The sequence below is a fragment of the Phycodurus eques genome, chromosome 20 (assembly GCF_024500275.1).
Source record: "Phycodurus eques isolate BA_2022a chromosome 20, UOR_Pequ_1.1, whole genome shotgun sequence".
Taxonomy (NCBI): domain Eukaryota; kingdom Metazoa; phylum Chordata; class Actinopteri; order Syngnathiformes; family Syngnathidae; genus Phycodurus; species Phycodurus eques.
Genome location: NC_084544.1, coordinates 6,284,057 through 6,353,948, shown reverse-complemented (window position 1 = coordinate 6,353,948; position 69,892 = coordinate 6,284,057). Strand labels below are relative to the sequence as shown.

General features: G+C 42.9%; 6 protein-coding genes and 1 long non-coding RNA gene across 9 annotated transcripts; 3 read left to right on the top strand and 4 right to left on the bottom strand.

Moving 5' to 3' along the window:
* The first annotated feature begins 5,752 nt into the window (after positions 1-5,752).
* cckb (cholecystokinin b) lies at positions 5,753-9,828 on the top strand. 2 transcript variants are annotated; one of them, XM_061664794.1, is made up of 4 exons: positions 5,753-6,029; positions 6,363-6,477; positions 6,574-6,729; positions 9,254-9,828. In XM_061664794.1, exons 2-4 carry the CDS (start codon positions 6,363-6,365, stop codon positions 9,391-9,393), a joined length of 411 nt encoding a protein of 136 aa, XP_061520778.1. In that variant the 5' UTR covers positions 5,753-6,029; the 3' UTR covers positions 9,394-9,828. The 2 variants fall into 2 exon arrangements, with proteins under 2 accessions (XP_061520778.1, XP_061520777.1); XM_061664793.1 differs by having other exon boundaries at positions 9,251-9,828.
* A 2,644-nt stretch (positions 9,829-12,472) lies between these two features.
* On the bottom strand, positions 12,473-25,066 carry LOC133395933 (trafficking kinesin-binding protein 1-like). The gene is made up of 18 exons (XM_061665242.1): positions 24,907-25,066; positions 24,420-24,614; positions 23,579-23,655; positions 23,157-23,273; positions 22,976-23,076; positions 22,252-22,357; positions 21,898-21,976; positions 21,678-21,808; positions 21,521-21,595; positions 20,770-20,907; positions 20,600-20,676; positions 19,986-20,234; positions 18,878-19,149; positions 17,314-17,432; positions 16,132-16,327; positions 15,928-16,033; positions 15,701-15,826; positions 12,473-15,007 (listed from the first exon to the last, which is right to left on the bottom strand). Exons 3-18 carry the CDS (start codon positions 23,627-23,629, stop codon positions 14,431-14,433), a joined length of 2,520 nt encoding a protein of 839 aa, XP_061521226.1. The 5' UTR covers positions 23,630-23,655; positions 24,420-24,614; positions 24,907-25,066; the 3' UTR covers positions 12,473-14,430.
* Positions 25,067-27,307: 2,241 nt separating this feature from the next.
* Positions 27,308-33,415, bottom strand: LOC133395555 (alpha-taxilin-like). Its single transcript, XM_061664565.1, is given in 12 exon segments — positions 27,308-28,808; positions 29,212-29,307; positions 29,393-29,485; positions 29,572-29,646; positions 29,727-29,846; positions 29,915-30,072; positions 30,075-30,108; positions 31,279-31,449; positions 31,532-31,623; positions 31,806-32,066; positions 32,433-32,663; positions 33,312-33,415. Coding segments are annotated over 11 exon segments (1,605 nt in total). The 5' UTR covers positions 32,614-32,663; positions 33,312-33,415; the 3' UTR covers positions 27,308-28,484.
* A 741-nt stretch (positions 33,416-34,156) lies between these two features.
* Positions 34,157-42,517, top strand: nsun2 (NOP2/Sun RNA methyltransferase 2). The gene is made up of 20 exons (XM_061665404.1): positions 34,157-34,204; positions 34,306-34,390; positions 34,649-34,806; positions 35,293-35,397; positions 35,466-35,571; positions 35,716-35,787; positions 36,131-36,215; positions 37,064-37,259; positions 37,428-37,502; positions 37,678-37,808; positions 38,010-38,083; positions 38,186-38,316; positions 39,110-39,206; positions 39,371-39,564; positions 39,642-39,734; positions 39,878-40,013; positions 41,052-41,132; positions 41,332-41,470; positions 41,545-41,584; positions 41,849-42,517. The coding sequence occupies exons 2-20, from the start codon at positions 34,325-34,327 to the stop codon at positions 42,147-42,149; spliced, it is 2,280 nt and encodes a 759-aa protein (XP_061521388.1). The 5' UTR covers positions 34,157-34,204; positions 34,306-34,324; the 3' UTR covers positions 42,150-42,517.
* On the bottom strand, positions 36,642-42,285 carry LOC133396015 (uncharacterized). 2 transcript variants are annotated; one of them, XR_009767309.1, is made up of 5 exons: positions 41,835-42,285; positions 39,308-39,577; positions 37,981-38,086; positions 37,675-37,792; positions 36,642-37,253 (listed from the first exon to the last, which is right to left on the bottom strand). It is a non-coding gene; the product is annotated as an uncharacterized LOC133396015 (long non-coding RNA). The 2 variants fall into 2 exon arrangements; XR_009767310.1 differs by having other exon boundaries at positions 37,675-37,789.
* Positions 42,518-54,191: 11,674 nt separating the features above from the next.
* Positions 54,192-66,095, bottom strand: ube2ql1 (ubiquitin-conjugating enzyme E2Q family-like 1). Its single transcript, XM_061665599.1, has 3 exons — positions 65,888-66,095; positions 64,609-65,539; positions 54,192-57,248 (listed from the first exon to the last, which is right to left on the bottom strand). Exons 2-3 carry the CDS (start codon positions 65,314-65,316, stop codon positions 57,117-57,119), a joined length of 840 nt encoding a protein of 279 aa, XP_061521583.1. The 5' UTR covers positions 65,317-65,539; positions 65,888-66,095; the 3' UTR covers positions 54,192-57,116.
* Positions 66,096-66,915: 820 nt separating this feature from the next.
* On the top strand, positions 66,916-68,500 carry med10 (mediator complex subunit 10). Its single transcript, XM_061664903.1, has 4 exons — positions 66,916-67,156; positions 67,229-67,312; positions 67,831-67,933; positions 68,005-68,500. Exons 1-4 carry the CDS (start codon positions 67,035-67,037, stop codon positions 68,098-68,100), a joined length of 405 nt encoding a protein of 134 aa, XP_061520887.1. The 5' UTR covers positions 66,916-67,034; the 3' UTR covers positions 68,101-68,500.
* Positions 68,501-69,892: the final 1,392 nt, after the last annotated feature.

The following is a 69,892-nucleotide window of genomic DNA, read 5'->3' as shown; positions in this document are numbered from 1 at the left end:
GTCATTTTTGTTTTGTATCACAAATACCTGACATTTGAACAGGCGTGTGTAGACTTTTTAGATCCACTGTATACATCATATATATATATATATATATATATATATATATATAATCTATTGTTGACTTAAGCATGACTCCCACGTTTTTCCATTTACTGTATATTGTCATCCAACAACCCAGGTAACATTCTTTGAAACACAAACAACAGAATTTGTACCAATTATATGTATGTTAATGACTAGTTGCTTTATTTTCTCCGGGGGTGCTCCTGATTGTGTCGCCGATCAGGGAATCTCTCTCTGCCATTGGGAAACGAAAAACGATCCGATGTTGTAGGATATCTGTTCAAAGTGCAATCAGACGCCGGGAGGCCCCTTGTGGAGAGCTGACCCGCTGAAAGCTGCTGAGGCGATGACTTCATTAAGGCTAGTCGATAGTATTGACCCCCGGTAGGAGCTCCGGTTTCTAGTACGGCTAAGATTTTGGGCTTAATTACGAAAGTGATAGCTCGGCGTAGCCTTGAGACGTCTCCTCAACAAAATACACCCTTCACTCTAGAAGGAAGATGCAGGTATTCAGACCTCGGGACCTCGAGGCGCACATCCCAACCAAGCTTTCGCCGGGTACTATTTCCTGCCGGTTGCTTGACAGCTGAGGCTAGACGGCTGAAAATGACGGCGCATTATAGTCTAAAGTGGATACTCCACAATCTCCACTGTGCTGCAGCGCGCCTTAATCTCCTCTCTGATTAAATTAAGGAGACCCTCGTTTTCCCCATTGTTGTTGTTTGTTAGTGTTGCTAGTTCCGAATGATGCATACAATGGCGGCGTGGGTTTCGCAGTTTCTTTGTGATTTGTGTGGACTTTTCCATTAAATCTTCCCCCACAGAGTTTCACAGTGTTTCTTTACCTGTACATTCCTATACCATTAAAAAAAAAAACAATTTCAATAATCCATAACCACTGAAGCTTTGTGACATCCTTGACGAAATCTTAAACGAGACCGTGACTAAATTGCACATGCGTAAATGACTGTGGTGGTATCCTCATAACATTTTCCGCTTCATCTCCACTCTAGTGCGGTGATGCCCGTGCTTACCGTCTTGGAGAAGATGAAGCGAAAAGGAAGGATTGATCTACGGGATTTCAATCTGTTTAAAGGACACTGTGTCATCCGTTTTCTATTATTCCTATACATGCAGCAGTTTTGTCACACACATGCATGGAAATGACAAAGTTTTGTGTGTGTGCGTGTGTGTGTGTGTTAAGCCCCCGTCCTCCTCCTGTCTTTTCAAGGCACTTGAGAGTGTATTCAATTGACTGGAGGGCTCACAGCGCCATCACTATGGCTGTACCCCTCCATCGTGTTGGCGTTCATCATTTCAAGTGTGTCTGCGTGTGCACACTTTTTGTAAGTACAAAAGTATAGGTACAATTTGCCTGTGGGCGTGTTGGCTTGCCGTCCCGGGTTCATCACTTGAGGATGCTGCCACTCCTCTGATTGAGTAGGAGGAGTATCCTTAAGATTTCATTATTCTCTAGACAAATACAGTAGAGACAAAAATATGTTCAAATTTGCAGTTCATCTCAAAGGTGTTCGATGGGGTTTGGGTCAGGGTTCTGTGCAAGTTCCTCCACACTAGGGGTTGAATGACATCGATGCTAGTTTTGTTAGCCTGTCTGGACATGTTTTGCATTGTGTTAGCATTAAGTTAGCAGACTTTCATAAGACAAAGTTAATGTGTTTTGCTAAATATGTTTAACTTAATAGTTTGAATTGTTCACTGCCAAACTGCTGCTTGTTGTAAAGTTCGCTGCCACCGTAGCTTGCGCTCATGACAAAATGTTCTGCCATATTCTCACAATATTGCATTTTCTCCTCATAGTCTTTCATATTTTTTCTCATAATAAAACATATTTTTTTTCTCTCATATTTCAACTTTATTCTCATTATATTGCATTATATTTCTCACCCTGTAGTTTTAATGTCAAGAGCGAGTCATTGTGACCATACCGTGAAACATCAAAATAAATCATCTGCAATTTATCCAGATTCTCACCAAAACGATGCCCTCAAAGTTTTGCAAAAATATTAGTTTTTATATTTCGCATGTCTTACTATATTTAAATGAAATGATTATTTTTTGCCGTGTGAAATCGTTGAGATATAAGCACAGTGTGCCAGTAGCCCCTTTATAATCCACATATAGATATTCTTCATATAGCTCGCTAACACATGGGCGTGCTGCATGGAATGTTCGAAGTGACGTTCACGCTGAGCCCGGCACACACGCACAAACACACACGCCCGTCTTCCAATAGATTGAAACCTTATGCTCAAACGGTCCTGTGAGATGCCATTGCTGTGACAAATACTTTAATAGATGTTTGCATTATTTAGTATGTTTACTCACACTCTCTATTAAAGCTGTAGAAAATCGCCTTAGCCAGGGGTCTCTGGACATTTCTCTTTATGAGTACGGTTTGTGTGAGGGTTTTCTCTCTCGAGGCAATTAGTTAATTGCTAAATAGAAAAATAGGGCAACAGCTGTTTGATAGGTTGCTCCGAGGACACGCAAGCCAATATACTAACATTAGGTACACCAAGATTCAGATTCTATACTGTGCATCTATCCATTTTCCATAGCATATATTGCTTCCTCAATTAGGGTCGCAAGTGAGCTGGTGCCTATCCCAGCTGATTTGAGATAAAAATGAAAAATAAAAAAAGTATGCATGATTTCTATTAATTAAAAAGATCTTATTTCACGTTATTTAAAAAAAAGTCCGACTATACATCATGCCATTTTTCAAACAAAATATTTCTTTGCATAGATTATGTCTTGTTTTTTAAAAAAAATTCTTACACATCATGCCTCTTTGTTAAAACGTTTTTATGGTACATCATGCTTTGTAAAAATGCATTACTACAGTAGTCATCAAAGGTCAAAGGTTTTTTCATTCGTCATTTTTTAGTACAAGTACAAAAGAAACAAAATAGTGTACTCTTAAGTTAAAAGCAGTGTAAAATCAGAGCATTAAGAATAAGAAATAAAGTACAATAATATAGATAAGAACAGCAGCATATACATCATCTAGGATGCACCATTATGTCAATGAAAAAGGGGGTCTTATGATATACTTGTCTTTTGAAAAATAAATATTTCTTGGAATACATTTTTTTTTAAAAGTATAAATCATGTCTGTTAAAAAAGGTCTTAGTGTACATCATGTTGTATATTTTTTAAAAAAGTCTTATTCATCATTTACATTATGCACCTCAACCAAGGATGCATTATCATGTCATTTGTAAAATTTAAAAAATTAAATTTTTTGACGGAGAAAACAAAAACAAGCACGGCGAGAAAATGCAAACTCAACACAGGAAGGCCAGAGCCGAGAATCAAACCCTGAACCTCAGAACTGTGAGGCAGACGTGCTACCCACCTTTGCAATGCGCACCCAAAGTGAGATCTAACTCAAAAGATAATGCTCAGTTTGGATTGGCGTTATCAAAATTGAGATTGTGGCTGTATGTATCATACCGAGAGCTGTTTCTAATATTTTGACCCTTTAAGGTAACGCTAAAGAACACATTATTGGAAAGTAAGGCCTCTCAATGCATCACATATGCATTGGATTGCGCAGGCGTACCTAATAAAGTGTCTGGCGAGTGCATAAACCCAATAAAAAGGGCAGACCTCCCACAGCACACGGTTAATGAATTCCATTCCCAACAAGCGTGGCCTCACCTCCCACACCGGATGCAACGTTACAGCCCGTTTACAAGCAGCCATGAATGTTCCGAATGTCGAAGTTGAGAAGGAAAACAAAAAACGGATGAATGGAAGTTCTCGGGCACTTCCTGTGCAATCGTCGGCTGCTGATGATGAAAAAGACTGTAAAATTCCTGTTGGGCGACTCTAATAGCGACTTGCGCTGTGTAACAGTGGCTGATCACGACCTCGCAGGCGTGAGTCATCTCGACAGCTCACTGAACTTAACTGCAATCCTCTTGTTTGATTTTATAGTCGAACTCTCATGAGATGCACCAATTAGCGCAAGAACAAGATGTTGATGTAGATGTATGCATTGTTGGGGACAAGAGAGGCTTATAAGAACCAAAAGATTGGATTTTTTTTTTCTCTCAATTTGTTGAAAAGTATCAACATTTGGCGGTACAGTACGCGGTACAGTACATTCATTTTATTGGCCGGCGAGAAAAGCTCACAGACAGAAAAGCAATGACGCATCAATACAGTCATAACTTCCCATCAAAGCTTTTATTGAATCAGTCCAGTAGCTTTGTTGTGACGTCATGCTGTATACCGCTCACAACCGCTAATCTAGGGATTTCGATATCATATGCTGGTGTTAATTCGTTTATCACCATCGGCTCTGCTTTTTTGACTGAGGTCACGACATTTTTCTCACTGCGAGCGGCTTTCTGTGCGACCTTTGGGTCGTGGGGCTGATTGACGTTGAGGGCCTCGTGGCACCATTTTGAATGAAAATGAAACCAGTGAGAGACTTCCAATGAGAGAGCGCGCTATCTCGGGAGAAACCGCCAACTAATCCCCGTCAACAGGTTGTTTGCTTTGTTCATAAAAACATTAAGTGGCTACAGTTGATCAATAGCCATCGACTGGTGGCCCAAAGATTCGCAGCGTGATCGATGGGCCCGGTTAATCCCGCGTGGCCGGCTAGAGACATTGCGGGGGGAGACATGGCCGGAACGTCTGCTGGAGCAGAGTCGCCTGTTAGCTCAATACAAATACTTTGTTACTCTAGATTGAACAGGTATCTTTTTTTGTTTTTTTTAAATGATGTCTTTTACATTTACTCCCTACATTTGAAAACATGTCGGTACTTTCTGATCCTTACTTTGTCAAACTAGGCGAGAAAATAGTTTGATTTTTGTCGGCTCGTCACACGTTGGTTTGATAACACAAAAGTCGCGCCAACGCAAGCTAGCTAGCACTCGGGGTAAAAAAACAAATAGAAAAAACAAAAAATTATATGTAATGTGATTTTTGTTCTTCTTCTTCTTCTCAGCAAGAGCATTATGTGCTTACGACACTTTTGTTGTTGGTGTGCCAAGTTATCAAAACGGTGTTGCACAAAAAGACCTTCACTTCAGTGCCTTGACTTCAGAATGAGTTTTTCAAAATACTTTAGCCATCACTTGACATATATTTGCCTTGATTTGCAACCAGTGACTTGCGCTTCAGACCCTTCACTGCTTCCAGTGAAGTGCAAAAATGGAGCAATTAAGGTGCAACCTCTTAGTGGAACCTTAGTCCACTAACAAATCAGTTCCCAAACAACTTTTTTTTCGGGCAAATTATAGCCTGGGTCCACGAACTATGCTTCCTGGCATCCATGCGAAACGCTCACTCGTGCTTTCGCTCACACGCCGTAAACGTTATTCGCTTTGGACCTCGTGTATTTTGGGAATATTGAACGTTTTTATATTTATGTTTTACAATACACTGCTGTTTTCTTTATTAAACCCATGACAAAAAAATGGTGGTTTTTATGGGTGGTTTGAACGGATTAATGGCATTGCCATTCATTTCAACGGGGAGATTTGATTTGAGCTACAGTACTAGGGATTTGAGTTGTGAGTGTGGTCATGGAACAAAATAAATTTTGTAAGTCAAGACACCATGAATCAGTACTTTACACAAGTATCTATACTTTAACTGAATTACAGCGTGCACGCACACGACATGCACGCACACGACACACTGAAAGTGCAAGTCAACAAGGCAGCTCCCATCGTGTTGCTGTTTATGACGCTCAAACACAATAAAACCCAATTGCACGCTTGAATTGTTGAAGTTGAGGAACAAATACAGCCATATTAGACTTTGCGCAAACACACACATACACACGGTCCAGCCTGTGACCACACGCACACACATACCGGCAGAGAGTATAAAAGGGGCATCCTTCCCACTCATCGGAGAAGTGCTCTCCTAACGCTCACACACTCCCTTGAACCAACCAAACCTCTTTTCTCAAGGTAGGAAAAACACGTTATTTTATTTAATAGTTTATATATATATATATATATATATATATATATATATATATATATATATATATATATATTATTTAGAATGTATGTACATTATTTTAAAAAATATTTCTTATTTTTATGTTGTTATTTTTTTAATGTTATTGTCTCTGCCAGCAGAGAGTGTATGTCTGGACGCGTGAAGGAAAGCAAAAATATTCATACTCGATTAAATGAGATCATGTTTGAATTAGATTAATTTGCATTTGACTTCTAAATGCATGCTCATCATGCTTGTCGTGTATTCTGAACTTGCCCATTTGTGTGCGTGTGTTCCAGATGCCTGCAGGGCTGAGTGTGTGTGTGTTTCTGGTGGTCCTGTGTTCAAGCTCTACAGGGCTCGCCCTCTCCGCCCATCTCGGGGACGAGGACCAGCGTCCCCGCTCTGAAGAAGGTACACAACCCCCTCTTCGTCAATGTCGACCGCCGTGATGTCACATCTGCCTCCGTGTGTGTGTGTGTGTGTGTGTGTGTGCGTACGTGCACACAGCCCATCTGCAAGCCGACACCCACACTTTGGGGGAGTCCCATCTCCGATACAGCCGCTCTGCACCCCAACTCAAAGCGCTCCCCGTGTCCCAGGAAGATGGCGATTCGCGGGCCAACCTCGGCGAGCTGCTGGCCAGACTCCTTTCCTCCAGGAAAGGTGGGTGTCCTCCTTCGGGGGGGGGGGGGGGGTTGGGGGGCAACATGTGGCATGTGTCGTTCATTACTGGAGACAAGTGCTCTTCCCTTGATACCACCCCCCTCATCCCCACCCTGCACCACCACATCAGTCTCACTAATTACTGGCCCCATGAAGTCCTGAGCAGCTTTTTAAAACAAATTAGTGGCTCTGGAAAGCTTTTGTGGTTCCAAAGTGTGATTATTAGTCTTCCGGCCTCTCCGCAACACACTGGTATATTTCCCACACTCATTCTTGATGAAAATTCATGTAGTTTTATTTTTTGATGCATCACTACAAAAAAAGAACGACCTTGTATAGCCGATGACGTTTGGTTTTGATGCTGTTCTGATGTCTTGGCAAAGGGTGTGGGGGAAATTGATGGGCTTTGACATGCTGTCAAGGCTGCCAGATAGCAAGAGAGAATGTGTCCTCATACATCAGGGCCAAATGAAGGCTTCTTACTGAAAAGACCGCAGGATGAAAGGTGTTATTACTGATTTATAACGATGTAATAACACCATTTAGTTTGTTATACTGTAGATGTGCAATAGTGAGGCCTTGTATGCCTTATGAGTGCCCCAATTTACAATTTCGTTTTAGTTATGAGTCATCACTGTTTTTTCTTTGTGTTGCTATTAAAGTGCAAAAAAAAAAAGAGCAATAAAGAAAAAAAGTGATCCCCTCACATGTGGGCCAGGAGAGCTATCTATTTTGGATGGATGTCTGCTTATGAAACAAACAAAAATGTATATATTCATGCTTGAATAAGATACCTAACCATTAAATTATCCTCAATTCGCAAGATTCCCATGGAAAGTTTCCAATTTGGAATATTTCCCAAATTCTCCATCTTAAACTCCCACGGATGGTTACAAGAATTTACCGAAAACCTTCCACACACACATTTTATATTATTTTACTGTACTATTGTGATCAACTCTGAGAAGAAAACTTAGAGCATAACATGTCAACGGTGAAATTGTTATGCATCTCCTTAGGCTCTGTCGCAGTGTGTGTGTATGTATATATATATGTATGTGCGTGTGTGCGTCTGTGTGTTTATTTGCACGGAGTCCTGTTCCTTGCTGTTCGCTTTGCATGTTTTCGATGTGGGAGGTGTCGTTGTCGAGCCTTCTGCAGCCAATCTTCTCAGCACACGAGGGAACTTGAAAGGTTGTACTTTGTGTGTGTGTATGTGTGTGTTGCGTAGGAGGATGTGGGTGGGGTGAAAGCGGAGCATTTCCACATGCCGAAATGCTGCTTGACTTCAATCTTGATAAAAATAAATAAACTTTTTGTCGGTTGCTCACAGGCCGCAGTATTAAGTACACCTTGGTTATGATTTCCAAGACGACAGCCGTCGACAGGTTTCGAATTTGGGATTGTTGTTGTATAGAGCAGAGTTTTCCAACCTTTATCGAGCCAAGGCACGCATTTTAAAAATGTCACAAAAATTATGTAATTACGTAGCTGCTAGTGGAAGAGCATTGTTCTGCCTGTCAATATACATCACTGGCATAGCTAGATGAACAAAGATACATTAATAAATCATTTTCCCACCAGTTTACTGAAATTAGATCACTTCCCAAAGCACACTCGTTGGGATTTACTTCTATGAAGTGCAGTGCAGCTATTGCAAGGTGTTCCTAATATTTTGGTTATGGGAGGGATGCAGTGCACGTCTAGAACCACAATAATAAATGTTTTTGCTTCCCAATCAAAAATAACCTCTACACCCCCTCCTCGGAACATTTCAACACACAATATGCATATATGTAACAATACAAACTTTTTAAAAACTTTTATTTATCCAGGTAAGGCAAAAATAAACCAAACCAGGTGCAGCGATCATTTACAGTATCCCTCACTCACTTTTTAAAGGAAAATATTGGGATGAATGAAGTAAGTTTTATTATTTGCTGCACAGACGTTCGGGGCTAGAAAACTGAAAGTAGTGCGGACTTTGGGAACAAAGAGGTTAACAAAACTGCTGGAATGGAGAGTGAGGGTGGTGGTATGCATGGTGAGCAGGGAGCAACGGTAGGGTGGGGGTCTGGGCTATTTTTGTCGAAACGAAGCTAATCGCCTCACTTCAAAAGAGTGAATCGATGAGTTTTGCAGCGAAGAATACAGTAGAGGATACGTTCTTGAAAAAAAACCAAATCTGCGAATATAGGTGAATTTGCATATGGAACGCTTGACTTGTTTGATCGTTGCGTCTGATTTGAATGACTCTGCTAGGGAAAGGGTGTAGCGAATGTTGTGGCTGGTTCGTGGACAGTCAGTTAACGATGACAGAGAGCAGCAAAAAGCATCAATCAGCGATAGGGATTCAGGTTTCACCCATGACATTACCATGATCGATGCCAAGGGCTTGCGGGTGCATTAGTGCACTGCGATGAACTTCACTATCACATGATTAAAAACAACTTTAAAAGGAATGTTCTCACGATTTCCAACAATCTGAATTGTTGCTATAACACCCATTCCCGACATCTAGCAGGTTCCGTGCGCCGGAACTCGTCAGCCAACAGCAGAGGCGCAGGCCCGAGCGGCGCCAACCACCGGATAGCGGACAGGGACTATATGGGCTGGATGGATTTCGGACGGCGCAGCGCCGAGGAGTACGAGTACCCCTCGTAGAACGGAACCGCTCCACCGTCGGCCGGCCCCTCCACACACACAATACGTCTATATGATGAGATTGTACATTTGTTTGTAATGTACTGTTAAATGCAGTATACATATGCCAAACCTTTGCCTCTCTGTCATCGATTTGTTGGTTTATCGTATGGAAATTGGGGGGAAATGTGGTGTCAGGGTACATTGAGACATGCTAGACTGAATACATATTTAAAATATATATATATATATATATATGATGGCTGGTTTCTCAGTCTTTCAAGCCAACGTTTCGAGGCAGATGGCGGCCTTTGCCCCCCCCCCCTCATTTCTAATTGTTATGTGGGCTTCTGGTGGGACTTTTGAACAAGCATCGTCCTCAATTCTTGTACTGTACTGTAATTTGGTGTATTATAAGTAATAACTGCGAATCATCTATACAAAAATAAAACTAAATATTACCATATTACTTGACTGGTTGTATTTCTTTCTGTATGTTTGTGTGTGTGTTAACCAATAAATAAAGTACAGTACGACATAACAATACAGGCACAAGATTGTGTTTGTTTTTGTAAACTCCCCTTTACCACTTTGCTTCAATAGAGGAAAATAACAAACTACTGTAAATAATGACTCAAAATGCACTGCACATAAAAAGAGTAATAAAAATTGTGCCTAAATGTTGAAACTTCATTGTATTGTACTTAAACGTTAAATACAACTGAACTGTACTTAATTGTACTTCACTAGATTTAAAAAAAAAAAAAAAAAAAAAGTTGACTACTGTAACATTAGGCACAGTTTGAACATTTAATTCAGTGATTGTTACTGGTACAACACTTGGTGGTCGAAAATGTTACTGCAAATGTGGGCCATTGATTGCAAAGGAGATTTGTCAAAGTAAATACACGAAAATGTATGAAAACAATTTTGTTTTTGAGGGGAGCAAATTCCTAATGCTGCAGAAATTTACAACACAGCAAGTCTGGCACAGCTAAAGTGAGTCATCAAAATACAGAAAATTGTTCTTGTGTTCGCTGTGTGTGTACTCGAGTCTCCAAATGTCATTTCTATTTCAGTGCAAAATATAAAAACACAGTCTTCCTCCAAATCCACATCGGAGGAGTCCTTCATGAATCATCCATCTCCACAACAAAATGTCGCCTCACAGGAAGAGGAAGTGAGGACCACTGAAGGTGTTTTCCTGCAGCAGTGTCACAAAATCAAGTATGCGCAAAAAGATCTCGGTGGATCCCGAGTATAATCATGCCACGCACGAGCGCGGGCAGGGCAATAACGATGGCGACAGAAAAGGTCAAGGAGGAAAGTCTGCGAACGCGTCGTTTTGGGGGCTGCAGCTTGCTTGGGAATATCTTCAAAGGGGCAGCGGGATCATTAGGAGCAATCATGTCTGCGCTTCATTTTGAAAGTCGCTTTTTAAACTTGCATTCGTTGGACATGTTCAATGCGCTAATGAAGATGAAACAAAGCACTCTGACAACCGCTGCAGTGCTGCGAAGGTCTGAGTGGAGCTAAAAGTCAAGCGTGGTGGTGAATTGTGATGAAGGTGCCTGCCATGCTGCTTGTGTTCCCGTGTTAACAGACAGATCTGTCCGTGTGTGTGCGTGCGTGTGTGTGTGTGTGTGCGTGTGGCGTGAGCACAGGGGGATCGATGAACAAAGCAGGCCCAGTGAATTATTCAGAGAAGTGGCTGGTGATGCCTTTGGGGAAGGAGAGGGTTTCTTTTGTTTGTGTGTGTGTGTGTGTGTGTGTGCGTGCGCGCGTGCGTGTGTGTCAGTTTGGCATTCAAATGAGCAGAAGGCCGAGTTGTGACAATCTGAAGGGGCCGCGCAGGACTCAAGTCAAACTTTGTGTTTCAAAAGGTGATACGACTTCACACGAATGTGGAGTGCTTTCGTCGCTCAAGCGTGTGTGTGTGTGTGTGTCGCGCGTGTGCGTGTGTGTGCCCGTGATGTAAAGAAGGTGATAGGGCGAGGGTCACGTGTGTTAATGCTCGATTCGACCTGCCATCCATGTATCGCTGTTGCTATGTTTGCTAATGGTCGCGGCAGCACACTCATGAAAGAAACATGAGTGTCTATTGGCCTACTGTATCATGAATATTGTACTGTATATGGACTCATGTGTTTTATATCATACCCTGCATATTATTTCCATACATAACTTAAATCTCTCCAGTAATCTTTTTTTTTTCACAGAGCGGAGAGAATATATGCCCGTGAGTATCGGCAGATGCTCTGTTTGTATGTGTTGCTGCTCCACGTGTGTTAAAGTAGCGGTTATTTGAAGTTATTTAATCACTCTAATAGCTATGCTAATTTTTGTTAGCCCGTTTATGGCACTTTGCATTCTACATGAGCATTAAGCTTTCGTTATACTATACAATGTTGATTGTTTTTGATTGAACTGTGAGTGCGAGAGTGAGAACAGGCACCAAGGGAGTATTTTTTTTTAAAGTTTGTTTTAATGAGTTTTTAAGTGTTTATGTTTCATGTGCGAACATAGTTTTCTGGGGTTAAATCTTTTTTAATTTATGGTTGCTTCACGCGAGTGCCTACCACACGGGGTGAAACACGACATCCAAAAGGGAAGCAGAGCTACATTGTGTTGGATGCGCATATTAGCAGTAGCTAAGCGCGTTAGCTTATGATAAGTGGCAATTACTTGATCGCTCTGTGAAATTGTGGCGATTGGGGGCATATTAGCGTGTATTAAGTCTCGATCCTTGGGGTATTTTGATGAAAGCGGGTCACGGACGTGTTATTACTATGGATAGGTACCCTTCAGTTGTCATGCAAAATGTACTTTGGCAGCGCCTCTCGCAAGTGTTGTTGGCAGGCTGAGCAACACCGTTAGACTCTGGCTAAGAAAAAGGAGACCTTGTTGAAATGATTTTCTGACATGCACACTCAATATCACTTCCCCCACGAGTTGGCCATTCACGTTCTAGAAAGTAAGACAATTGACAAAGACACAAGCTGGAAGTGAAACAAGTCAATTAAGCGGGCGAGGAACACTAACATAACTTGTTAGAGGAGATTGTCCAAGCACGACACCATAAATGTCCTGGCTGGCCCGCTAATATAGTCAAACCCTTAAAGCAGATGAGCGAGGGTTGCCGTGACAATGCCAGAAATGTGTTGTTTTGCAATGTGAATATAAAGCTTGTTATTGAGGGTTATTTTCTTACATATTGAGCTTAAACTGTTTTTTTGTAAAATCATACCATACTTTTTATTGCAAAACCTCTGATTGCATAATACCCCCTAATGCCTAACCGTGCGAGGTTATCCACAATACAAACGTGTTGTGAGCGACATTTCAGTGATAATATAGACATGGCGACCAGCGCGAGCGCCAATCCTTCCATCACGCGAGAAACATCAATCATCAGATGTCAAATGGAAGACTTGGGCTTCCTTCCTGCCAGCCGCAAGTTCCACTTTGGAGGCCTCGGCATCCGTCCACCAGCACGGAAGCGTCATCAACTTCCCGCTGTGACGGCCAATTAGGGAAGCATAAACCCCCCCCCAAAATCAATTGTCAGAGAGGGGCCGGTGAGTCTGTGACCAATTGTACTCAAATATCAATGACCTCGTGGGAATGCTACACCATATGAAGCACTGAGAGATTATATACTGGATATATACGTTAGATTAGAAAATCACTTTTAATGACACATTAGCCTTGCTTGAAAAGGGCCAGGTCAACCAAATTAGCAAAAACAAATAATGTAAATACTGGTGCATCGCAAATGAATTAAAATATAATGGAAAAGTTCATTTATTACAGTTGCTCAATTAGAAAGGTGAAACTCATATAGATCCATTAAACGCATGCTTGTAGTCTTAATTTCTCGAGATTTGAAATTTTAGGTTTTTGTTAGCTGTAAATTATAAAAAAATTTCAAGTTTCTAAAAAAACTAAATTCTGAAATATTTCACTATACGTTTACACGTGTTTCAGTTTTTGAATTGAACTACGTCAATAAATATCCATGATGTTCAAATTTATAGCGATGCACCAGTGTTTCCAGTGTTTATGCCTTTAATATAAGGGATAAAGAGCAATATTTGCATTTAAGTAATTCCACTTCTTATTTTAGTTAGAGGGCTATAGTAAAGAAACTGTCAACAGGGAACCAACCATTAAGTTAAAAAAAAAAAAAAATCAATCAATATATTACTATATAAGTCAAAGTAATTCCATTCACGCTTATTGTACTGAAACGGAGGCAGCAAACATAAAAAACAACAAGAACTGGCCAACATCGAACAAACCATTAGTGTGGCTGAGGTACTTCATGGGCCACATCATTAGGTACACCTGCACAATCACTTTACAATAACAACATAATAATGCCTTTTTAAAGGTATTCATTTAAACAATATGTTTCATTGTATACATTACTTTATTATATTTTAGCCCAAGCATATATTGCTGCAGAATTTTTGATGGAGTTGTTGTGCAGGTATTCCTAATGTTGTGGCCGATATACAGCATTTACGGTTGTTGAACTCTTGTCTTATTAGTTTGCTGATACAGTGTTTCCCGCATATTCGTCATTTGCAAATTCATCTTTTTGCAGATTTTTGGGGGAACCTATCCTCCAATTTTTTGCTGACAATATCACCTATTGGATGTCGGCCAAAGCCATGTCAAATATTAAAAGTACTGCTTTGGCGCCTCCTTGTGGCATCTTATTGCCAAGGAACTATGTCGAAGTGAGTCGAGGAGTTTCATTAACAGTGATTTTGCTGCCGTCTTGTGGCCTCTATCGGGCAATTCTAATCTTTTTTCAGGGGTGGTCAGTTACTGACGAATTTTAGCAAAGTGCGGCAGGGCTTGGTCTCGATCCACCGCGAACACCAGAGAAACACTGCCTTCATGCTTATTTACGCCCTTGTTATATTCGTTTTCTTATTATCAGACATTTCATAGAAGCGGCTATAAAACGGCTTTGACTTTGATGGCCACCGGAGACCATGTGACTGGCCAGCAGCCAGTCCTCGATCCTGATTGGCTCCTCGTACAAGACTACTCCGGAGGACCTGGAGCTTTCATGGCCATGCTGGCTGGATAACTCCTGTTCCGTCGCATCCCGTCCGGCCCGAAGGGGGAGCCCGATCTGCGCAGCCCGCCCAGAGGCCCCCCCAGGATGGGGCCGGGGCTCCCCGCTCTGGCTCCGGCAACCCCGAGCCGCTTCACCTTGTCCAGCAGGTTGAGGTTGCGCACGGTCACGCTCACGTCAGTCTGGCTCTCGCAGTCGCGCCCCCTCTGGCGGCCCCTCACGCCCCCCGTCACTTCCTTCAGAATGGAACGTGCCGGCTTGGAGGCCAGGAAGTTGTCGTACGAGGGGCTCTTGAAGTCAAAGCCCGTGGAGGCTGCTATGGCCGAAGCCCCCCGTCCCGTGGGGGAGTTCGGAGGGGTGGAGGGCCGCAACGGGTCGGGGTCGGGGGGTCTGTTGGGAGTAATGGAGGTGCTGAATAAAAGCCCCCCGTTGGCCTGACTGGCATCCAGCCCCTGACTCTGGTGGTACATGGCTGCAGAGATCCCTCTCTCCTGAAGGAGGCGCACTAGGCCCAGGCAGGTGCTGGTGGTGCGTGTGGCATCTCTGCGGACCAATGGAACAAGCAAGTCATCTTAATACTGATAATCGGGCCCCCCCCCCTTCTGGACAGAGTGAGCAAAGGACTGATTGTCGGACGTCTCTGAAAGTGTCCTGTGGTGTGGGGTGTGTTAAGCCGAGTCCGCACAAACCGTTAATCGGGCCTAATTTGAGCAGTTTCCCTCTCTTCAGATCAAAGTCCGCAAAGGCCTAATGATCAGATGTCTCTAAAAGATTACACTGAATGATAATCCTGTGGTGTGGGGTGTGTTAGTCAGACTGAATTTGAGAATTCCCTCCCCCTCCGATCAAAGTCAGCAAAGGCCAGATTGTCTCGGAAAGATTATCCTGACCGACTGACCGATGGTGTGTTAATCGTTGTGCACACATACTGACAATCGGGCCAAATTTCAGCATTTTTTCACACTTGTTCTATCAAAGTCAGCGAAGGCCTGATTGTCTCTGAAAGATTATCCTGAACAATCGGTCTGTGGTTTGTTACGCAGGGTACGAGCATACCGATAATCGGGCCTAATTTAAGCCTTCTTCCTCTGTTGGGATCAAAGTCGGCAAAGGCCTGATGGCTCAGTAAGAATGTCTCTGCAAGATTAGAATGTAGTGTGTGATGTGTTAAGCGGAGTACACACAGATCAGATCACAAAAAAGATTGAATTTTACGCCCTTCTGATCAGGTCTTGCCTGAGATTTGTTGACGACTCGGAGGGCCTCAGACTGAGCCTGCGCGGCGTGCAGGGTGTTGCAGCGGGCGTGCCCATCAGCGAGCTGGTCATCACGCAGGACGACGACGAGGGGATGGCGTTCAGACTGTCGAAGCAAGCGGCGGTCATGAAATTCCAGGATTCCAGCTTGAATGACGTCGTCTTATTTCAGAAAGGTGAGTTCTCTATGTTAGTGATGTGGCTGACCTGGGCGTGACCCGCGTCTGCTCGTCAGTCGGATGCAGGATGCGGCAGGTGGTGAAGGTGTAGGTGGAGCTTGTATGGGCCATGCATTTACCTGGATAATATGCAGCTGCACACAAAATGAACTGTCATGAAAAAACAAAACAAAAAACAGCCACAACAGAATGTGTAGACGGTCCACGCATTTGTTTTTCTTTTTTGCCTTACCCAGTGCATCAGTATTGCTGAGATGCGGCGATGGGGACGGTGAGGACGGCGAAGGTGGAGCCGAGCGCGGCGAGGGCTGCGCCAGGCCGGAGGAGGCGCAGGGCACAGCCGGGCAGGCCGAAGATGAGGAGGCGGAAAGATTCTGGAAGTACTGCTCTCCTGTTTCGTCCTCCTCGAAGCTGCCCCACGAATACACCTGCGGGTGACACAGATTCAGGTACGATGCACACGCATGTGCCAAACCATTGTTAGATTTGACATGGGTCTGCGTAGAAATTAAAGTCAGCGCCACAGCAAGAGCTGTAAATTACTCTTAATAACAGCTGTGACAAGCACAACAACAAACGGGTCAGTAGCAATGCAGTTCACTTCAAAGTCCAGATAAAGAGAAGTTAACTTCAAGGTACAGATAAAGCCTCTTTGAAGATCGAGAAGGGGGTCGGGCGCCACGTCCTGCAATGTTTAATTATCCGTAGGTAGCAGGATGAAGAACTCACACTTTGTTGTCATTGTAATTCGTAACCCACAGATAGCAGGAGGCGGAAACTCAACACTTTGTTTGGGCAAAACACCAAACCCCACGTATGGTGGGCAGACGGCTGAGGGAGGGAGGTCAGGGGCAGACACTTCATGTTTACAAAATACCATTTTAGGGTACTTTTAGGGTACACTTGTGTAGCGCCTTTCTACCTTCAAGGTACAGAACTCCAAATACTTTGACAATGTCCTCATTCAGCTGCTGCTGCATCAGGAGCAACTAACTGGGAGTTCAGTATCTTTCTCGAGGACATCACATCACATCATCACAGCGGCTCAGGATTGAATCCACAAACTTCGCTTTGGGACACGTGTAAGAGATGGGCTACATCTAATTGCGTAGTTCCCTGTTTTTATTATAATTTTTTTTTTTTTTTTACTGTATATTTTGCAGACACTTGTAAGTCAGCTAGCAGATCTAAAAAAGTGACAAACTTCAATTTAATCCTGTTAAAGTTTTCAATTGCACATGTGGCTTTTGTCTCGTTTTGGACAAGAGCTCTTTACATGTAAATTGTAGATAAGTGACATTGTGGATGTCCATAATACAAAGACAAAATGATGAATCTGTTTGTAATGCCAGCTCCCATTTAGAACGCATTAACGAGCATGCGTGTATTGAACTGCACACTTGGATATACAGACCTGTTCAAGCTCTAGTTCAAGGGGTCGGTATCCTTTCGAAACGACCCCCGGCCTGGCGTCCAGAATCACCCCAAGGTGCGGCTGGGCTAATTGCTGCCAATGATGCAAGGTGGCCGAGCCTACGGCGGAAAGACACGTGGTATGATCGTTGCGTACTACACCCAACCGATGGTGCCCGTGACGAGTTGGAACGAGATAAACGTGAACAAAATACATAAAGATGACAAAAAGCAGAAGAAGAAATGAAATGTGAATGACAAAAAAAAAAGTGTTTTATTGGTCAGACACAGCGAAATAAAGGAAGGAACTTAGTACACAATGTGGACAGAATGAACAGAAAACAGGTGAGTAGAAACGAAAACAAAAGCAAAATGAATTATGAGCATGAAAACATGGGTACTCCCTGGCCACAACATTAGGCACACTGACAAAGTGTAATGAGATCCAATAACAGGGCTGTAACAATAGATTATGCTTTTAAAAATGTTTGCTATTATGATTTAGTTTGGAGAGGTGCAGAGCTCGACAGCATCACACTGAGAACTGCTTTGGCCCTCCAAAAATCTTGTTTAAAAGTGTACAAATAAATAAATACTTGTCTAATAATTACACTATTATCCTGGCATTGCCAGGAAATTATTACTAAATATTACCAAGAAAATGTAAAAATGTTAATTTATCTGTTTAATTAATTTTTTTTTTTTTAAATCAACCTCACTCATAAGACACTCAAAATATTAGAAACACATCTCTGTATGATGGAGTTCATCTCTACAATCACAATTATAACAATATTATAAAATTAATACCTTTTCAAAAAAGGCACATTTTTACAGTAGTATTGGGACTTATTGGGGTCACGCAGGTCTATTTTATATTGTAGTCAGTTAGACTGTAGAAGGCATCTTAAAGGTAAAACAATACGAATCATTACTAATCATCAATAAATTAACAGTGAACTCTAATTACAATATTAATTTGATAGAACAAGTTCACAGCCAGTGGCGGTTTTCTGGTTTGTGCAATATGTGTGGCCGCACAGGGCGCCGTTTTTGTTGTTGTTGTTGTTTTGGGTTTTTTTGGTCGTCATCGGGTTAATTTACATGCTCAATCTCTGCATGTTTCATATCCAAATGAAAATGTATTTCTGTGCAAAATCAGGAGCACGCCTCGACTATTTTGAGATGGGGGGGGGAGGGGCAAAGGGGTCTCGCGCACGGCCCCATTCAAGCTAGGACCGCCACTGTTTACAGCCATGCTCTGGGCTGAGTGTCCCTGTAGAAAGTGTGAGGGGAAGCGAAGGCGCCCGACTTGTGATGATGCATGAGAGACCAGAAAGAGCTGAAGAGCATGAGCGAAGGAGGCGTGGCCTTCCCCTCGCTCGCCGCCTTCCTCTTCCTGCTCCCGGCCTTGTCCCTGGCCCACCTCATCCCCCTCTCCCTCTCGAGTCCAGCCCCGGTCTTCCTCAGCCATCCCCACCCGCTCGCTCTATCGCCCTCGAGCGTCTGCCCGGGCCTCCCCTCCCTCCTCCTGCTCTCTCGCTCCTTTCTTGCCCCGCCCTCACCTTCCAGCGGCTTGACAATCTGCAGTTTGTCAGGCAGGTAGGGCCCCCTAGAGGCCCACAGGTGAAGGTTGCCTAGCGACATGATGCTTTCCGAGGGGGTCATGACGCTCCCCTGGCCCGCGGCGTCGGGGAGGCCGCCTCCTCGTCGCCGCTCCCGCTGCTCCTCAAAGAAGCGCCGCTCGCTCAGGTTATTCTGCCGGCGCAGGGACAAGCGGCGGAGGGCCAGACGCAAATCTTCAGCTCCGCTCGCCTTCTCTCGGCACTCGGCGCTCCTAAAGAGTCACAGAATACATCCAGGAAACGCCACGGGAACACTTTTTTGTCCTGACAAAAATGTAAATTTCAGACATGCATCGATGAACTTAAGCAAAAAAAAAAAAGATATTCATACCGTAAAACAAACAAAACACATTTCCCTCTGCCGTGTAGAAATGTCTGGTCGAAGCGGTCTTTTAAATCAGTTTTGGATAATGGTGACATTACCAATAGCGTTGGTTCTCAAAACCTTTAAGTACCACCTGTGTTCATAAAATATGAGGCAGAGGTTGTTGTTTTTTTAATGCTTAAAAAGTATATTTAATATACTAAATTCACTGCATCATTATGCATCATTTTAACATTAACACCTAAATATAGGAAAAAAATAATCTTGAAATAACGACTCAATTAAAATGTATTGCACATAAAATTTTATGAAAATGACCACAAATGTATTTAACAGTTAATTACAACTGAACAACACTTGTACCGGCTGAAAAAAGGTTTAAGCCACTGTAACATTAGGCCAGGTTTGAACATTTAATTCTGTGATTCTTTCATGTACCAGTAGAGGGAGTGCGTGCATCACTAGTGGCATTGTGCAAACAAACTGGAATTTAAAGGGTTAAAAAATTTACAATGAATGGATTTTTGTGATGTGTGATTAAAAAAAAAAAACATATAGTGAAAGAAGCAAAAAAACTGAAAGGATGTGTAAAATTGAACAAGGCCGTTGGTTTCTGATCTATGTCCTCTCCAAATCATCGAAAACGGGTTTACCCACAATAATCTCTCGAGAGTGAAACAAAAGTTTGAATTCATCAACTTCCCCTCAAAATTCCATCCTCACCTCTCCTGATTGGACGCCGTCTCCATGAGGATGCTCCGGGCGCGGTTGTCGAGCGTGACGCCGTCCCCGCCCAGGTCGCCTCCGCACAGACTCGAGTGAGGGCTGGTGAGCCCGCTGGACATGGGCGACGTGCGGGAGGACAAGGACTGGTTGGAGCCCGGGATGTTGGCGCCGGTCGGGGTCAGAGAGCGCTGACGCACCGTCTGGTTCACGTTCTTGACTGTCTCGAAAACGCGCTTGCGATGGACCCTATGACGACGAGTAAACTTGCAAAATTCTGATTTCAATATGAATGCAACTGGTGCAGATGGAAAACATTTATTGGAGAGCAGCTTTGTTATGAATGAATTATGTATGAGCAAGTACACGACAGGAACACCTGCACAGTCTAATAGAATTGTATAATATTGCATAATTTGGACTGGCATCTTATTATACATCTCGCGAGATACCATCTTTCCTGAAATAATAGCCCCTGCTCTAGTAGGCTCCCTGCGTCAATGAATCACCCACTCGAATAAATATAAAACGCCTCACTTCAAATATAGCAGTCGGCTGTAATCACTTTAGTATGACATCTCTGAATATAAAATGAAATCATATTTCATCCCTACTTTTGTTGCTCGCACTCGGGCTCGTCCAGACTTAGCTCCTTCCGCATTGTTCCCTCAATCTCTGCAGCCAGGGAATCCTGTTAAAAATCACCACAGAATGGGTCATTATTAATCATTGGAATCCACACGTGCACATATTGTGTATACACGCACGGTTCCGGAACCCTCACCATCGGGAACAAGCCGAGTGGATGGAAGCGTCTGGGTGTTCCCGCGGCATAGTTTCTGTTCCTCAGGTTCTTCAGCTCCTCCTGGGCCTCGTGCAGCATTTCGATGCACTCCGAGTACTTCTCCTCCAGCTCTCGCAGCTGTCGGAAACGTTGCCTACTGAAGTCACGCTTGACTCGAAGGTGCCGTATAATAGGCCAAACATTTCACACACCCCCCAAAAAAAATCTCACATGAAAAAAGCCAAAACAAACGAATAAAAAGGTTTTTTTTCCCCGTGTGTGAGGGTTTTTATCTTTCGTAAGAGGGGTTTTGGTGAAGAAGACAAATAATTTTCCTGTGAGCGAGAGTGTGAGGAAGATTTTCTTTTTGAGTGCGAGAGATTTTTGGTGTGTGCGAAAATAAATTTTGGTATGTGTGGAAGGTTTTATAGTGTGAGTGATAGTTTTGTTGGTGTTATGTGAGAGTTTTTTGGGAGAGTTTTTGGTGAGTTGAAGAGTTTTTTGTGGTGTGAGTTTCTTTTTGGTGTGAGAGTGATTTTTTGGTAAGTGTGATTGTGCATGCGAGAATTTTCGAGTGTAATTTTTGTTGTTGTGTGTAATATGTTCTTGCTCTATGTGACTTTTTTAGAGATGGGAGATCTTTGTGAGGGTGTGAGGTTTTTTTGTGTTTTTTTTTTTTTTAACCTATACGTCACCTCATATTTGACAGTTCAAACCCAACACTCTGTTGTCACGACAACCCGAGACTCACCTCTGCAGTGAGCTGTCTTTGTGCATCTTTGGCCGCGATCAGATGCTGAGAGAGCTCCTCGTTCTCCACGGCAAACTGCACGCACACATACAGTTTGGGATACGCATGGGAAGCAATGGCGGGTTCTACGATGGCGTGTTTTATTTGCACTACTCACAGACTTGGCTTTCTTTTGCAAGTCGACAATTTGGGAGAGGAGGTGCGTAATCTCCTCTTGCTGTCTGGAGGCATCGTCGGTCTTGCGAGCGAGTTCCTCCGCTATGGTGGAGATCTGCAGACTGGACAACCCTGCAATCGTATTCAAGTTGTTTTTTTTTTTTTTTGAGCAACGACAACAAAAAGGTAAACTAGCGGGCCGCCAAGTGGAGGACACCTACTGAGTTCCTTCACACAGTCACTGACGAGCTGCTGTTCCTTCTCCTCGTACGTCTCCGTCTCAGACTTGAGGTGGCTCGCCTGCACGTGGCCACAAAAGGTGCTGCGATGACGTCATCCTCTCAACAGTATTTACAAGGCTTCCCATCGTATTCATTTTAGTGATCACATCCACTGTATTTAAATGTTAGCTGGGGATTTCTATTTGTTGTGATGTTGAGTGTTGTTGTTGAATCTGCCATCCATCCCATTTTCTATACCACTTATCCTATTCAGGGTCTTTTATTTGGCACTCCCGCTCATATTCAAAGTTAGCTGAAAGAAGTATTTCTCCTTGTGTTTAAGGGCAGGCTAACCTCTGAGCGGAGCGACACGTTCTCGTCTTCCAGCTCCTTCAGCTTCCTCTGCAGGGTGTCGCTCAGGAAACCTCCCGCGGCAGCTTCCACTCGACTCTTTTTCCCCCTTTGAGCACAAAAGCAAAAGGTCAGCCCCACAACTCACGTCTGTACACACTACAAGTTTAACCTGTTTTGATTTAAAGTGTTCCCTCACATATTTTCAGATTTTTTTTTAAGCGAACCTACCCTATTCCCACAAAGTGAGGGGAGGAACTTCATTTGCAGTAGTCATCTTAAGCAGTTTAAACAATGATACGTCTTGTTTGCATAATTTCCCAATCCCAGGAATATCACATTCCCGTCTCTTCTTACTTCCTGAATTTGTCGATGAGCTCCACGTTACAATGTTAACTGTTGACTTTTCAAATATGCACATGTCGGATCAATACTCAGATCTATTCTGCCCAAGCGCACAGCCTTTGTTATGGCGAGAACGCGCCGTATTGCCTACGACCCAAAGTCGCGATCGAACTGACCTTTGAAAAAGGCAGTTGGCAGTTTTTGTTTCACTCATATTTGTATGTGTAATATGTGTGGCTTCTTTGTTTTTTCTTCACAGCAACAGCTTTACTGGTGCACTCAATAGACTGAATTTTACAGTTTTGTTATACACAAGCCAATTGTGAACATGATGAACATTAATGGATGATCAGAGGTAATGCGGAGGATTAAAAATGCTGACGTCGGGGATCCAGCGGACTCCTCCTCGCTCTCCTCGGCCGCGTTGGTGTAAAACTGCAGCAGCTCGTCCTTCAGGTTCAACTCATGGTGCAGCTGCGCCACCTGCGAAACCACACCCCACACATTGACGTGAATCCCTCCCATGCCGCACACAAAAATAATAAGTCAGCGTGTGTGTGGACCTCTTCGGTGATTTGTCCCACTTGCTCCTCCAGATAGTCATTGTGCTCGGTCAGAACTCGATTCTTCTTCAGGAGAGACTGACCGATCCTGGCAGCCAACTCCAGATCTCTCTCTTTCTATCACACACACACACACACGAGAAGCTAAAGTTAGAAACCTTTTTGATATTCTCATAGTATTCACAACACAAACAGTTGGATATTAATAGCGCTTCTGCTTGAGGCCAAAAATAACATTTACCAGGCTATCACACACTTTTTTGTCAAAGTGAGAATCAAAAACTGTGTGTGAGAGGTTTTTGGTGAGTGTGAGGTTTTTTTTTTTTTTTGTTTGTTTTTTTTTGCACGTGAGAGTTCTTTGTCGCGTGTGAGAGGACCGTTTTATTTTCGGCCCACTCGGCACCTCGTTCGTCTGAGCTCACCTCCTCCAGAAGACGTGTGATGGCGTCAATGTCACTGAAGGTTTTGGTCATCTGGCCCACTCTGTCTGCGCAGAGCACTGTGGGAAGAGAGAAGAGGAAGATGAGCTTAGCGAGGACGCACATAATGCAACCTCGCCAGTTTTCCAGAATATTCCTCTCAGAGGTCGCGGCCAGGTCAAGTTTGTGCGAGGCTTCCGTCACCGATGACGACGACAACGACGACGATGTTGTTGATGTTTTCCATGGCGCACAAGCCGCGGGCACGAGCGCTTAGTGACTTTGCCCAATCGATGATCAACTCTCCGCAACATTACAATCACTGCCACTCGCAACGCACTTCGTTCAATTGCCGTGTCGTTTTGGAGGATAGAGATGAGCAACGGCACTCAAGATATTTTGTTTCTCATTAATGCAGGGCAATCAGTTATGAGATATTGTATGTGCGGGTCAAACCAAAACCCAATTCACACGAGAAAGTTTTGTCCATGACTGCCTTTCATGACATGTATGACATTTATGGAGACGAGTAGGGCAACTTTGGCATATTAGTCGGCAACTACATTTTAAAGCAAAATTACAACTACTATGTAGGAACTTGCAGTGGGCAATCGCATACTGGAAGGCCAAAAGTGGTACTAGAAGTTTTTACTATTGTGCCCAATTCCACTAGTGCGTTGAACTGCCTTACTAGTGAGGACAAAGGGCGTACTAGTATGTAGATCTTAAGCTGGGTCTCAAGGATTTCGAATAAATGCTCAAACTGCTTTCTTTCCATACAGTACATAAGCATATTAGTAATGTATATAAGTTTCAATATGTAGATGAAGCCGTGCCGACTTACAGAAGTATTTGAGCGTCTCTTCTATCTGCTCAGTACTCAGGTCGAGCGGGGCGTCGGGCGCCAGCAGGGGCGTGTGCAGCCAGTCATCGTGGTCGTACCCGTAGACGGTGTCGGCCCGCAGGCGGTAAACCGGCAGCTGCTCCTCCAGGAGGCTGATGATCTCGAACTCCGGTAGATCGGTACTGTTGCACACATCTAAACACACACAATACATTTAAAAAATACAATATTTACAAGTGTGGTTAGCGTAATTGACGCCCCGCCAAAAAGGATTTGTAATTTCTTATAAATGCCGCGAAATGGCAGCAAATGACTACTTTTCTCTTAATGATGCTTCTTGACTCACTTCAACACAGCCAAACTGTTATTGCGAATGCAGGAGATTTTCAGCGAAAAACAGGGGGATAGGTTCCCCAAAAATCGAATTTGCGAATGGCGACCCGCCAATATGCTGTTCACTGTGTTAGAGTACAACATGCTGGCGTACCTGTGATGGTCTCTGCGTCCTTGTAGTCCGACAGCCCCTGGCACGCGTCAGGCTGACTGGACTCGCCCTCCCCTACATACTGCTCTTCGTCACCGCGAGCCCCGTCAGGGTCAGGATCCGGTTCCGGTTCCGGGGCGGGTGTCTGCGAGGGGGCCGGGGAGGCCAGCTTGGCTCACCTGTCACTGGCGGAGGGAAGCGGCGGCCATGGACCTCAAGGGCTGACGAACAGAACAACAAAACACACACACCCGATTGAACGAGAACAACAATTGGAATCATTTCAATGTGTCGTAAAGCCAAAGTCTACAGCCATCAATGCACCTCCAGTTTTAACTTGAGTGCTGCTGACTCAACAGTGTGCCGCCTGCCAGATGCATGCTTTAAATCATGCAAAACATCAGCACTGCAGAGCTACAGAGAAGAAACACAATGAAATGAAACTATACAGTATATTATCCTGTAAATGGGAGATCGCAGCACTTTGCATGTAGCATGACCATGTCTTTATTCTGGAGGGAAAAAATGGCTAAAAGATATTCCATCATCATATAACTGTAAAGCCCAAGTCATGACATGAAACATCTTCTTAAGAAAATAGTGTATAGAAAACAGGGGCCACAGTAACAGGATGTTAGTGTGCTATCATTGTAAAGCGTGAAGGTGGGTAAACTTTTGAGCTCAAGGGACACATTTGACTTTTAAAACGGACAATGGGTCAGGTGATTTGTAGACAAGGTTTTAAAAAAAAAAAAAATTTAAAAAGTCAAAATGTGTATGTACAATTGTATTTTTGGTGAATTTTTTAGTTCACTTTAATAATCACAATTTTATTACTATTTTTATAATTCTATTAATTAGTTATTTGGCCAATTATTTCAGTAAAAAATACAATGACTCAACTAACCACACTAACCACCAATTATATATATATATACACATGTATATAACCACGTTACTACTGAGGTAGAACTGTTCACTAGGTGACAAATGCGGGCTACCTGAACGACCAGTGACATTCTAAAATTCCCCGAGTTAACATCTAGCACTTCACGAGTTGTACAAGTAGGGTGCAGATGTCAACTAGTGCAGTTGTGCCTCACTAGTAACATGCCAGTCAGTCGCAGGGCACATATAGACACGAGTTGTCCTACTAGTATGCAGTAATGTTAAACAGTAGTGGAAATACAGTATCATTACAGTTGTTGTACTAGTATGCTGAATTGTCTTAGAGAGGATACTAGTATGTGGATGTTAAGATGGATATCGTGGATATCGAATAAACGGTTTTCCAAATTAGGCCAGGGGTTCATTCATGTGGTTGTGTTATTTGTGGGTGTGGCTTCATTCCCATCGCCAGGTGACGTCACGGATGCGGGTCTCACATATAATGGACAGTAGCCTCCTTAGTAGGAAAGACAATAAACCGCTGCATCACCTGAAAAATGCATTTGAAATGGCGAAAGCTACTTCGACTCACCGGTGGCGGAAGGGCTGTCAAAATGGTCTGTGGCTGGCTGGATGATGCTCGCCGTCGCACAGTGTTCACAGGCCGGGGTGGAGCGCGGAGGTGCTATCCGCCACCGGGGGGGCCACTCCCGGGAACCGGACCGCTCTGTAAACGGTCAAGGTCGCGTTCGGGAGCTTTCCAAAGTCGCGACTGGCCCGGTCCACTCGTCTCCTCCCGCAGCCATCTCTCGTTTCTGTCAGTCCGACACTCCGGCGTCAAGGCAACGCAAGCGATGCAACGAAAACACTTCCGGTTAAGGCTTTCAAACTAAAAGATATGCCAAAGGGCAGATTGAACGTAAAGGCGGTGTATTTCAAAATAAAAACCACCGTCCTCACAAAAAACCAAGAAGGCCCCAGCAGCCTGCATCAACGACAGCACGAAAATTGGAAGAGGATCAGTATATGTGCGCCCTTCCTCTCGATGGGATGGATGGAGGAAAGTGAAAGATCCACTGTTAAATAACGAACGCATGTTAGTTCACAGGCACTTTTGGGTTATGATCAGGCATGAACACCCCTTTGGGTGTTCATTTTCAAGGCATTGTCTTCCTGTGGCAAAAGAAATGATACGAGGCACTGCATCTCATTAGATTGTGCAGGTTGGAACTTTGTACAAATACCATACTGCACACCAAGGACCATCTAAATAAAAAAAAAAATTAAAAAAAAAAAGTGCTCATCAAAAACATGATTGAGGTTTTAGTCCTAAAAAGTGTATTCCATATTATTATAAGCCCCTGTAACATTACACAGTTTGAACAGGAACACTGTGTCACTACTCTGAGAATCATGCATTACTGGAAAGAGTTTTTCAATCCAGTAAATTAGAGTTAAATTGATTTAAAAACATGTCTTGAAGCCTTAACCTCCGAAAAAAAAAAAGTCAGCACACTTCAGATTTTTTATTTAAAACACAAAGTATAGAAGGACAGACAAAACCACAGCAAAAGAAACAAGGAATATCTTTGGTTCTTTTGCGTGTTCAATGAATCTGTTGTGTGAGACAAGGAAGGGAATTACATTACTTCCCAGTGCTACAGCATCATTAGCATTTAAATTCATGTCTAGACAAGAAAAGAAAATCGTAATTCCTACATTTTGAACTTTTCAACATGAGGTAACATTCAAAGCCTGCCAGCGATGAATATCATTCAGGTGTGATGAAGGAACAGTACATTCTATAAGTGCTTTCCACTTCAGACTGCCACAGAACCAAAGCAAGGAAGCGTGTGTTGCATAGCGGTCCCCCAACACAGACGCACACGGCAAAGTATACCGAGGACATTCATATTACTGGCTAATATTACATGACATCTTTTTAGAATTCCATCAAGTCATGCTCACAATATTACATGTTATTGGCTCTTGATGCATTAATCAAGTGTGTGTCGAAGGGGGAATGTGAAATCAGTTAGTACAACATGAATTTAAATACACACTGAGGGTGAGGACGAGGGTTGCAAAATTCTGGACATTTTTCATGTTGGAAACTTTTCATGGGTATTAATAAAAAATAAACCAGGAATTCAAATTAAAGGTTGGCTTGGAAGAGGGACTACTAAAGGTGGGGAAAACATATTTTAGCATGATCCTGACTAGATTTCATGCAAGTATAGGGACATAGGAGTAATAATTAACTTTTTCCTTCTGCAACTAAAGGATTGCTCAATAAAATATTTTAAATTTGATAAAGTTGTACTAACAAACGAATCTGTTGAAATATGCTTTTTAACAGCAATATTTAGTCTGCTTATGACAAAAGGTCCATATTTATTCTTGAATATGATATTTTCTATTAAATTCAATTTATTAAATTCAAATTAATTCCCATGGAAAGCTTCCAATTTGGAATTCATCCCAAATACCCCATCTTAAATTAAAAAAAATTCTGCAGAAATGTCCCCACCCCTTAACAAACATAATGAGAACTGGTCATTTCAACTTGTCAGGTGTTTCCAAAATGCCGATTTGATGCGAGACTTAAAAAACAAATTGTAGTTTGATTTGTGACAGGTGAAAGATGGTCATGTTGTGGTTCTGAGTGATGATCATCATCATCATCATCATCATCATTCCTGCGTGGGGGTGGGCCGAGCCACCTCCACTCGGGTGTCCGTATTCAGTTCCACGTCACAGGGTGGGCTACGGGTGCTGGACTCGGTGAGGGCGTGGCCGATTTTGCCAGCGGCGGCGTTTGAGCCGGCTTCCGGCAAAGAGTCTGTGGGTGTCGGGGAGGGGCATTCGCAGTCGGATGTGGGCGGCGCGGGGGTGCCGCTGAGATTTTGTACCTTCTTGTTGAGCTCGTTACGTTCCACTTTGAGGGCGCGCCGCAGCTTCTCCAGCCGCTGGACTTTACCTTGAAGGGCCTCAAAGTCGCGGTCTTGTACGGATTTCTGTACATAAAAATAAATGCACCTGGGTCAAGTGATTGAAAGTCCCAACACACTAAAGTCCAGTTTCCATGTTATTTTTTGTCTTTCAACATTTAGTTAGGTAATTTTTCAAACTTTAATATGGAAACATTGGAATTGAATAATTAGTGCTACAATACTAGTGCATTTTAATTTTGGTCATGATGGTGGTACTTGGTATAAAAACACAAGGGCGTCCCAGTTTGAGTGGACAGTGTCTCCCCCCCAATATTTATGACTTAAAAGATTCACATATTTGCAGAGGTATGATAGGCAATTATAAACCTTTCTGTGGCCATCAATTACGTGCGGATTTTCGCAGAAGGGCTCGCTCCTTCTCCTTTTATTATACAGTGGGACATTTGTGTCAGTGGCGCTGTTTTACCTCCTCAGCCATCTCCAGAAGAGCCTTGTTGCTGCTCTCCCACCTGGAACGATACATGGCCGTCTCCTTCTCCAGCTTCTTGATCTTTTTAGTCATCTGATCAAATCAAAAGGAAACGGCGTCTGTCAGCGGCAAAGCTAAACACGACTTCGCCCTCGTGGTGACACCGCAGCTACCTCACCTTCTCCATCTCCTGTTTGAACGTGGCGAAGACCTCGTTGCTTTTGGACAAGGTGGTCTGGAACTCCTCGAACTTCTCTGTGTACAGTGAAAGCTACGAAAGCACAACACGGGTTTTAGAAGTCAAAATAAAGCGAGCGCTATGTCATAACGAAGCTGGAGGAGAGGATTATGGGAAACCTGCTGTTTGAGGTGGCCTTCCTGCTGCTTCATCAACTCGCACATCCGCTGAGACTCGAGCGCCTCTTGTAGCAGCTGATGAAGAGAAGAGAGTTGGGTGCCTTTGGCTGACGCGACCGGTGGATGTTTGTGACACAATGCGTGTGATTATTTACAAAATGTTTCTCTGTGTTGTGGCGTTCCTCCGACTCGTTGAGCAGTTCCTGCGCCTGGTGTAGTTTGGTGTTCACCAGCTGCTGCTGCAGGTCCTTGTGCTTCACCACTTTGTCTATATGCTGTTTGAGTCAGAACTAGTTTAGCCAAGTGACACACCTTATATTAATACTAAAAGGTGGCGACGCACCTCCTCTCGTAATTTGTACTGCTCGTGGAGCTTCTTGAGCTTCTCGGCCAGCTCCGTGTTCTCCTGGTGCAGGCTGGCGTTCATTTCGTTGTGCTGCTCCATTTGAACCTGGATGTCGTGGAGCGTCACCTGAAAATGCGAAGTCACCTCTTTTCTTTCTCCTCCTCGAGACGGGTCCTCTGTATCCCTTCCTCCTGTGGAGAAAACAGGACATCCAAAATGTATTTCAATGGATGGATGACACATGAAATCAAGCTTGAAGTTTAAAAAAAAATAATAATAAAAAAGTCACAAAAAAGTATTTTTTCCCCAAGTTGCACAACTGTATAAAACATACTTACTATGGTGCTAAGTTACTAACTTATACTTGTAGTATTAGTAAATATATTTATGCAAAAAAATAATAATAATCTTACAACAAAAGTTACAATAATTTCGTATACATGTAAATAGTCTGAGAATAATATATTTTCTTTATAATAAGAATGCAATATTTAATTATTGAAGACGAAAATTGCAACGTTACAAGAATAAAATCCTAATATTCTGGGGGAATTTCATTTTTTAGGAAAAGTTGTAATATTACAAGAATAAAGCTGCAAAAAATGTTGTAATATCAATATTGTAAGCGAAAAATACAACAATGGAGACCGCAGACTGTTGAGCAACTGAAGTTGTACATTGAGCAAGAATAGGAAAGATTTCCACCGACAAAGCTTTAACAATTTGTGTCCACACTTCCCAAATGCTAATTGAGTTTATTTAAAAGGAAAGATGATGTAACACAGTGGTAAACATGCCCATCCAAGCTTTTTGGGAACATGTTGCAGGCATCAAATTCAAAATGAGTGAAGATTTGCAATGCATAAACTTTTTTTGTCAGTTTGAACATAAAATATTTTGTCTTTGTGGTGTATTCCATTGAATATAGGTTCAAAGGATTTGAAAATCATTGTGTTCTGTTTTAATTTACATTTTACATAACTTCATTGGAATTGGTAAATAAAGCCAAATTATTACAAAAATAATCTTTAGATTTTTAAAGAATAAAAGTAATGTTCTCCAAATAAAGCTGTGTTGTTTCTAAAAATATTTTACAAGAATAAAGTAATTTTTTTTCAAGTCATAATAACAGCTGAAAGCCAAAATTACATTGTTGAGGACCATCAATTACAGTTTCTCTTATTAATCTAATTATGTTCATTTTATATAAATGTCAAGATGCAAATACATACTGGAGTGAATATCAAGTGCATGCAAAAGCAGCAGGTGGTGCTATAACGCCTAACTGCCTTTTAAACCAATTGCAACCTAAGAGAAAGTAATTTGTTGATTAGGCTGTTCTCTGTGTGTCTTCAGTGCACCTTGAGTGTGCGGTTGTGCCGCTGCAGCTCCCTGCAGAGGCTCTCCAGCTTGCTGCGCGCCAAGATGGCCTTGCTATGTTCGTTCCTCAGGTTGTCCTTCTCCTGCACCAGCTGAGTTTGCTTCTTCTGCAGCGCCCGCATCTGCTTCTGCCTGTTCCGATGCTCCTCCAGCTGTCAGACGCACACAGACGTCATTTCGGAAACCGAATCGTCGGCTCTTCGTGAACAAGACCAGCGAGAAGAAAGCTCTCACCAGTTCGGCGTACTTCTTGCAGAGGCCAGTTAGCTTCTCCTCGGGTGTGCTTAATGTGTTGAGAGTCTGCATGAGGAGGGTGATTTCTTTGCCTGCATGAAGCACAAAAAAAAGAGAACTGACACATTCATACATTTGCTCCTCACCAGTAGTGGGAAGTAATGAAGTACAAATAAGAGCCCGACCGATTAATCGGCAAAAAAATTCCTTTTTACCCAAGTACATTTCAAAAAATGTTTCTTGTTGTATTAGCAGCAAGAGAACTCCTCCTTACCCAGGCCCTTTACTTTCTTCTTATCCTGCGTCTTCTTCTTTTCCTTGTCTACGCCACTGGCGCCCCCCTTCACTTTGCCCGCCACGGCCCCGTCGTGCTCTTTGTCGTCAGCGAGCCCGTTGATCTCGAGTCTTTGCGACTGGCCGTTGGCGAGGGCGCCGGAATCGTCCGAAAGGCTCTCTCTGCAGTAGATGCTGAGGATGTCCTCCAGCTGGCGACTCAGCTCGTTGGCCTTGTCGCACCGAGACTGAGCTGCTGCATCTGAAGAGGTAGAAATGCTGGTTAAATTTTTTTTATACATAATTTGGTTTAACATTTTGGATGATTAGATATACCAAAGTTTGTCTTTTGTTTCATGTCAGTTTTACACTAAACTTCAACTGCGAGTTACATAAGCAGCCTGAGGCAAGCACACTTCTTATTTGAAGAACTATGTGAGTAAGTACTATTCTTTTCATTTTCTAAAACTGTCTGCCATTTCTAAAGGCACTAAGGAAAACTTTAAAACTTGGTTTTAATAAGTTTAAGTGTTTTAATAAGTTGAAATGTGCTTTAAGTGTGTGCGAGAGGTAATACTCCATAAAAAACATCTCATTCCCAGGGTTTCACTGCACATCAGAATGTTACCATCATTCGGTGCCTCATCATTTTTAGGTGGCGTGTCCGCCTGCGGCGTTTCGGGCTCTTTGGGACTGCTGCTGCTGTCCACGTCCTCCTTCGGAACCACAGGGGACTCCGTTCCGCCCGCTGTAGTGGGCACATCCTCGATTTCCTGGGTGACCGACTCCTCTGTGTCTTGCTTCTTCATCTCAGATTTATTTTCTATTTTTGTTTTATTTAAAAAATTAATCGGATGATCTGTAAAGGCACAAACTTGTAGTTAAAAAAAATAAAATAATAAACTGTACAAGGTTGTTTACTGAGCAAACACTCTCATAGATACCCTGTTTACCTTAGACTCATGAGTTTGTCAATAGCTGTAAACTATCACTATCCCTCTGCTCCATTCACAATGAGAAACATTTAAACAGCTGTACGTTCTGTAGCTGCATACAAACATGCTGTTGGTTTCCCCTAATAGCAGAACAAACATCCAATTTAATGAACGAATGGGCACTAATGGCTATGATACAAACTGGTAAAACAACACGTGAACCCAACACTGAAGCGATTGTGGTTTACATTCAAGGCTATTTACTTTGAAACTTTCACTGTTAAAATAATTAAAATAAAATGGTACCTCTCCCGCATTGAGTGGACACACAAACCTCGATTGTCCCTTACGTTGCTTTTGAACTTAGTATATTACTCTGCAATGAATTACAAACATAAAATAAATTTACCTTCGCTTTTTCTTGTACTTCGCCACTCACAAGACAGTACAAGCTAACACTCGGTCAGCAAAATTAACTCGAGACGCAGTACGTTAGCTCATAAAAAAAAAAATAGACAGGACAAGTGAAAAATGTACATTCCAAAAGTAAGAGCATTGAAATGATATCCGACCTTTGAAGACAATAACACACTGCTTTCTGTAGACTCAATGAGAGCAATGCTAGCAGGCTGACTGATGCGGTGAGCCAAAAGATGTACACTTCCGGTTCGAACTTCGACTTCTTCTTCGTTTGTTTCAATGATGGTTGTTAATATGTTTGTCGCTGTCTTCAGGGGACATGACGTATTACCGCTACATTTAGGTCGACTATCGCCACGTAGATATAATAAAACATAAATGCCGCATTCTGCTCTGAAGAGTATGTAAACGCCGCTGCCATACTGGATGCGGCAAAACGATCACTGAGGTCAAAGACAGATTTCGCTGAATAAAATAAATCCTGTCACTGTGGTAGGATTATTCTCTCTGATTGTTTTTAATGTTCATTGTTCAATCGGAAAAAAGACAGATGTCGCGGGTCTGTACCAGTGAAAGTTAAATCTTGCCACATCCAATAAGGCGGCGACGTAGACGTACGAGGCAGTGGTAAAGGTGGCATTCGACAGGATGTCCATGGATTTGCCTGACGGCATACATGTATCCAAAACTAACGCAAAAATACTTCTCAAACACGATTTATTTTGGAATTAAATGCACATGAATAATACTACTACTTAGTTTAATGTCAATAATATCCGCTAGACCGAAGTTAACTTGTTCTCGTTATGTGACTTGCATGACTTGCCATTTCAGTTTAATAAAAAAAAAAATACATTAATTAATTAATTAAATAGAAAAAGTAACATGATGTTCTGGCGTCCGTGTAGACATGCATAAAGCGTTTTACAGAAATAACATTTATAATAATTTAAAGGCATATTTGGTGGCTACTGGGTGGCTAAGAAGGGTCCTGAATCACATGGGTCAGGACGAAGCTCCACAAGCTTCAGGGAGTCAACATAGCGTAAGCCTAGCATAGCGGATCACCAGTTAAACGTGCACTATTGTCGCATGCCACCTTGGTTTGTGTCCTCTGAGCACGCTGCTTCGTATACTTTTCTCTAGAGTTTCACCCTTCTCCAGAATGGGGAAAAGAAGCAGACAGAGGCAGAAAAACCAACCTGCTGGCAGAGACCACAGAGACAACGCAGTAAGAGTCACTCTTCTGCTTAGAACTCTTGCAAAAATGTGTGAAACTGGTCTTTGTAGTTCCGGACTCTTTATTTAACTAGCTGTTATGTTGTTTATACTGCAGCATATCAGTAACAATTGTGAAAGCAAAAACAGTTGTTAACTTGAGTCCGATAAGGGCTCATTTTGTTTTCTTGTTGACTCCAGGCTAAATGTTGTTCATCAAAATGGCTCAACACGTCCGACAAACTGAAGCATAACACGGTATGTGTTGCAGGGTTGGGGTGCTGGTTATGCTGACATTGTGAAAGAGAATAAGCTGTTTGAGCACTACTACAAGGAACAAGGCTTGGTTCCAGAGGGAGAGTTTGAACAGTTTATGGATGCAATGAGGGAACCGCTTCCAGCCACCATCCGCATCACTGGCTATAAAAGGTATGACGGTTCCAACATACAGTGAACAATTTGCTGGGCCTCGGTACGGAGCCCTGCCTTTTGTTGCCACGAGATGTCGGCAAGGCAATGGCTAAATGAAGCCATTTCCCCTCACTTCCTCATAAAAAATTGCTATAGCTGGGGTACGAATGATGAACAGCGGGGTAACATTGCACAGTGGTACATTGACTTGCTGTTTATTGACCGTTTCAAACAGTCAAACACATGAATACAAAATTAAAGCACTTGCAAGGAGCATGGCAAAGGCTCTAATGCTGAAATGACCTCGTAATTGGCCGACTGGAGCTGAGGTCAGACCTCCGGACGTCGTTCACCAAGCCAGGCTCTTTAAAAACACATCAGCATACGAATATTACTCTGTGTGTGTGAATTTCAGGTTAATTATGCTCTATAAAACCAGTTTATTTCTTTATTTCTAATGTTCTCCATGGCAACACACACCTGCCCCTCTCTTACTGGTTGCAGCCACGCCAAGGAAATCCTCCACTGCCTGAAGGAAAAGTACTTTAAGGATATTCAGGAGTTGGAGATCGACGGTCAGAAGATTGAGGCGCCGCAGCCTCTCAGCTGGTAATCTTCATCCTGAGATGAGTGCGAGCACATTTCTGAGAAACACTCATTCCGCCTACTTTTCCCAGGTATCCCGATGAGCAAGCCTGGCACACCAACATGAGTCGTAAAATAATTCGGAAGTCTCCCCTGCTGGAGAAGTTCCACCAGTTCCTCGTCAGCGAGACGGAGTCGGTGAGTCAATGCAAACAGAAAATACACAATAAACTTTGAGCCATAAATGGTGGCTTGATGGGATGAAAGTGAGGAAGACGATACATCGAACTCTAAATTCTGTGGAATTTAATGATCTTGTTTCATGTGTTGACCTTTTTGTAGGGTAACATCAGCCGCCAGGAAGCCGTCAGTATGATCCCTCCTCTTCTCCTGAAGATTGAACCCCATCACAAAGTAACGGAGAGCCAAATTTGTCACTCACTTGACTCGTTGTAAAGTACAGGGGCATGTAAAAATGTGAATATTGTGGAAAAAATAATTTTAGTGGTATAATTAAAAAAAGTAATCGCGTTAGGGTCATATTTTCCGATTCACGACACGCAGTAAAATAGTTCGATTTAATTATGTATCATTCTGATGATTAGAGTTTACAGCTAACAAAAAAAACTGAAAATTAGAATATCACATAATTTTCAAGCTTGTAGAGAGAGTTAATTTCTTGAGATGCATCTGTATATTTGTGCCTTGGAATGCAACATGGCAGCAGACCTTTAACACAGATGTGTGTTTTGTGAAGATATTGGACATGTGTGCAGCTCCTGGCTCCAAGACAGCGCAACTGATTGAGATGCTTCATTCTGACATGGAAGTGCCGTTTCCAGGTAAGAAACAAAACATTTCCACTTTCCCCTTGCAAATAAACTTGTCTGAATAATTATATATACAGTGGTGCGTGGGAGCAGTTTTTCGAGCCGTCACTGGAGTGACTTAAATTATTTCCCCCCATTTATTTATTTTTGGTCTTGAGTTACGAGCATGAACGCCAGAAGGAGCAGTACAATGTCAATGGACATTGAAGCATCAAATCATAATGCACAAACTCTTGAACTCTTCACATTGTATTTAATTTTTACTACATGTTTTTACCATACTGTAGAGTGCTATTCTTTCCTCCCAACAAATGCATTAAAACATTTTTTGACTCTTTTTTTTTTTTTTTTTTGGAAGCCAGAACGGATTAATTGCATTTCTGTCATTTAAATTTTAGTGTGCCACTCGTATCAACACAATTTAAAATGTGTTGATACGAGTGTTTTTAGTAGGCCCCGACTAATTAATCGGTCGGCCAATACTAGCCCTTTTAAAATTGACAAGAATCGTGTGATGTTTTTGCTGACCTTTTTTCCCCCCCTCAGATTAACACATTATAACATAAAACAAAGATAATGATATAAAAACAATTTGCAAAAATAGGCATAAAAAAAGACAGATTTTTGTTAATTTCTCTCGATTGTAAAGGACAAAGTATTGTAAAACAGTCAAATTTATTTGTTGTTGAAAGTGTTAAGTGACCAAAAAAGAAGTTTCTTATATATATATTCGATGAATTGGGCTATTAATCATGTATCTGAATTTTACTCTGCCGAATATCGGCTCCATATCGGTCGGACCCTAGTTTTGGGTTACGAGCGTGGTCACGGAACAAATTCCACTGTGCTCCACGTTCCAGAGGGCTTCGTCATCGCCAACGACGTGGACAACAAACGCTGCTACCTGCTGGTTCACCAGGCCAAACGTCTCAACAGCCCCTGCATCATGGTGGCCAACCACGACGCGTCCTGCATCCCCATGCTGCAGATCCAAGGTTCGGACGGCAAGAAGGACATCCTCTTCTACGACCGCATCTTGTGCGACGTGCCCTGCAGGTCAGAAGAAACTTGCCTTGTGCAGCTTCTTGTCCAAATATTGAAGGACATTGAGAATTTGGCTTGGCTGTGGTGTCGACAGAATTTCTCCACATTTTAATGTAGTTTGCTTCATTGTTGTCTCATGTCTGTGTGTGTGTGTGTGACCTCTGCTCTGTGTTTACACAGCGGGGACGGCACCATGAGGAAGAACATAGACGTGTGGAAGAAGTGGACGACCAGCAACAGCCTGCATCTTCATGGGTGAGCGGAGGCAGCGATTATGTACTTAGGCAGCCTCTTAAGTAGTTGAGCACTTTTTTTTTTTTGCGGTAAATCAAGAAGCTTTTAATGGCAGGGCAATGGAGAGTGCTCTTGTGGTGCTAATTATAAAAGTTGGCAGCATTACAGCGTATGCGTGTGCGCTTCCACTCACCAGCCTCCAGATGCGTATTGCCGTGCGTGGTGTCGAACAGCTGGCCGTGGGCGGCACGATGGTCTACTCCACCTGTTCCCTCAACCCCATTGAGGACGAAGCTGTCATTGCGGCGCTGCTGGAGAAAAGCGAAGGTATCAAACACACGAAGACGACATCTGCTTTTTAGGAGACATATAATGCGCTTATTTTACAATTCAAAGCAATTCACAAGTGTCTTAATACTTTCATCAAAATACCCCCAAGGATCAAGCAAGTTACAATTTTCAGGTATATAAATAAAAAGCTTACAAAGTGAGACCTTACTTTCTTGCTGGTCCCATTCCCATTATAAGGAGCACTGGAGCTGGTCGACTGCTCTGCTGACCTACCGGGCTTGAAGTGGATGCCCGGGGTCACTTCCTGGAAGGTACTACAACAACAGCAGCAGTAAAACACATCAATTGAATAACTTTGATTAGATGCCAAATGTTCGCACAAAGTGATGAGAACAATTATCGTATCTGTCCAGCTGATGACTAAAGAGGGCAAGTGGTACGCTGACTGGTCGGAGGTTCCGAGCAGTCGCCACACGCAAATCAGACCCACCATGTTCGCGCCAGCAGATGCGGAGAGGCTGGCTGGCATGCATCTGGAGAGATGGTACGGGCACAGATTCACACTAATGTCAGCCGTCTTCTACAGAGCTTGTCCTCATTAGAGTAGCGGGTGAGCTGGAGCCTATTCCGGCTGACTTTGAGGAAGAGGCAGTTGTATGTGCGCCCTTGGACTGTGCCCTATGATGGGCTGGCAACCAGTCCAGGGTGTACAAAGTCCGGTCACCCACAAGCCTAATGAGAATAAGCTGTATAGGAAACGGGTGGATGGCAAATTTCAAAGTCTCATGTTCAGCACTTATCTGCACTATCATGCGATTGAGGGATGACGTCACAGTCAGGCTACAATGGAACGTTCTGGCCTGCAGATGGCGCTGTTTCCACATGGTTCAGTTTGTAAAATGCTGGGGAATAGACTTCACAAACCTGTTGTTGTTGGCAAAAAACTAGGGGAGCTTTATGCGTGTATTAGATCACTGTTTGTCAACCTTTATTGAGCCAAAGCACATATCTTACATTAGAGAAATGTCACAGCACATCACCTAAAAAAAAAAAAGTCAGATAAATATTATACACTGAAATAATGACTGTCTCAATTCACTCATAAATTTACTTTTTCAGTGTGAAATCTGGTCATCTCGAGTTGAAGACAGCATTTATTTGTTCTGCCTGTCACTCACTATATGTCACTGGCATAGGTGATGAATTATAATTTTCGGAGCAATTAAGTGAAGTTTGGTAATTTCCCGCAGCACAGCTGATAGTCTAGCAGTTGCTGGGACTCACTGGACAAGATTCTGTAGGGTGTTTCCGATTTTAAGGTTGTCTTTTCTTGTCAGTATGAGGATTCTGCCACATCACCAGAACACAGGAGGTTTCTTTGTGGCTGTGCTAATGAAGAAAGCCCCGATGCCTTGGAACAGAAGATATCCCAAGGTACTTTCTCATGAACAATCACGGATGATTAGCCTGTCAGACTTGCTAGCAGAGAGAAAACTGAGGAGGACTCCCACAAGTCCCGCACACATTTCCCTCACCTGTTCAGTTGTCCTCATCGCAGCCGGTAACAAATCACATTTACTTGTCCCGCTCGCCTCCAGCTGAGGAAAGAGGCCTCGTCGGGCTCCGAACCCCAAACTCAAAGCTCTCATGTGGCCCCAGCGGAGACTCCCTCCCTTCCTGAGGGAGAGGAGATGGAGGAAGGAGACGCCGAGAGCAAAGTAGACGGGGAGGAGGCCCAGGCGGGAGTACCCAAAGGAGCTCCTCTGAGTGACAAACAAGATGGCGTGTGTGGGTGAGTCAGACTGCTGGAGAAAAATAAGAAAGAACAGGCTAACAAATCAGTATACATTTGACTTTTTTGTGCTTCAGCCCTCCACCATCAAAGAAGTTGAAGCTATTTGGATACAAGGAAGATCCCTTTGTGTTCCTCAGTGAAGATGACCCCGTCTTCACCACCATACAGTGAGTCCTCCTACACGTTCATTATTTGATTCAGACAATTATCATGAGGATATTGTTGGCCCAAGTCAAAAATTGACATACTATGCGTTCATGGAAAAAATAACATTATGTAAGGGTTAGCTATGTCATTTACTGTCCTCTAGATCCTTCTACGACTTGTCACCAAACTTCCCCAAGATGAACGTGCTGACCAGAACCCACGAGGGCAAGAAGAGACACTTGTACATGGTGTCCAAAGAGTTGCGCAACGTCATGCTCAACAACAGTGAGCGCATGAAGGTGCGGGACGTGCCTGTTCAGTCGCATTTCAAATCAAAAGTCATTTGTTTCTGGCTGTGCATCTCCATTTTGTTTCTCCAATCCCAAATCTCGCTGCGCCCTCCACCCTGTGTGCCGCCACGTGTAGTGCTGCTACTCTGAGTGTTTTTGACTCCTTTTCCCTTCTCGTCACTCTTAATATTTCCCCTCAGCATTATCATTTAAAAGTTGAGACTGCCTAAATTGGAAGTCTTGTACCCTTGTCTGTCATGTTGGCTGGCATTTATCTTAATATTAGATGACAATATGATGCTTTAATATACAGGGTACCCCAAATTTGTTTACATTTTGTTGTCTATTAACAGCCAATTCTCACTCGAATTTAAAGTTTTAAGATGTGTAAAAACTAACTTTAAACTGAAGTTTAAATGAGGCATGCATTTTCCCCAAGTGTCTTAACATGCTTTTGTCAAAATACACCAAGGATAAAAATAAATTTAAAAAATTACAGTATCGTGAACTAATGCATATTTGTGATTTGCCATTCCGCGTAGTTGCAGATTTCATATAAAAGTATTGCTCTGGCACCATCTTGTGGCCATTTTGGAGACAAGGAACTATGTTGAAGTGAGTTCTGGTGCTTAATTTAGACAAAAATAATGCTTTGCCACCATCTTTGAATAAATGTATTTTTCAATATGAAATTGTTTGTTTAATGTAGTTAGATGTCACGATTTCAAATTATTTTATTTTATTTTTGAAATTTCCCCAACCTGTATTTGCCAGCTTGGTTTCTGGCATTTGCAGACCACAAACTGAGGCCTCCCACTCATTCTGGGACACGAGAGAATCGTTCCACTTTATATGCACAGCCTTGAGCGAGCGAGAAAGAAAAGAAGAACATGACACTAATTTTATCGTCCAAACCTGCCTAATATAGTCCTCATTTACTATGGAATCCCTGATTATGATTAAGGAGAGGTACTACTGATGTTAAAACTAGTAGCTGACTACAAACACTGACTACTGTACTCTATTTTTCCCCTGCCTCCCTTCTAGGTCATAAATACAGGTGTGAAAGTGTGGTCTCGCAACAGTGACGGAGAAGAGTTTGGTTGTGCCTTTAGACTGGCTCAAGAGGTGATTAAAACAGTTATTAAATAGAAACAGTTTCCACTAGCTCCAAAGTGTTTATTTCCATTGTGTCTTAGAAGATTCTCTGACTGTAATGAGCAATCGTATGCAAAAAAACAAAACAAAAACCCAACATAAAGAGGATTAAGAACTTAATTGCGTGAGCGTATAGTTGGCTAAGCATGTCCCCTCTGCACCTCGTCAGGGTATCTACACTCTGCAGCCGTATATTCGCTCCAGAATCATCACAGTGAGCGTGGAGGACATCAAGGTGCTGCTGACACAGGAAAACCCATTCCTCAGCAAACTGGAGGACGACGCCCACGCTCAAGCCAAAAAAATACGTACGTTTATAAAGTAGAAATCATCATGGATTTTGGGTTCACTTTGATCTAAATGTGACCTTTTTCCTTTTTAGTTATGGGAAGCATTGTGTTGAAGTACATTCCCAACCCCAAGTAAGTGTCTTTCACTTGGTAAAATTAATATATGACAGTGAACCCCACTTTATCGCAGGGGGATACGTTCCACATCCACCCACAATATGTGAAAATCTGCAATATAGAGAGATTGTATAAAAGCATGTTTTAATACTTTCGCGCCTCCCAAATGCTTTAAACACAGGGGTGCAAACGATGAACCGCGATACAGCGGGGGTTCTCGGTATTGTTGCTTTAGAGCACTAGTGTCAGTTTCTGTGTGTTTTACCTTCCGTTTGCCAGTAAGCCAGCAGAGCCTCAGTGTTCCATCCAACTGTGCGGCTGGAGAGGAAAGACGTCCATCCGAGCCTTCGTCCCCCGCAACGAGAGGTACCACTACCTCCGCATGCTGGGCGTGGAAGTCTTCCGGGACAAGCAGGGCGCGGGCCGGAAGCCAACAGACGAGGAGGCCAAAGGGAAGCAAGAGGAGGAGGGGGCGGCGGCGGAGGAGGAGGAAGAGGAGGAGCTGGACTTGGAGAACGGGAGTGAAAACACATCATCAGAAGCGAAGATGGATGATGACAATAAAGGGGCTAGTGGCTGAGAGTAGAAGAAGAGGACTTGATGAAAGTGCATTGAAGCTGTAAGTGCAGGTCTCTGAAGACCACATTGTGTGTGTGAGAGGAAGAGGAGGAGCTTATTCTTCACCACACAGAAGGAAACCCTCTCAGAGAAAGACAGCTTGGATAGAATTTTTTTTTTTGGGGGGGGATTCCCCCCCAAGGAAGATGACTTTTCTTTTTTTTTTTTAAATAGTTAATTTAATGGTCAGTCTTTCTCTTTATGCTTTAATAATGGTATTACACCTGCCTTTCTTTCTGTTTTGCATTTTTAAAGAGTTTTATATTAAGTCTTATCTCATTTTGTACACCTGTATGAGCAGAATTGGAGCTGAATAAAGGTGTGAAAGATTATTGGTTACATGTCAAATTATTACAAGATAATGGTCTTTTTTTTACATACTGATTTTGAGAATGTGTTTTCAAATTTAAGAATTTCTTTTAAGAATTTCATATATATATATATATATATATATATATATATATATAAATAAAAATAATATATATGTGTATATATATAAAACAGGAAAATAATCTTTTACATACTGTGTTTTTACTGAGAATGTCCTTGTTTTAAAAATGTAAATATTTGTATTTATTGTACTTACGTTAGATAAAATAGTGTACTGTATATGACAACAGGTCCTTATTTCATGGTAAACTTTTTTTTCCCCTTACTGCATTTTTAATATGAATAACTCCTTGTCAGAAATTTTGTTTTTTTGTTTTTTTGTCACGTGTACAAATGGTAGCTAAAATAGTGTGAATGCCATTTTTAAAAATTCATACGTTATATTAATATGTACTTGTGTTAGAAAAGTGATTTTATTTATTTCTAATTTTACATTTTTTCAGGCTACTTACAGCATGTTAGGCAAAAAAAAAGCAAATATAAATAACACCAGTTCCTTGTGACAGATATTACAATAAACTACAATAAAACTTTTAGATAACCTAACATTTAAAAACATTTCATGAATACAAATGATTGAACTTTACCCATACTCTTATTACAGTAATTTAGCTGACCCCTGTGACTGACCAGAAACCAGTCCAATGTGTACACCTGTCAGATGGTACAGGTTACAGCTCACTTGGACCATAAACAAAATATACAGTACAAGATAGATCGATGTTGGAAAAAAAAAAAAAAAAAAAAAGTGTTTTAACAGAATGTGACCAATTCGAGGGTCATACATTCATGTAGAATGTTCAAAAGTCGTGTATATTGAAGACAGCGGTACAATATGGCAATTTATGGATGGATGGACATGTTGATTGCCCAGTGGAGCTACCATGACAACAGCTGTTATGACAACAAGGACTCTCACCTCTCTGCTGCAGAAGGCAGGAAACTGGACACGGGCACCTCACAGCATCCTACACATGATGAGGGGTGGAGGGGACAAAAAACCTGGAGATTGAACTCTAAAACATGACAAAGTGAAGACAAAGTCAGCAAGGATGAATGAGGACATTAAAAACATTTTTTCACCCCAATTAGAGAAGAGCTTACTGAAAAATGATTAAAGTCTCAGGAGAATGAAGAGAGATGATTTGATGGAGGAACCTGTGTGGGATGAGAAAATGGAATTGGACAGGTAGAAAAAGGTTTGTACAAGCACTGATACAATTGAATGTGTGCGTGACTGAAGCTGCTTCTGAATACATACAGTAAACTACAGTATATCTTCATTCTGCCTTATTACATCACTGTTCGTCTACCCAAATCAGCTTTTACAGGGACACACAATGGCCAAAAGTATAGAGACACCACTTAATCAATGACCTAATCAATTGGGTGTCGCACTACACCCCTTAAGTTCCCTCCTGAATCTTCATTGTGTGACAATTTTATGCTTCCAACTTTGTGGGAACAGTTTGGCGAAGGCCTCTCTCTGTTCCCCAATGCACAAAGCAATTAAGGCCACCAGAAGACGCTCATCAAACACTTCTGGAAAATTGGAAAAGAGCTCCAGTAATAGTTGTCGTTGCCACAGAGCACAGAGAATATTTTCCTGTTAGTACTGTTGCATGCACTGTTTGCATGTGATGCTGCTCCATGTGTGTTAAAGTAGCAGTTGTTTAAAGGGCTTATAATGACCGTAACATCGATGGCAGGGGTCACCAACATAGTGCCTGTGGGCAACAGGTAGCCCCCATGAGTAGTCCGCATGAGTAGCCACCGCGCCAGTTCTAGAAAAACAGCTCACCGGTGATGGGACATTAATATTTCCTCGGAATGTTGTAGAAGTGAACATTTGAAAATGTAAATCATTAACATGATGAGTGTCTTTACATAGATTAATATACATCCATTTTTTTTGTACCACTTATTGTCACTAGGGTCACGGCATTAATTATCATTACTAATAATAATCTATAATTGAAGCTAATTTTAGCAGATCCGTGTTATTTCATAAGTGTTTAACAAACTTGTAGGCCTACACATTAATCAGTAAGAAGTAGCACTCAGTTTCAAAAACGTTGGTGACCCCTTATGCTAATTTCCTTTAGCCTGTTTATAGCCTTCCGCATTATATGTTAGCATTAAGCTAGTGGACTTTCTTTAGACAGAATTATATGGTTTGGTAGCACATTTCATTCATACAACACGGGCCATGTTAACCAATAGAATTGCAGTATTTGCACAATTGAGGCCTTCGACAGGGAAACGGTCGCAGCTCTCAGTCTTTTATACCCACTTGCTTCGAGAAGAGTTCACCCTGAGTGGAATAAAAGCGATGACATCATCAGAACTCGTTATGGAGTGCACTTGAAGCAGCAGCATGATACATGTTGTCCCCTTTTCACCCATTTTATTCTTCCTCCTGCCCCTGCAGTGGTCGCCACTGATGTGAGACGTTTGCATGCGCTGTTCGCACTCGCTGCCTTTCTAAGCCTCGTCCACATGCATATATGTTTGGGATTATATAATCGGCGGTTATGCAACGCTACACTGACGGAGCAAGGCAAATTCACACAAACACACATACACAGTGGCTGGAGAATCTTGTGTTTGGATTAAAGCAATCGCCGCGCACACACTGCAAGGCCTGTACAATCTGTTGCTTAAATCTCTGGCTACGGCTGCTGGCTTTATCTAATAATTGCACAAAGCCTGTTCTCATCCTTTGCAAAATAAAACAATGCCAAAGACGAAGTCCGTCAATACAAACGCACGCATCCCCCTCCCACCCCCCAACCCCCCAGCCAGGGCCTTTATCTCTGCGTTTTATTCAGTGACGCTGCAGCTTTTACACCATCTAATCCTCATCCTCTTTCTGCGACTTAAGCTAAACGTGCGCTTGTGCAGACCCCCTCATAGCGTTGTCTTCTCGGACGACGACCGGGCTTTAGCGCCGCATTCATCTCGAGCGTGCTACACAAAAGAGGAGATGAACGAACACCCACCCGGATCCGTTAGGCCTCGAGAGGCGCACTTCAGTGCTCTTCGCGCTTATTGAGCCGGCTGAACACAAAACTAAACACAATTATGGAACAATATCAGCAACCTACTGGCGTCCCCATGCTTTGTCAATGCTACTACACTATACTGTGTGTGTTTTTTTTCTTCTTACATTACTTACTGTAATGCCCTTGCATGTGGGCAAGGAGAGGGCTCCCATGTTGCTTAAAAACAAAAAAACAAAAACAGGCAACGGGCCACAAATGGCCCCCAGGCTGCAGTTTGAACACCTCTGGTTTGCTGTGGCAGATTTAAATAAGAATACAGAGCAGCAAATGTTGCAGTATAAAGTGATGACAGATTTCAGGGTCATTGCTTCCAATGTGTACCAACTTGTTGCCCTGTCAGCTTGACTGATGGCTTACTTGCTTCAAAGATGTTATTTAGTTCAGCGGTACTCACAGGAAGAGGAAAAGAGCGAGGGAACAACGGGACAGCACTTGAGAATGACAGTTTGGGGTTACTGTGACCCCCTAACAGGAGTGCCAGGTCATTAAGGACTCATCGTGATCTTTTTTGAGCAAATCACAAGAGTAAACTCGAGATGTCCATTTCCTAATGCGTTTGTCCTCATTAGGGTCGCAGATGAATTGGAGCCAGGATTTGAACCCAAATCCTCCATACTGTATGTGAGGCAGACATGTTAACCACAACTCCACCGTGCTACCTCGGTATGTTATTTTGACTCGTACTCGACTAGTCAGTAGACGGGTCTCGGTCACAACCCAATGTGAGAAAACGAAGGAAATGACAAACTGGCCGCATCAATAATCGGGTCAGAATCTCGATTTCACGGCTCATGCGAATGCCGTGACATGATAATGCATCACGTTGTTGACATGACAGCTGCCTTGGCTGCCATCTGCCACCGACTGTTCTGTTATCTATCATCGTTGCATCCCAGAATGGCACATGTGCTATTTTCCCATGAAGAGTTCAGAGCTTGTCTAATGGAACCGTGGGCTGATGTGATGGCCGTTTGTAGCATAACCAAGCTGTGCAGTTTGATTTGATGACAGAATAAAGGGTTACGTGCTTGATTCCTCTAGCTTGCATGGAGATGCCACTCACAATCATTTAATATCACAAAATTACAACAAAAACATATTTTTGTCCAGGCCAGTTACATTAGTTTTTTCTTTTTCTTTTAATATTTCTGGTTGAACTACAAAAGCAATGGCTGATTTGCACAAGTTAATTGAAAGTACATTTTAAATTACTCAATCACGTTGAAGTTACTTTAGTGACCATTGTGGGATTTTCTTTCTTTAAGGGAAGGATACTAATATTTTTTGTCCGTATGTGTTCTTTTTTAAGCCTATCCTCGGAAAGGCAGGCATGGCAGGCTGAAGAACAGAAAATTCAAGACCTGTCGACATTCCACTCAATCGCACCGAGCTGAAATGTTTTGAAACTTGAAATTTCTGGGGCAAGTCAGCACGCCCGAAGCAACATTCACTCCCTTTTTTGCTGCGCCTTGTGGCTCTTAGTGTTGGAGACAAGACCTAAAATGCAACAAATGGGTGGAAATGACATGCTGCAAATGGACTTGAAAGCCAGTGCTCGTCACGTCCAGATTCTATTATATTTAAATCACAGACAGCGATTTAAATCAGGGGTGGCCAAACCTTTGTGCTCAAGGGCCACATTTGAGTTTTTCTAATGGACGTGGGCCAGGTCATTCGTAGATGAGGTCAACATTTACATGTAAAATATGTAACATTGTTTATTTAAGGATGTCATTGGTGGTTTAGTGGAACAATCCCCTGACTTCGGTACAGGCCGTGCTAGTTTAGTCCCCACTCAGTGACGGTGTGAATGTGAGTGTGAATGGTTGTCGGGTTCTCCATACACAGCAGACATTTGAAACAGTATTCCATGTCTTCATCACATCTTGGCTGGATGACTGTAATGCCCTTTACTTTGGAGTCACCCAGTCCTCCCTCAAACATCTCCAGTTGGTTCAAAATGCTGCTGTTTGCCTCTTAATGGGAACACGTAAGAGGGAGCATAAAACTCCTATTCTGGCCTCCATCCACTGGCTGCCTGTGTACTTTGAAGATTCTGATTTTTGTTTTCCAAATGTCTAAATTTCCTTGCCCCGCATTAGCGCTCTTTGCTGTCGCATCCGTACATTCCACTTCTTGTCGGCGGAAACGTCTTGTCCAAACAAATTTGGACATAAATTTGGTATTGGTCAGTCCCCTCGTGGGTCTGTTATCTTTATACTTTAGTAACCAATTTAAAGTGTTCAAATTAGCTTGAGGCCAAATGTATTAATTCTCTTGAATGCTTGAACTTGAGATAAATGAATGAAAATGAATAATTACATTTCAATGAATCAATTTTAGGGATATAAATGGCAAAATTAATGTAAGAAAATGCAAAAGCAAAACAGATAGCAAACAACCTTCTGTGAGACAGCTGGCATAAAGGAGGCTTATGGGGGGGGAAAGTTCACTCAAAAGTGATGGCTGTTGGGATGCAGAGGCGGAACCTTTTGAGTATCCTGCAGAGGTGAGGGACAAGAGATGGATTAGCTTGATGAGCAGTGAGAGTTGGCAAGGAGGTAAGATGGTGGGTGTGGGCGGGGGTCTAGTGGCGGACACAAGGCTGTATTTAGTGCATGCCTGCAGGTGTTGCCTAGTAACAGACGCAGAGCGAGCAAAGAGAAGATGAAGAACATCCTTCGCTTTTGCTTGTTTTCCCTCTCTCTTATTTTTCCCTACCCCATCCCCAAAAAATGCCAACTCACGCAAACTCCCCAACAAAGGCACTCTGCATGCCTCAACCTCCTTCTCACACTTGGTACAAGCGGCGCTCCTCATTAGCAGTCAGCACGGACGCTCTCCTCCGTGCAGTCAGGAAGGAGACGAGGAAAGGAGGGCAAAGACAGGAGGAGCCAGCGGTGGAGTCAAAGTCGACATCCGGCGATGTTGTTGCCATAGCATTTGTTACTCTGTTACACGTTCTCCCTATTGAATCTTTAAACGAGGCTCTGTATACTCGTGTGTGGGGTGGCTCAATAAATCAGCTTAACGTGATGTTGTAGCTCACATGCAATCACGACCATTGCCCGCAATTGATCAAGGTGAGATGGAGGGGACTCTGTGGGCTTGGAGTTATTGGTCTTCAACGCAGCCACTTGCAACCAGTGACAAAATGGACCAGAAAGAGGATGAATCATGATTGAATGCATCCTGTTTGGGTTAAACTTGACATTTAACAGCAATGGAAAAAAAATGCCCTCAATGTCATTCTTTCACCCTGAAATTTGTTGACTTTTTCCCTTAAAGGGACTCAAAATATGCATGGTCACGCATGCATGCGAGTCTTGGCGGGCGTGGGGGCACGGCGACATAAAGGTCGTGCTTTGCATTTTAACGGCTCAGCCTCTGCTTACAGACGTCTTCGGTGGGGTTCTCCTTCTCTATTCCATTCCATACAGCGTTTCAAAAAATACGACATCATTTTGTAGACCAATTACGTAGCCGAGCTGCGCATACTGAACATTTGTGAAGCTTTGTGAAATCCAGCCCATTCATTTATTCATTTTCTCCACCACTTCTTCCTTATTAGAGTTGCACTAGTCTATACAAACCCTACCTGCAACTAGGGGTTGTATAGACCAGTCAACTACTACTCCACAATTACCATTTTGAGTTTGATGTTGACTAGTCACTAATTACGTGTTTTTGACTTGAGGAAGGGGCGGAGCCACTTGTAACAACATGAGTATGCTTAGACTCAGATTGTCCTCTATTTCTGAATGTACGACTTTGGTTAACACATTCACTGCCATTGACGGCTTTAGAAGTCAAATATCCATGTTAACTGGGAAGGCCGGCAGTGATTAAGTGAATGCGAACTCGAGAAGGGGAAAAAAGCCAAGCTCCATCAGGATTTTCAACCCTTTTTCAGCCCCCACTATCAAGGTGGAAGGAGTGTTAGGATTTATTTCACTGCACACAAAGAGGTGTGTGATTATTTGCAAACACCTCAAATTCTCACGTTGCAAGCCCCTGCTGTGGGGAGCCCAGAACGAGAACAGGTTTCCCCTGTTTGGCCAAGTTGTGCAAATGCTACCTGGCTCATGTCAAATCTTTTGGAGCACCCTTGATTTCCACAGCCTCTCTACACACAGATCATTTCCAACTCATGTACCCCGCACAACAACTCATTGATCCTCAGATAAACAATACATTGATGTCAGCGCTTACATTGACAGATGCTCCATTCGTGAAGAGCTAGGCTGACACACATGAACGCACCGGAGGTGGCTAAAAATACATTTTCCCACATGCACTGCGCCATATAAAATATTTATAGTGAGCTTTAGTCTGCAAAGAGTGGCATCGATGCTGAAACTCCAAGCAGGGGAGGGGGGAACGACTGCCAAAGCTGACTGTTGCCCCCATCCCAGCGCCAGAGCTTACATAAGCGCTAACTGCCGCTTGACACACACTTGTACGCTCGATCTGCTGTGAACACACAGTCACATGAATGGCACGAGGGCTCAGTGCTGTCCACTCATCTCATTTAGATAAATGCACCCTCCAAAAAACACCAGTGTTGGCAATTTAACAGGAGACTACTAGCACAGCATTTACAGTACTGATTCAGTGGTGGAAATAATTAATAGTATGACCCACTGCTGAATTTGAAAGTTTGCTCACGTACAAAGAAATGAACTATTTCATATCGTCTATTGATGTATTCATGATAGTAATAGGCAGAATATCAGTCGAAAAGTCATCAAAAACAGTGTAAAAATTTTAAAATGTGCATTTTATCAAGTGAAATAAGTCCATTATTTGATCCCCTACAAGTCAACATTTTGACTCCCACAGGTTGGCTGGTGCCCATTGACCAGACGCGCCCCCAAAAAGATTTAATAGTGCCTGTAAATGCCACAAGATGGCGGCAAGCACTACTTTTGTCCAAATTAAACCCCCTCAACTCACTTTAACATAGTTTCTTGGTACCCAGGTGTCACAAGATGGCACAAGAGCACTACTTTTGTCTACGTGAAGCTCCTCAAGTCACTCCTACATTCTCCCTTGGCAAATAACAGATAGGATCCATAAAAAATAATCCCCAAATAGGAAAATTTGCCAATGTCAAACCTGCCGAATATGTTCTCAACTGGTCCTGTGTATAAAGCACACCTGTTCTCTGAATAAATTTCTTGCCTTCCCAACTCGATACCCTCATGGGCGAAACTAAAAAGCTGTCAAAAGATGTCAGGGACAAGATTGTAGACCTGCACAAGGCTGGAATGGCTTCCATAACCATCAGCAAAAGGAAGGTGACAGTTATTCCAATGTGGAAGACACGCCACATGACCATCGAATGCCCTCGGTCTGGAGCTAGCACACATTTGTGGAACCAAATAAACGTATAATTGCTTCACTTATTGCAAATGCATTCATTAGACCACACGTACACGCACACGATGTCTGTCTCCCGCCATACATGTGAACGTAAGGCAGGGAAAACACATTCATTGTTGAACATTTCCAAGTAAACGGAGCCACAGCTGCATTATGCATGCTACCCTATAGAATCAAATCACATCTGATTCACAGTGAAGCTGCTTCCAAGCCTACTCTGTGTTTGATATATGGCGCAGTTAAAGCACAGGGTGAGGTGGGTTGCTATTGTATATCATACTTGAGCTGATCATAAAGGAAGATCTATGTAACGCAGGCTGTCAAAAATGTAACGTGTGCGCCTGTGACCGTCTCCTTAGCATGCTTCCAAATCTCCTCCCGTGTGTTTGACAGAGCAAATAGGACATGCACAAATCACATCTTATCTAATGACATCAATATGATTCCGATGGAGATGAGCCAATCCTATAATCTTTAAGCTTTGGGATTTATGTCAATGTCACTTCCTGCCTGTTTTAAATGCTGCCAGCTGACCGAAATGTTAACGGATGAATCCCACGAGCTGAGGCATAAAATAATAACCGATTATAGTGAGGTTCCCCCCCCACAACCCTCACATCACAACACACACCCGCGCACATTTAAATTGGCCTCTGCAATGAGCCCAACATGGAAACGTTACCCACATCAGGGGAGACCAACACCATATTTTCAGTGTCATCTTCTACTTGCAGTAAAACTTTCACTGGTTTCATAGAATTGACCAACTAAATAAAAATAGAGTGGTGCCTTGAGATATGAGTTGAATTTGTTCCATCACCACACCTGTAACTCAACACAAATCTCAGATCATCTTTCCCCATTGAAATGAACGGAAATAACATTAATTTGCTCCAGCCAAGAAAACTAGCACTCTATAATATTGACACAAATGTACAGTAGTGACACAACTAAACAGAATGTACAGAATTAAACAGTTTTTGCCCGTTATCCTTCTACTGTGCGTACCTTGGCCACCTGGGGGCAGTATAATACAGGCATACGGCTATACATGGAGACGGTCACAACTCCTCAATGAGCCACAGTAATATGAGACGTTTTTCACAGAGGATAAAGAATATATGTCTGAGAGAATTATATCATTTTCTACATGTGTTACTTTACCGATTGTGTTCAAATATTCATTGCTTGAAGTAATATAATGCGATGCTATTCGGTAGCCGGTGCATGGCATTTTGCATTGTTTGTGAGCATTAAGCTAAAGGGACTACAGTATATTAATGCAAAATTATATGGTTGTTTAAATACAATACACAACATATAACTCTCTTAGTTTTCTGTTTAGTTTGACGTTCAAATGGGAGTGGCAACAAACAATGGGACCGTTCTTTTTTGAAGAATTGTTCACTATCTGGCAAACTGCTGCTTGTTGTCCTGTGAGTTGCATTCAGATGAACAAGAGCATAAAATCGCTATGACAGCTTATTGACTATACGGAAATAATTTCAACTGGTTTCTGAAATGGTGTGTATTGCTTTTACAAGAAAGATCCTCTGTGGTTTTATTTTTAGTCTGAAATCAAATCAAACACGTCTCATTTTGCCTGACCTTAACCTAACCTTTATGACCGGAATATTATCTCTGAATGTAATACTGAATGTTTGCCTATTCATCAAGACTCCTGTGCATGAGCTTACTGTATTGACTAATGAGAATATTATTCATCTTTTCCACGCTCCGGTATCCACGCTGAGTTTTCAGCATGCCCTCATCGATATTTTGCTCGCTGAGTCGGATCCATAGTATGAATTCCTTATGCTGCTCAGGTTCTCCTGCACTAATGAGCAGTGGGAAGCATCAGGTACACAAAAACAAAAGCGCTCAGGGTGGGGATTAGTTGGGATTCATTTGTAATGATGGTGGTGTGTTAAGGTGTGTGCGTGTGTGTCGATTGCTTCTCGGTAATTTGTGCACCTCAGCAGATTTGCAGTGTAACTTGCTGAGCGCATGATGACGAGGACAGAATTTGTTTTATGGGCACTTTTGTAAACCTTTGCAAAAGACAAACGATGGTGTATGCGCCTAATATGCTACACCTATAGTGGCCATACAGTATGACGACTATATTTGCTTTACTCCGCACAGTCCAAATAGGTCATTTAAGATCATCTGAATGCAATGAAAGCTGAAAATGCTGAAAAGTCACACAAAGCAAACTTTCAAGAAAATATGATACATGGCATTTAGTAACACACTGGATCAATAAGTCAGGTATATCAGTTATGTTTTTATTTTTTACAGAACAAAAATATAAATTAAACTTTTTTTTTTACTCCCCTTTTTCATGAGCCTGACTCAAAGATGTAAGAAGTTTTTTCCTATCGCCACAAAAGGCCCATTTTCTCTTAAATGTTGTTGACAAATATGTCTAAATGTGTGAGCACTTCTCCTTTGCCAAAATAATCCATCCACCTCACAGGTGTGGCTTATCAAGATGCTGATAAGACAGCATGCTTATTGAGTCTTGGCTGCACACAATAAAAAGCCATCATAATACATTCAGTTTTACTGTACTAAGAGCAGAAAACCAGTCAGTATCAAGGCACACCTTGAGACAAGCATATGCCACACCTGTGAGGTGGATGAATCATCTCGGCAAAGGAGAAGTGCTCACTGTCACAGATTTAGACAAATTCGTGAATAATATTGAAACCAAATAGGCCTTTTGTGTAAATAGAAAAAAAAAAATGAAACATGGGAGTAAAGTGCTGCATTTATATTTTTGTTCACTCATATTTTATTTTGCTGGATGTCCTCCACTGTTGTGCTTCGGTATAACCTTTCTATTTTGTTAAATTTGTTTCAGTTAGACTGTTACACCGCTACACAGAAAACTGCGGAAAGGCCAAAGACGCTGAATCCGCAGCTAAAAGTAACCTTTCAAATCTGCTTGAATGCTGTTTAAGTGTCTATTCTCAGTGTGTATGAATGTGCCAGCAAGTTAGAAACAGAGCGCCGAAGCGGAGGACAAACAATTCAAAAGTTTTGTGTTGAAAGTAGGACAATACAGGAGCCAGAGAGAGGACACTGCAGCCTGAAAATAGGATTTCACAACGTATGCCGGCTCAGTTTTACGCAGATTAAAAACAAAAGTCACAATGCAATCACTTTGAATATGCTGTGAATTTTATTGCACATTCTTGTTTGGTCTTGCAAACGAACCTTTTCCCACTTTTTCGACCAAACAATCAAGTCAGGAGAATGGAATTGTCCAGAGTAGCTGATCTCGGGTCAGATGTGCACATGCCCATATGACAAATGAGATGTGAAGCACTGGGAGATCAAGACTGATCCTACAACTGCGATTTGAGGGAGGGAAATTTCTATCCACATTTTAGTTTTAACTGCATGAAGCCAAATGACTGCAGGACCGAACGGGAAGTTGTGACTTTATGGGAGGTGTTGCGACTTTGTTTTGGGTCGTGATGGGATTTTCTTCCAAGGGAAAAGTCCCTTTAAGGTGTTGAGGCTTTGCAACTTTGTCCTTCAGTCCTCCAAATGAACACAAATATCATTCTAGCTAAGATTCCCCCCCCTTGTTTTCTTGTGACAATACCTGCACCATGCTTCAAATCTTCATTTTTGGCAAACAACAAATAAATTAAAACACATTCATAGAAGACAATATGACATTTGAGGACGCGTAAAAAGAAAAGCACATACAGTACAGAAACCCCTCTTCGCCCTCCAAAAACCAAAAACAAGAGAAGCCTTTGCATTTTTGTTCATCTCTGCAGTTTTTCCTCACTTTTCTTAAAAAAACAAAGAAAATATACACTAGGTAGCTACCAATCACAGTTGACATGCAAATATAATACAAGATAACCAGCTGTTAGTGTCTGCTAACTACCAGTTTAAATCTATCACAAAATGATTGGCTTCAAAGCAGCAAACACTCAACTTGGAGATATTTTGTGGTATAATATGAATTCAATTTACAGTATTTCTGTACTGGTGAGCCATTAGAGGACTATACAATCAACCCGGAAATGAAACTTTAGTCATGTCATGTCTTTTGTTATGCTAGAAACACACTTTTCCCCCCACACATGCGCACCCACACGCATCCTCCAACCTCACTTCTCCGTCTGCCCTTCCTCTCCTAAAACAAACACAGCGGGGGTAACGCAACGGGAACCGAAATGCCAGCGGGTGGAGGAGGGGGGCCGAGCGGGAGGTTTGACATCCTCCATCCTTTCGCTCTCAACCGCCCGTCTCTCTTTAATGACGCTTGGCGGAAATGTCAGCCCAATTAGCAGCTTTGCCGATGACATTTAACTGACACAGAGCAGAATGTAACGCGCGCGCGGAAGCCGAGCTGACAGGGCGGACACATTTCAAATGCCAGAGTGGCGTCATCACGTACGCTATGTGGCCTGAAGTATTGGGACATAGTGCTGAAGCAACATTGTGGACGATTTTACACAGATTGATTTCTGTACATTCTTACATACGTATAGTTAGCGTAATAGCATAATTTTAAGTCATTTTTAGTTCTAACTAAGGACTGATTTAGACTGTTGAGATTTGGTGTTTAGGAGGGAATCGTTCCCAATTGATGAGACAGTCAGGCGAGTGTACCGTCACACTGCAGTGGAACCAAACTCTAAACATCCTTCCATTTGCACGTCCTCTCCTTTCCTAATACTACAGTCCAAAAATGTCCGTCTTGCAGAAAATCTTTTCGGAAGCAATTCCATATTTTAAATTTTCCTCTCCAGGTGTTCCAACATTGCCTCCTAGTCGTCTATGTTTTTTTTTTATTCCTGTGCGTCCATTAAGTTGCCAATGCAGGTTTCCCCCATCTTGCAGCTCGCTGACATTTCCAAGAAGCGCCCCCGCCCTACGTCCCTTTCTCTCGGTCTGCCCCCTTCCTAATACCCGCGGATGTCTCTCTCTGCGCAATCATGTGGTGCTCTGGAGCGTACATTCATTGCAATGGCGAGCTCCCGCCTGCTGCGGTCAAGCCACGCAGGTACAGTAGATGTGCGCACGAGTGTGTTCATAGCACAGCGGATTTCCTGCTAGACTTTGGTTGTTTTGTATGGATCACACAGACACACATATTCCCTTAAAAACAGTAACTCTTTAGGCCTTAGTGTCATTCACAGTTCATATTTTCTGTTTTAAAGGGCTGTGTCCCTTTCACGCATACACACAAAATGAGGCCCGACCATCTTAAATCACAAGGACCGAAGTGGTCTCATCAACACACCGAGAGATGATTATCATTCCATGTATCATACAAAGTCTCTGCATAATGCAACATGTGACTTTTTTTTCCCCGTCCATTAGAAATCAAAATCCATCTACACAACAGTGAGCTCTGAATTTAGCCACGAAAGACAAGAAAGACGGTGGGCGAGACAGCTTGGAGAGAGGAGATACAGGGAGAGCCAGAGAGAGAGCACAGCTCCATGTACATTACAATCTTCGCGTTGCATCCAAGTGTGGGCAACCGAACAGTCGACAGAAAAAAAAGAGAGGAAATGAAGGAGCGAGCGAGCGTAGAAGCAGGCACGCTGCCCATCTATTAAACATTAACAGCTTCATTTATATGCAAATGAGCCCACATCCGTACGCAGACGACGAAGACTAATGGCGAAAGGAAAAGGAGGGGGGGGGGGTCGAGGAGAGAGCGACAGGAGCAGGGATGAGTCTGCTTCATTCAGCTTCACAAGTCCACACTTTGTCCAATTGCACGTGCATGAGAAGAAAAAAACAAAAACAAAAAACAATTAAGGAAACAAATGCATCCCCAAATGCACACACACGTCCCGCTCAGGCCTTTGCCAAAATGGGGAAGGAATTTCCCTGGGCGAGAGTGACGGCAAGTCACGTCCTGTAGAAGTGATGATGATGATGGTGGTGGTGGTGATGACGGTGGTGATCATCTTGTCTGCATATTAAAAACAAATCCCCCAATTAACACACACACACACAAAGAAAGCTACAGCAAAAGGTGAGTGTGAGAGATTGTTGAGTTAGCGTGCTGTGTCATTTTGTGCGTGGAGGTCAGGGGTCGGCGCTCAGCCGTCCGACACGGGCGGAGACACCCAGCCGTACTTCTCGTGGGTCTTCACCAACGACTTGAAGGTGGCCTCGGCTTCTTTACGGCTGAAGGCCTTCTTGGACTTGCCTGCTTTCCGACATATGCGCCCCTGCAAGAGGAAATGAATCATAATTATTCAAAAATCTCTTATCAGTTGAAAAAAGACAAATGATATGAATGATGAAAGTGGAGTGGTGATTTGAATCTGGAGTAAAATCAAGCATCACAATTAATCGTTCCCCACTGAAATGAATGGAAAAGCCATTACCACATTTCAGTCCCATATTGTGCTCCTTTTAGTTCATTATAATACAGACACAAACAAAGATGAGTAAAAAAACTGTAAGCTGCAGTAATATTAGACATTTTAGCATTATTAGACATTTTTCACAAAGGATAAAGAACATACTGCCTGTGAGTATTGTTATGTTGTCTTGTGTCTTATGTGTTGCTGCACCGCTGCTTAAAGTGTTATAACACACTAACATCAATGCCATGAGCCAGTTTATGGCGTTTTGCACTGCGTGTTAGCATGAAGCTAGCAGACTTTCCGAAGGCAGTCATGTTGTTGTTTTAAATACAAAATGTGCATATAAATAAAATAGTCTTTATTTCGTTTAGTTTGAAACTTAAACTGGGAGTGGCAATCAACAGCGAGAAGGCTTTTTTACATTGTTCACTATTTGCCGAACTGCTGCTTGTTGACTTGAGTTAACTGCCACCATCTAGCATTCGTATCAATAAATACCATTAATCAGTTTAAGACGCGCCCCCAAAAACTCATTTTGTTGTCGCTGCTCATCCTCATTAGGTCGCGGATGAGCTGGTGTCTTATCGCAGCTGAATTCAGGGCGAAAGGCGGGGTACACCCGGGACTGGTCGCCAGTCAATCGTAGGGCATATATGGACAAATAAGTAGTCACACTAACATATAGAACTTAAGACAATTTAGAAACGCCAGTTATCCTACGAAACGTTTTTGGAATGTGTATAGAAGCCACAGTACCAGCAGAAAAGCCACGCAAGCATGGAGAGAACACGCAAACTCCAAACAGGCTGGCCAGAGTCGAGGTTCGAACCCCAAACCTCATGAGGAAGTTGGAGAATCATCAACTCGTTTCAAAAAAGTAATTATTAAACAGGGTCCACGTTGATCCAAACCAATTTGCAATTTCCAAATTAAACCCGTATTCTGTACAGAATTAAATCACCGGATTACTTAGACCCAGTGGTATAAAATAATTGTGCACTATGTCAAATTTTTCTTTTTTTCCCCATTCAGTTTCAATCACTGCAGCTACTCACTGAAACTGAGTAACAGAAGAGGCGTATGCAAGTGGAGCGTAGACATCGTTTCAGTGCAATCATACACAAGACAATAGTGCTTCGGTAAATTGCGACAACTAATCTTTTTTTGCTTCACCTTGTCAGGATGTTGTTGAGTCTTTGTCACCTCGGAAATATTTATCAATGACACAATGTTCTTGAGAAGGTGATAAGGTAGGTTGAACAACAATTTGAAACATGTCAAATGGTGATAGCAGAGAAAAGCAGTGCAAAGAGTTCTTGTGTGGGAGCCAGGATGAATGTAAAATAGAAACAGTGTATGTCAGAGATGAAGCTCGTCACTTGATTTCATGGATTATTTAATTAATAAAAAAGGCATCATCACACAGTGTTGGCTAAACTGCATGGGCATTGTAAATCTGCCCAATGGTCACCCGGCATGCGGACAGGATGATTTATGGCTGTGTTGTGGGTTTTCTACTGCACAGTTTGTTTTATAACACTGCACCACTTCCCTCAGCTGCTTTCTTGGCTGGCGGCTTTCTGCTCAAACTCATCAAACAATGTTTCTAGGACCAGCCTTTCTGCATGCTGCACTGCAGTTCAGATAAATACTTGAATAGTATTGCTCGCATTATTATTATTATGCAAACGTTGTCTGTGCCTTAATCCTTCTCTCATATTGTGAGTTACATTAGAAATACACAGCACGAATGAGGCATTATGGTGTCACTTTACAGCATGAAGAGTTTCAACACGTCTGGTAGCAGTTCATCAAGAAATGCTGTGGTTAATGGGCTGTGTACAAATACATGTGTGTGTGCTCTATTGTCTGCTAGGGTGTACGCCGATTAAACTGGGCTAAGGTTGAGGAGCACATTTGTTGAGTTGATTAGAAAAGGACGTATGCTTCATAAGGAATTAGGGTTGCAAAATTCCATTCAAGTTATGGGAATGAACATGAAATGATGGGTTTTTGCACAAATTGATGCGGCTGAATTGCATGTTAGCCGTCACAGCAAACTGTTGTTGGAGATCAGAGCATCATCTTGGTTATTGGAACAACCACTGAAAGTGTCCAACTCATCCTTGTGAATAGCTCAAGTTTTGGAATCATTGTCCATTATCATTAACGGGGGGTCACCAACCATTTTGAAATTGAAAGCTACTTCTTGGCTACTGATTAATGGCAATGGCGAACGGTTTGCTAGGTTCCAAAGCTGTTTGATAGTGCTGAGGTCAGGGCTCTCGAGTTCTTCCACTCCAAACCCATCCAACCATGTCTATATTGACCTTGCAAAATCCACTAGGGACACAGAAAAAAAAAGCCTTCCCAAATCTGCTCCCGGAATATTGAAATCAGAGACTGGTCCAAATGGTAAGATTACAAAAAAAGATTCAGTGAGCACTGAATACCATATGCGTAATATGATAGATTTACAGTTAGGGCTGGGCGAACATTCATATTATGGTATAAATTAATTCCGCTCACGGTAACTATATCCTGTCTGGAGCTGGGAAAACAGGGAAGGACAGGTGACTGTTCGACATAGACGCACGTACGGCTGGCAGCTCCTCCAGCTACAGTAAGTGGTCGGATGTGCTTGAAGCCATTTTCCCACTGAGGAAGATGCCATAACGTAATGAAAACACGTTATCGCGATTGCTCAGTAGAATCCAAATCTATATCGTCAAGCAAATTTGTACTGTGTGCCGCATGTACGGTACATACAAAGCACCCCTAGTTACACTTTCCAATTCAACCCTTGCATAAAACACGGGCCTCATTTCAGCAGCAAACTTGACACACTTTCTTCCTTGTAATTCCTATCCTGCCATTTGTCCTCATTTTTCGCAAATTATTGTGAAATCAATCGCTTGCAACCAATGTCCATTGCTTTTTTTTTTTTTTAACTGTACATTGTGAGAGGACAATGACACGCTTTAATAGGCCTGTTATGTCATAATGTCACAGACGTGCTGGCTTGCTCGGCTCCGGAGGCAGGGATCAGATGCGATCTAATTAGCCATGCATACCTTACACACCACATACGGTTGCTCTCGCCACCTCAAAATGGCGCCTGTTGACTTGCTGATGTGCCTCATTATTGCTGGCTATTGTTAAAGACTTTGCTGCCATGGCGATGCAGCGGCAAGGAACATTATTGAACGAGGCGGCTTTGTTTTTTTTTTTTTTTCTTTCCTCTTCCCCCCGACACGAGGCCTCTGGTCTGTCGTTGGTGGGTTCTCTTATTTGCGAGCATGTGAGAGGGCTGGTGAATGTATCAACCTTACAAAAAAGTCTGTGACCTGAGGCTGAAACGCAGAAACTGCGCATTAATTTGTGGAATCACACTCTCGGACACACAAAAATAAAATAAAATAAAATGTTCGCCAGTGTTGTTAGATGGACAGAAAGTAAGAAAGGGAGAGTCGGTTTAATGAGTGAGTGCCCGGGGCCTACGCAGTCCCATGTCAGTGTTTATCTATTTGAGCAAAGTGCTTGCTTGCGGAGGGGGACACGCTCGCGCAGACTGGCTGTTGGCTAATTGTATGAATGGGAATCAGTCAATGGATGGAACAGGACAGGCAATGGCGAGGCCCCGTTGCAAGTTGGGAATCGGCGCTAGGGGACCGCAGGCGGCGTGTTGCATAATGTAGACATGTGCTTCAAGAGGTCAGGATGAACAAACAAGAGATCAATTGTGGTCTCATCAGATCACTGAGCCCCTCTGGGACTGATAGTTGGGGTTATGGTAGGATAAAATCATGCTTCAAAAAAAGTTACCACTCAACTTGCTGTTAGGAGTCATAACCAGAACGAAAATTTGTGACCATAGAGCGCTGAAAGCACTTACACTCCACAGTAAGCACTAATGGGACGGTTCATTAAACTAACATGTTAGTGATGATGTCACCATGCTTGACTGGGATGTCTGGAAGAAAAACAAAAAACTGAAAAATGAGTAGACTGGAAAACAAAGGGGAAAGAGTTGACTGGCCACTGGATATTGAACACGATAAGAATTAAAAGGCCAGGATACTGTATCTGTAAAGGTCAGACAAACAGTGTTGCAATGTTTGCGGTGAAAATGAGATAATGACTGGTCTACAGGGCAGCGCATCGACTACGTGGTTAGCATGTCTGCCTCACAGTTCTGATGTTTGGGGTTCCAATCTAGGCGTCGGCCTTCCTGTGTGGTGTTTGCATGTTCTCCACGTGACCGCATGGGTTCTCTCCGGATAGCACGGCTTCTGCCGCCATTTGAAAAACATGCATGTAAAATCAATTGAAGAGTGCCCTTTAAACTGTCCAGAAGTGTGAATGTTTCCCCCCTGCTATTGGCTGGGATAGGCTTCAGCTCACCCATAGGAAATGGATGGAAGGGCTGTTGTGCACAAATTATGCACAGTTTTTTTTTTCTTTTACACCATGTCTTTTTTTTTTTCTTTAAATCGTGCGCTTTTTAAAAATGTGTTTACCAGCTCATGCATCAATTTCCTTCACATGACTAATAAAGTTTTACTGAAATAGTTTGTCCACTTTGTTTGGGGGCGAAGATTTAGAACCATAAACTGATCTGTCCGGGGTGCAAATAGACTACAGAGGAGGCTATCTTACAACACCAACTAGACGACATATCAATTATCCCAGTTGTCTCTTTTGACGAACCTAATTGTTTCATTTTCCATGAACCAAAGTGCACCAGTCACAGAAGACAAATAACATGGTCAGGATGCATTTTATGTTTCTTTTAAATGTGCATTTGATATCTAATACAGCTCGAGCAGCTGAAAAGCAAAATTGATGAGCAGAAATACAAATGTCTCATAGTAACAAGTCATGTCCTTAGTGTCTGCCTGTCTGGCTTCCTACTCCTGTCAACTCTCTCCGTACTTTCTCTGCTCGGTGAGGCAGTGGAGCCTCCTTCTGCGGGAAACACAAATGACTGTACCCACCCAATATTTGACTACTTAAATACAGAGGTAAATAATTCACTTAGCTTTTTGTTGTTTTATAATAAACCCCAGAGAAGATTTACGTGTGTCTCCTACTAATGGCATTGGAAGAGAAAGCAAAGACTCAAACCTATGACCTACATACTATATACATTCAGTGTGTGCGTGTGTGTCTCATGTGCGTGTCTCACTGTTGACTTTCATCGCACCACATAAAACTCCCTTCCCCTAAAAATAGAGCTTCTTCACAATGAACATCAAGGTCGTCCGCCAAGGATGCATACACACGTGTGTATTTAGGATTTACATGGCTTCGAGCGCGTGCAGAGATGATCTGCTTGGGAAAATGCAGTGCATGCAAACTCTGGAGGTGGAAGACACACGCACACGCACACGCACGCACGCATGCACGCACACACACACACACACACACACAAACACACACGAAGACACATCCTGTCCAGCCACGTTAATCAATACCGTTTCCATTAGACACAAGGAGACACTGCAGCACATTTAGTGAGCGGCGCAGTCTTCAATCTGCCAACCGAGAGGCCGCGCGTGCGCACACACACACACACACACACACACACACACGCACACACACGCACACACGCGCACGCACAGAAACGATTTGTATCATCTCGAATAGGAGACGCTTCATAAACTAAACAAAAAAGCATGACAATATGGGGTTACATGGAGGATAATCTGGTGTTCTGGGGGCAATATCTATCACGCTGTTGAAATCAGGGTCTCGTTGAGCAAGAGAAAGCAGATTCCGACATATTTTTAACGAAAGCTCTCCAGGTTATAACGTGGAGTGCATTTGAGGATGCAGCCATTTCCGTCGGAAGCGCGGAGATGCCGCACGACACCGAGGGGGGCTGCGATTTGAGGGGATTACATAATCTAGTTGATCTAAATCACACAGGTCTGCAATCGTGGCATCCCCGCCGCCTGCTTTTCTATCCCGTGGTGTTCTAATTATTATTATTACTTGGTAAATATGTGAAGGGGGGAAAAGGACACATATCACGCGCCTGCGAGACTTTCACTGGACGGCGATGCGGCTCTTTGTTACCAGAGGATGCTGACTGATGAAAGGCAATCAAACAGGGAGTGCAGAGAGGCATTGAGGGAGGGAGCTTGCCGTAAAAAAAACTTCCCTCCATCTTCTATAGCGCTTGTCCTCATTAAGAGCTGCAGCCTATCGCCACCTGCATTTGGGCAAAGGACGGGGTACACCCTGAACTGGTCGCCAGCCAATCGCAGGACACAGAACAACACATCCAATCACACTCACATTCGCATCTATGGACAATTTAGAGTCTTCAATTAACAGAACATGGATGTTTTGGGAATGTGGGAGGAAGTCGCAGAGAAAACCTACAACTTCATAACTGTGAGGAAGACTCGGGCCCCCTGCTGACTCCTTTTCGAACCGTTTAATAGTTTTCAGTTTCATTCATTTGTGCTAGTGTCCATTAAAAAGCACATACCAGAGTCTTTGGATCCAAAAATTAACTAAAACGAAAGTGGTGCCTTGAGATACAAGTGGAATTTGTCATATCGCAAATCATCTTTTTGAAGGAAAATGCTATTAACCCATTCCAGAACCCCCCACCGAATAAAACCCCCACCAAAAATCATTTGCACTTGTTTTTTAAGTAAAATTGTTCCTTGTTCTTCTGAGGGGTTAATTGGTGGTTTGCAAACCATCTCATTGGTGCATTACTGCCACCAACTGATGTTGTCCTTCCACTGCAAGGGCACCAGGACCCCAATCTGAATTGATGGTGGTAGTGTTATTATATTATCAAGCTACAACATATAAAAACACTATAGGAGTGTTATATAATAGTGTTGGTGGCCGGATTTCGTGAAGCTTGCTGCCGCCATCCAACAGCGGGTGCTTGGAGTGCACTTGTATCTCAAATATTTGCTCTCATCTCAAGACAAGAAAAACACCCTCATAAATCAAGGCACTTGTATCGCAAGGTTACCACTGTTATACCGCTTATTGGACCATATTTGTTCACGCGAGAGGAACCCACGAAGAGAATCCACGCTAGCAGAGGTGAACGTGAGATTTGTGCCGCCATAGAGAAACAAAACTATTAATAAGATGAGAAGAGAGCATATGAGTGAGCTGGAATGCATCGAAATTGCTCCAATGTGTGTAAAAAGGCACCTCGGCAGCAACAGAGATATCACCTCACCTGTCCTTTTACGAGGCTGGCTGCAAACTGCCTCATGACGGCCTCCACCGTGTAGGCGCTGGACCACCCGCGGGGGGTCAGCAGCTCCATGCAAATGGCGCCGCCGTCCAACACGTAGCCGTTCTCCAAGCGGGGCGTCAGCACCCGCATGAAGGGCGGCGAAAAGGGGAAGTTGTCGGGGAAGGTGACGTTGAGCAGGATGAACTCGGTGCTGGTCTCCTTCATGTCCTGCCACAGCGCCGAGTCCTTGTCCACCTGGTGCAGCTTGACGTTCCAGTCGAACAGGTTGTCCTCCACCAGCTCCACCGTGATGAAGTTGTCCCCTAACCTCCGGATCTCCTGCAGCTCCTTCATCAGCCTGCGCGTCCGCACTTGGGTGCAGTGATGCCGGTGAGGGGCGAGCGCAGGTACGGAGGAGGCTCCGGTGCTTTTATTCCCACCTCCTCCGGTTTGCTGTTGTTGCTGCTGCTGCTGTTGTTTTTCCTTGGCCTCCTTGCCCGGCTTCTCCTTGTCCTTGCCCTGCTGGTCCAGCTTCCTGGCCTTAATCTCCGGGGTGCTGAGGATGTTGGTGTCGTTGGCCGTCTGACAGTGTTTGTTGTTTTTCTGGTTTCCTTTGGTGCCCTTTAAAGAGCCTTGATGGTGTTTGGGGTCCTCGGTGTCACGGTCGTGCAGGCGGATCAGACCGATTTTCCGCAGTAGAGTGGCCATAATTTAGTTTACGGATCTGGTTTTGATTTCTCCACCGATCCCCCCCTGCAGAGGGTCGAGATTGCACCCTTTCCCCCCACGCCGGTAAGGATGTGGACTACTGAGTTCACCTTGCTTGCACCACTCTCAGCTCTCTCTGCCTTCACTGCAGCCTTCGGGGGTGAACACAGCCCACGATCCTGCGCTTTTTTTCCTCTCAGTGCATCATCATCGCACGGCGTGACTACACATAGAAATCGGGAAACAATTAGCAGATGAATCCCTCAAAAAAAGCAATTCAACCGCATCCCTCCCCCCCCCCCCCCCCCCCCCTCCACACTAACATTGTAAAAACGCAGTTGGGACGACGGGAAATTCAATGCGTTTAAAAAGATGCACGCTCAACGTCATTACATCGAAATGTGTTGCATTCAATGAATAACAAAACGGTCACAAAAGCCGACAGTGACATACACGATAATGCAATAAAAGCAGATGAGGTCACAAATCTAACACCTGCATTATGAAGACGAGTGCCCCCCTTTTCACGTTCCCTTGCCAATAAACAATATCAAACCATGAACTCGCTTACCCAATGCGTAAAATCCAGAGTGTCTTCTGCTGACAGTGTACAAATAAAAATAAAAAGACAATCCGGCAGATCCGCGAGAGTTTCACCGAGCCGAGCTGCAGGAAAGCGCTTCGTGCGTGCCTTCGTGCGTGTGCGCGCGCAGCCGCTGCAGCTCGAGTAATGTAGAGGAGGACGAGCGAGCACACTCACTTCAACGCTCAGCAGCCCACATGCCCCTCACCCTGCAAACGCACGCCTTTCAAAGCAAAGCTCGTGACGCGCGGTGACGAGATGTGTGTGTGTGTGTGCAGCAACTCCAAACCAATCATTTAGAGAAAACGAATAAATAAATAAATAAAATAATACAAAATAGCGAAAACCGAAACATCAGAATATACATAACGTGGTAGGTGTCACTGCAAGTGTGGTGCTATGCAACAACGTTCGCTCGCGAGGTCATGTAATGACATCATCCACAAGAAAAGCAGAACATTTTAACATTTCAAACAGCACCGGATGTCTTATTCGTGTGTTATAATGTTTATATTACGTATAATGCAACGACTCGTCATCAACGCTGTGACGACGTTGTGTCATTGCTCCGATGGACGCTTTTATTGCGAAGGCGGTGCTGGTGTCATTTCCTGTTCATTTGCGGGTCGAAGAATTGCGAGATTACTCTTATGTGTCTAAATATCTGATGTAAACTGCTATTCATTTATTACACAAATGCGTATTTTCCCACACATAATACATTATTTTCATTTTTTAAATTCAGTGGTTAAGTGGTGGCTCTTTCCTGGTCAGGGCTTTAGTTTATGTTAATTGAATACATTAAGAATTGAAGAAGATTTTTCGAAATGTTTATGAATATATTACATTAATATTTTGAGGGTACATTGCAACGTTGTGTTTCGCTATTTAGTGCTTACAAAAAAAAAACGGCCGTATTTCAGGCAACGCGACGTTATGAATCAGAAAACGGCACCCAATTCTTTGGTCATCACGATGGCAACTGGAAAGAGACGAGCAGCGATTGGCTGGTTCGTTGCCGTAAAGCACTGCTGCGCTTGAGCGACGCTAGCCTCGGTGGCTAATGGTAGACCGCCGATTGTTTTGACACACCACATCAGTTTTAAGCCATTTTCCGCTTTAGAGTAACATTGAAATGGCGGAGAAAAATGAAAACCTCGAAGAGCATCTGGAGAAGTTTGTCGAAAATATTCGGCAGCTCGGAATAATCGTCAGCGACTTCCAGTCGAGCAGTCAAGCGGGACTCAACCAAAAACTGTGAGTCATGTTAGATTTGACGCGTAAACATTGGAGGTCAGTGGGCAAAACTCGATGTGGTTTATTTGACAGAAATCTGATGATAACGGGACTGCAAGACATCGAGAAGTGCCGTCAACAGCTGCACGAGATCAACGTACCACTTGAAGTCTTTGAGTGAGTCTGCATGATGTTGTTGCCTCGTCTTTCTAACAATGTTGTACTTGTTTTAACCTTTACATGTTTACTGTTGGATGTAATTCCCCCCCCCCAAAATAAATAAATAAATAAAAAATTCACATCACGTGTTTACCTTGTCATACATATGTATCTTTATCTGTTGTCGTGAACTTTGACTTCAGTTCTTTTCTGAATTATGCTTCCCATGAAAAAACACAATATCCCAAGTATGTGATGACTGACAGCATTGTATGTGATATTGTTGACATTGACGTGTGACATTATTGATTATCATTCCACAGCATGTTGAACTAGTGTTAAGTACGCCTGCCTCATAGGTCTAGGTTTCGGGTCCGAATCCAGACCTGTGTGGGGTTTTTTATGGGTACTCAAGCTTCCTCACACATTTAATGCAGACAAGCGCTGTAAAAAATTGATGGATGGATGAAATGTTTTCATTATAAGTGACGTGACTTGTACAATGTGTGCTTTGTCTGCGATATATTATTATTCAGATATATCGACCAGGGTCGAAACCCACAGCTGTACACTAAGGAGTGTTTGGAGAGAGCCTTGGCCCGCAACGAGCAAGTTAAAGGAAAAATTGACACCCTGACGGTAAGAAATAATACAGCGAGTCTTAAACAATTGGACATACCTTAATTCAAGGCTAATTTGTTCTATTACAGAAATTCAAGAGTCTTCTCATCTCCGAGCTCGGCAAAGTCTTCCCGGAGGAGATGTCGAAATACAAGGCGATACACGGCGACGACGCCCCTTCTTAGTCACTCCTGCACTGTCATCCCTGACCTGTCAATCTGTGATCAGGACATTTTAAGCCTTGCAGCGGTCAGACCGCAACCACACTGAGCCAACATTCTTCTTTCTCCTAAAAGTTCATTTAAATGGAGTGTGTTGGCCGGACAAATGTGTGTGTCCTTGTCGCATGGACATTGTATTAACAGCAGGGTAAACTTAAAGCTCCGTACCGTACAGAAGCTCCTTCCTGACTCTCTGTGAAGCGGTGGTACTTACAGTATTTATATCTTTTTGTAACAATAGATAACAGCATATAGTAACAACATTTGTACACAACCTTTTTGTGTACAATGCAGGTGCTATTTGTTTAGGCCTGCTCTTTATTTGTATCCTGTTTGTATTAAAGGTTTGGTAAGTAAATAATCATTGTTGGACTGACTGTGTTCATTTTAAGAGATAAGGAACATTAGTCCATTGTCTGTTTTTGCCGGCTCACTTTTATTAGTGAAGCGTCTCCAAAATATTTTTTATTAATTATAGGTACCCTCAGGCAAACAAAATTAAAATACGGTATAAAAATCCTCTGTACAGTAAAATACACAAACAGAAAATAACTTACATTAACAATAAGTGAAGGGCTGATCATCATACTTTCTCCTAATTTGTACTCGTGTGTAATAAAGCAACAATACACTAAGCATTCTGAGTAGAAATACAGACGGGCCATGCAATACCTCTTTTCCCTGTTGTGGCAACATGCGGGTAGAGCGGTACTGCCATCAATTCATGGGGCACTGGTCCACAGTGTCTCCTGTCATGTCAAGACATGGGCGCTCTTGCCTCTTCACTAGCTACTGTTTGTGGGTTTGTACAGGAGCAAGTGGATAAAATGCAAACATGGAAGAGATTTTGGTCCAAATGCAGGACTAAACGTTTAAATGACACCACTTAGACTCACTGGTCAAAACATTACCAAATTTACTAGCTGTATAGCTAGTTTGCAAGTGGTGTAAAACTCCAATGGCTTCCTTAAAATGTTGCTTACACTAGAGGTACAAACTATTACAATCACCTCTCATTAGGATGTAGTGCATTCCTTAAGTCACAATTACTAATAAAAAAAATGTGGAAATTGTGATTTAGCTCTTGAATTGAATCTTGTTGATACTGCTGGTGTACCTAATGAAGTGTCCTGCGAGTAAGTAAAATACACACAACCTGGCAACAATATCCATCCATCCGTTTTCTGAGCCGCTTATCCTCACTAGGGTCGCGGGCGTGCTGGAGCCTATCCCAGCTATCATCGGGCAGGAGGCGGGGTACACCCTGAACTGGTTGCCAGACCATCGCAGGGCACGTACAAACAAACAACCATTCACATTCACACCTACGGGCAATTTAGAGTCTCCAATTAATGCATGTTTTTGGGATGTGGGAGGAAACCGGAGTGCCCGGAGAAAACCCACGCAGGCACGGGGAGAACATGCAAACTCCACACAGGCGGGGCCGGGGATTGAACCCCGGTCCTCAGAACCGTGAGGCTGACGCTCTAACCAGTTGTCCACCGTGCCGCCCTGGCAACAATAAATCCACAAATTTTTCAAATATATATTTATCGTGCTTATCCCTATATAAGCATTCTTGCAAACATGCAAACTTTACTTCACACAGGAAGACTGAAGCAATGTTTCGAACCCTGAACCTCAGAACTAAATACTGTAAATCAGTATCATCGTGCTTGACAACCTAAGTGAAAAATAAAATAGATTTGCGATTTTGTAATGTCAATGTGTGATTGTTCATTCATTCCATATTTCT

Coding starts and splice junctions, on each gene's coding strand:
- cckb (XM_061664793.1), top strand. CDS start 6,363: ATGCCTGCAGGGCTGAGTGTGTGTGTGTTTCTGGTGGTCCTGTGTTCA. Junction 6,478..6,573: donor GCGTCCCCGCTCTGAAGAAG/GTACACAACCCC, acceptor ACGTGCACACAG/CCCATCTGCAAGCCGACACC. Junction 6,730..9,250: donor ACTCCTTTCCTCCAGGAAAG/GTGGGTGTCCTC, acceptor CCCGACATCTAG/CAGGTTCCGTGCGCCGGAAC.
- LOC133395933 (XM_061665242.1), bottom strand. CDS start 23,629: ATGACCAAAACCTTCAGTGACATTGACGCCATCACACGTCTTCTGGAG. Junction 20,677..20,769: donor CACTCGGCTTGTTCCCGATG/GTGAGGGTTCCG, acceptor GATTTTTAACAG/GATTCCCTGGCTGCAGAGAT. Junction 16,034..16,131: donor CAGCAATACTGATGCACTGG/GTAAGGCAAAAA, acceptor TTTTGTGTGCAG/CTGCATATTATCCAGGTAAA.
- nsun2 (XM_061665404.1), top strand. CDS start 34,325: ATGGGGAAAAGAAGCAGACAGAGGCAGAAAAACCAACCTGCTGGCAGA. Junction 39,565..39,641: donor AAACAAGATGGCGTGTGTGG/GTGAGTCAGACT, acceptor TTTGTGCTTCAG/CCCTCCACCATCAAAGAAGT. Junction 41,471..41,544: donor CGCTCAAGCCAAAAAAATAC/GTACGTTTATAA, acceptor TTTCCTTTTTAG/TTATGGGAAGCATTGTGTTG.
- ube2ql1 (XM_061665599.1), bottom strand. CDS start 65,316: ATGGCCACTCTACTGCGGAAAATCGGTCTGATCCGCCTGCACGACCGT. Junction 57,249..64,608: donor CCAGCCTCGTAAAAGGACAG/GTGAGGTGATAT, acceptor TTCCTCTTGCAG/GGGCGCATATGTCGGAAAGC.
- med10 (XM_061664903.1), top strand. CDS start 67,035: ATGGCGGAGAAAAATGAAAACCTCGAAGAGCATCTGGAGAAGTTTGTC. Junction 67,157..67,228: donor GCGGGACTCAACCAAAAACT/GTGAGTCATGTT, acceptor TTTATTTGACAG/AAATCTGATGATAACGGGAC. Junction 67,934..68,004: donor GAAAAATTGACACCCTGACG/GTAAGAAATAAT, acceptor GTTCTATTACAG/AAATTCAAGAGTCTTCTCAT.